The following is a 60,948-nucleotide window of genomic DNA, read 5'->3' as shown; positions in this document are numbered from 1 at the left end:
GCCAGCAGGAAATTTAAAACAGTAAGAAGATACTGACACACCAGAGGCAGCAGAAGGGCTGGAGCAGAGCCGAAGACCCCACTCACAGTCCCAAACAACCAGGCTACGGATTTTTACAGTAAAGTAACCTATTAAAAATCAGTAGGACTGAGCAGTTATGCCCATACATTTAGTTTAACATACAAAAAACAGGGATCCAGCAACAGACATCCAAATGAGAATCTGAATGTGTGTTAAAACTTCATGTTTATTAGAATTCCTTTAAAATCATGCTGTTAAAATTGTAGATCCAGGGGATTACGTGTTTCAAACAAAATGTCCTTAGTCATAACCATGTCTCTAAGGACATTTTTGTTCGAAACGCGTAATCCCCTGGATCTACAATTTTAACAGCATGATTTTAAAGGAATTCTAATAAACATGAAGTTTTAACACACATTCAGATTCTCATTTGGATGTCTGTTGCTGGATCCCTGTTTTTTGTTGATTACCACAGCCGCTTTATCCGAGCACCATCCTGGAGTCCACACCCAAAGCCATAGGAATTCATCTAATGGTGAGCTGATAAAACACTTTCTTTATATTTAGTTTAACATGCCTTATCCTGATGACCGGTTAATTTTTTTCCCACCTAAAACCCAGGTGCGTCTTATTTTTCAGACTATATTTTTTTTTATCTTTTTACAGCGGTCCTCTGTAGGAAAACAGTCTGCTGCACTTTTCTAAACAGTATGCAGCCACTTACTGGCCAATCACCACAAAATTAGTAGGGGCTTATGGAAACGTTAATGTGTACACAACGTTCATCCACACCCGGCTCATCCATACAGGTGTTTTTCTCATATGCAAAAATTGATACGAGTTTCATCAGAATACGGTTAGGGATTTAGTTTTTACCAACTATGAGACTAAAACGCTGGCACAACTCACATGTCCGTATCACTTATAATTGGGAAGAAACACTTTAAAATGTGAAAATAAACCAGAACCTGTCCAGAAAAAAAAAAAAAAAAAAAGTTTATTGTAGCTGAGCACCACACTAGTTTGCATAGGACAAGAGAAAAGCTGAAAAAGAAGAGGCACTCACCACTAGTAACTTAAAACCGCATCTTTATTGAGGGAACATGCTCACGATGTGGACCCGAGAAAGCAGAGACAAGCGGCAGCTCGTGAGTCAGAAGACGCGTGTTTCATGTGCAACAGCTGTCGCTCGTCTCTGCTTTCCCAGGTCCACATCGGGTGCATGTTACCTCGATAAAGATGCCATTTTAAGTTATCAGGGGTGAGTGCCACTATTTTTTCCAATTTCGTTTACAGTCAGAGTTTTATCAGTTTTCATCTGTAGAAATGTGGCATTTAGCATGAGACAAGAAAACATTTGGAGTTGTATTACTGACTTTCCCCCATTGTGAGACAGAAGTGAACACGCAGGACACGAAGGTAACATGGATTATTTATTTTGCTTGAATTGTTACATGTTCCTGATTATTCTGTGTAGGGTGAAACTAGAACTGTTGAAAATACATACACAAATTTGAGTACATCAATAACCATTTTTTTTTATTTTATTTTATTTTTTTTTTTTGCGCTAGACTAAATTTTCACAACCACGTGTGTGCTAGGTAATCAAACCAACACAGAAGCAAACCTTTAGGCAGAATACTGGTCAGTAAAAACAAAGCCAAAACAATAATAAAAAAATAAAGAGCTACCAGATATACAGACAGGCTCAGTTCCACATTCACTACTGCATTTATAAAGCGCAAGTATTAACTGTACGTCTTGTTCGGAGACTGAAAGTTCAGTGCATGGATTTCTGCTTTAAAGTAGACGGATGCTGAGGAAGATACAGCCAGGTGGAATGTAAAAAGTCGGAATGATGCTGTGACAGCCTGAACAGCGACTAACTAAATACAGTACTCTGCGCCGTAATAGGACCGAACAACTGATGTCGTAGATCTACATCTTACTGCAAAAATGCCTAGAATATTGGTGATCAACAATGACTCCCAAATAAATGAAAGGTGTTAAAGTGTCAAAGTGGGCCATGCATTTTAGAGATTGTACTGAAGAGGCTCTCCACCTTTGTAACAAAAATCTGATAAATAAGGCAGTACGAGAAGAAGTAGAGGGCTTTACTACTTGCCAGGTCTTAAGCCTAATTTGACAAACCAGTTGCTAAGGATCTGCTGCCTGACAACACACAAAAAGCTGGAGTCTTGAGCCCCTAGCAACTGGGCCATCTCATAATTCAGCACATTAGGAAGAAGGCTGTTTTGTAGAAGCCAAGTCGTTCCATATCAAAAACCTGGAAATGCGGCTGTATTACATCTGCATTACTTGGAAAGTTTACCTAGTGATTTATGGCAATATACGCTCATTTAAAGGGAATTTCAAGAAAATGAAAGAGCACAGAATTTAAAGTACAGCCTCTACTCACTTCTTTAATCAAACCCTCACCGCAGGTGGTCCCTGGTTGTGCCTGACAGGTTCCTACAGGGATCGCATTAGTTCTTCATTCACATGCCCACTACAGCCAAACACTGGCCTCATCAGTGATGCCAGCATGTAAGGCACGTAGTTAAGGGTTATGATTGGCTGCAGCAGTCATTAATTGCTGACCACCACATGATCCCTGCAGGAAATAAGCAGAAACTGGCACAATGGGGTGAATATCTTTTTTTAAAATCCCATTACTAGCTCTTGACCCCATTCTTATAAATCCCAGGAAAACCACTATGTTGATCTGAGGAAGTACGGGGTGGTTGCAGATGCCTGAACGTAGTCTCAGGCCTAATTATTAATCAGATCTTGATACATTCAGCCGGAGGATCCCTTTAAAAAAAAAATGATACAGGGTACGGATTAAGAGAAAAAACAAGATCACCAGGACGTGTGAACAAAACAAGGGGTTGAATGGATTAAAAGAAGCAAAAATGTAAACAGTTAAAATACTATGGCAAGGAAGAAAATGACCAGATTTCTAAGATACTCCACAGCAGAAATGATGGGAAGACCTTACACGTACGCTCTATTTTCTCCTTTTCCAAATCTGACAGTCATTTATAGTTACCAATATCGGTGTACTTTACAGTATACCCTGTGAGCCCCTGATGCAAGAATGTCCTCATTTTTTTCCTTTAAACACATAGTGGCAAAAAAAAAGTGCGCATCACACTAATAGAAAAACCCAATATGATTAAATATCCAAAAAAAAGACTTATATCCAGGCTTACAAATTATATGTAATATTTAACTCAATCAAAACAGATCATCGATACAGGAACAAAACACCATGTTATGAACCCAATCCACCCCGGAGGTTACAGTATGGTCACCAACATCCTGTAGTACAGGTACAGCAGAATTGTACTTCGACTTTTTTGTCCTAAAATAAGTTGTAATATTGTAAGAGGGGCGTGGGGGGGAGAGATGGGATCCTAAACTTAGAATGTTACTAGCAAAACCCCATAATCACAGTGTTCAGTTAAAAAAAGACATAATTACATATTTAAATCATATATATGATATACAGGTAGAAATATATCATACATACAGAAGTATTAGAATGTATTTGTCCGGTAAAACACCTGAAATTTTTCCTCAAATCCACAATTTATTCTGCTACACGGAGGTTGTGAAAGTCGATGTACTATTCTAGTTACTGGTCGCACGAGGGGGTATACAATACAGAGTGACAGTGGGAAAAAAAAAAAAAAGAAAAATAATAAAAAAAAAAAAAAAAGTCGATGCGTGGCAGTTGTTAGTTGTCTCCCTCTACGTTGTCAGCATCTTCGCTCTGGTGTTCTGAAGTCCATAGCTGGAAAAGAAAGCGTCACATTAGTGTTTGTTACAATGGCATCAACCACTAAGATCAGACCTAACTGCCCCAACCAATACCTGGCACGTGGATACATGCAACATTGTGGTGGCCATACTCCATTTATGACCTCACATGAACAGATCAACTTCCATAATCAGCAAACAAAATCCCAAAAATATGGGGTTAGACGCTGCAGTATTTATAGGGGTATTCCAGCTCCTTTCACTTCTATAGCAGGAGGTGAGCAGGCACGGCAGTGTCATGTCTACCAACACCTGGTGCGTCATATGCACGAGTAGCGGTATTGTTATGAATAGGACAGGTGGATGATATCACATCTGATATCACCAGCTCCGCCAAATTGAAATAAGCCTGTAGTGTATACTCCTTTAAATCAAAGTGAAACGCTACTCAAAGGGGGGTTCCATGAACTGAATAAGTTGTATAACCTTCTAATATAGTTATATCAGTCTAGGTGCCCCGATCTTCCTGTAGCTGCTCCATTCTGGGTGCCGGCATCTTTACTTTAGGTCCTGGGCTCGACACGTGACCATAGCAGTGTGTGAAGGAGGCCGGGTGACTATTTCAGTGGTTAATCTACCCCCTTATCTGTAACAGCAAGGCAAAGAATGGGGCTGGCTTAGCTACTGTAAAAAGCAGTCAGTCCCCTTTACCCACCGAAAAGCAGTCAGTCCCCTTTACCCACCGCTTTGGTCACCACCCAACACAAGAAGCACTGTCCAGTTTCAAGCCTGTGTTTGAAAGCAAAAATAAAAAAAAAAAAAAAGGCTGCCATCTAGGCTAACAATTATTTTAGTAAGTTTCAAACCTTACTATTTATGGCTGCCTTAGGTGCACTTTTCCGCTGAAAAAAAAAACTATTTTTAACAATCAAGGTACCAAAACACACTCGGAAATGAATGAAATAAAAGATCAGTGTGACAAGGTTCCTTTAACAAGCAGTGAAGTAAAATATAAGGACGTAGGAAAAACCTTTATTAGTAAGTGAAAGCCACCTGCTCTCTGAAATTTAGCAAAATGGGCGGCAGAATCACAGGCAGAAAGATTTACAACAGCAGCAGTAAAGCAACCTTTGAACCTGTCAACATTTTATTGCATTTGCCTCTAAACATAACTGTCAGTGCTAGAGATTACACACAAGCTGTGCAAATATTGGAGACGTGCAGCAGAAATCGCCTAGTAAAAAAAACACCTTAAAGGGGTATTCCCATCTCCAAGATCCTATCCCAATACGTAGATGTACTAATATTAGCAGATACCTCCAATTACAAATGTAGCAATTTTTCTGATTCACGATGTCTCTTTCCTCATGTGCAGGACCTTAGGTATCCATGGTTACAACCACTAGCAACTAGCTGTCACTACATCAGTGGTTGTTACCATGGATACCTAAGGTCCTGCAATGCCTTCACATGAGGAAAGACATAGCAAATCAGAAAAACTATACTACATTTCTAATTTGAGGTATTTGCTAATATTATTACACCTACTACATATATCGGGATATGATCTCAGAGATGGGAATACCCCTTTAAGTCGTTCTCTTCTCTATTCAACTTTTTCTTAGTTCCTGAACAAGAGATATGTGCACATAAAGGCAGTCACGGAGCTTTCGGTAACCGCTCTGACCCTGTATAAATGGCAGCTTATACTTACTGTAAGATTGTCCCTTAGTAGCTGCATGATAAGAGTGCTGTCTTTATAGGACTCCTCATTCAATGTGTCCAGTTCAGCTATCGCCTCATCAAATGCCTGAAAAGACAAAATGTTCACTATTAAAAATGTGCCATCTACAAGACAAGAGAGATCTCTCTCTCTCTCTAGAGATCTCTCTCTCTAGAGATCTCTCTCTCTAGAGATCTCTCTCTCTAGAGATCTCTCTCTCTAGAGATCTCTCTCTAGAGATCTCTCTCTCTCTCTAGAGATCTCTCTCTCTCTCTAGAGATCTCTCTCTCTCTCTAGAGATCTCTCTCCACATTATCTTCCTTTACAGACACGTTTTGGGCCAATCAGCATATATACATTTGGGTGGTAACTGAAGAAGAATAAAGATGCCACATCTATAATATCAGCTGTCCAACTGCTATGAAATTAACACTGTACATGAGACACTTACGGATTTTGCTAGACTGCAGGCTTTCTCTGGAGAGTTGAGGATTTCATAGTAGAAGACTGAGAAGTTGAGGGCCAGTCCAAGTCGAATAGGGTGTGTCGGCTGCATCTCGCTCTTACTAATTTCAAAAGCTTCTTGGTAGGCCTGCTGGGAGTTGCCTACAGTACCTACACAGAGGGGGAAAAGTGTGAGACCATACTGACAGATGTACAGACAGGATAAGCCATTTTCTGGGCTATCACAAGAGGTCAAAAAGTGAGAAGACAAAGCTCAATGCCGTGGCATTATTTAACTCCTTCCCACATTGGCTATTCCAGTATGTCCAATGTTCGGTCCTTCTATGATGCAGGCTCCGGATCTCCACTCGCTGCTGTTAACTCCTTAAATGCTGCTGGCAACCTCTGACAGCTAAAGCAAGGTGTCAGGATACACCCGTTGCCCCCACTCCCTATGGGTAAGCCATGCCAGCTGGGGGGCAGCTGAAGGCCTGCATACCAGCCATGATGATGCTCCTGTGAGGACCAACCTGTGGCTTCATAGGAGACTACAATTTTCTCCATATACTGCAGCATATAGAACAAGTGACCAGACATTTGCAGGTGGAAGTCACATATATAATAAATATAAACGCCCACCCCACTCCCCCATTAAAAAAACCTAAAACATTTGGTATCACTTCGTTCATTTAAAGGGAACCTGTCACGGCCCACCCCTATGATCAACCCAAATGCTGTCCAGAGGAATAAAGTTAATTTCCTCCCATTAGCGGGGTTCACCAGGCAGGTTAGGAACGCTATTAATCTGCAGATTAACACCATATCTGCAGGTTAATAGCTTTTTTTACATGACAGATTGATCAGACTTAAAGGAAACCTATCAAAATATAAAACTTTACAAGTTTGTCATCACTGCAGTCGTAATGACTTGGAGAAATATTGCCAAGTCATTTTTAATACTAAAGAGACCATAAAAAACAACCCAAAATACAATGCCAAAATTGCATTTTTTTCTCTCTCAATTTTACACCCTAGGATTCCCCCTCCCCCTACTTTCCAGTACATTGTATGTTAAAATGAAGAAAGTATGGCAATTCAAAACTACAACTCATTTAGGTAAGTGGCAAAAAAAAAAGAGGTATGGCAAAAATGAAGGTGCAGAAAACTGAAAAATCGCATGGTCAGGAAGGGATTACAACTTACAAGGAGATGGTAAAATATTTCCGTTCCGCACAACCCTGAAGATACATTGGAAATGCATTCAATAGATGCCAGGTCTGAGGCTTGGTTAATGCATACCATGATGCTTTGTGCATTGTGATTTATAGACTGCTTTGTTGATTTGCTCAGCCGTACACCCAGTGACCCTGGATCCCATCACCAGTTGGTCATTTGTAGAGGTCAATCAATTCTGACCTCACTTCACCATATGCCTATAATTTTATTGGCTGCAATTTAAAGGCAGAGTAAAATAAACCTATGTAATCCAGGTCACCTTGACAGTTCAGTCTAGCTCCTAGAGTCCACTAGGGGGAGCAATTAGCTTATATTTCATTAAAGAGTTCCTATAGGACTTGGAATCAGGATTTAAATGTTCATTCCTGACACTATGGGGTACAATTAATTGACCACTGAAGTAGACTTTTCTGGAGGTACATTTTAAAATGATCAAAAAAAACCTTTTGAACGGGAGTTGAGTTGATTTAATGGTAGAACTGAAGACACTAAATATGCTGACCCAATCCAATTCACACTGCATTATCATCATGAACAATTGCTCCTAGGAACACTCATTTAGTTAATCTTGTAGTGTAAACGGGATCTGTGCTGACAATGATGGCAGCCAACATGTTCTGAATGATTTATTACAGTTTGTGCAGTGTGCATCATCGAGCGCAGTCTGCCTGTGTATAAAAACTATTAAACGACCACCTATCAATAAATAATTACTGATCAGGAATGTTTATTGGCACCGTAAACCCAGCTTAAGAGACCCATTATCTAAAGCTGCCAATTTATGATTGCAGAGAGTATCAAAACTATCCCTTTTGTCAGGCCCATTACCTATTAAACATAACACCATAGAGATTTGTAAACCTTTTCTGGGTGTCCGTGACCGCAGTCCAGCCTTATTCAGACATCTGGGAATCACATACATGTTCTGTGTTTTTCACAGACAGAACATGCATCCATGATCTATAAAGTGTTTACATGTCTTTTTTGTGGGCCATGTACACAAGAATAAAAAATAAATCTAATCAGTTTATGGATCAAAATTATCCACACAAATCTATGGGTCCATGAAAAAATTACTGACAGTACAAATTGCATTTGTGTGCTGACCATTCTTAACTTGAATTGGTAGGAAAAGCAGTCTAAAAAAGAAAAACCAAAACAAAAACACTGGTCTGTTTTTTGTTTTGCATTCGAGAAATCACGGACTTTTAAATGAGGCTTTTTTTTACCTATGAACCAAGTACTTTAACATCATGGAGACTGATTTTCCCCTTTCACATCTGCACTGTATAAGGATGTGATCTCACAAGGCAGATCGGTTTCTAATATTCCAAAAGGGGAGAAAAACCACAGCATATTACGATAGCAGCAGAGGGATATAATTGTAGCAGATCTCCAATTTGCAGATTGTAAATCTAAAGCACGTCAATTTATATGGATATAACCCTTTGCTTTGCAAACATGCATCAAATTCGTATCAGTCACAGATTTTGATGCAGGCCTGTCACAAAACCTACGAGAGAGGGACAATACCCTTTATTGTTTAAAGGCTATTTAAAATCAACTGTATGAACAATGTCACTGATAAAGGCAGAGAAAGGGGCTTGTTTGGCTATTAAAGTAAGCAGCCAACCAGCCGTCCTTCATAGACTGCTCTGATCTCGTGCTGACAGACAACATGGCCTGTGCCAAGCACAGGATTAAAAATGAGGCAGTTGGGACCTGGAATGGAATGGCTAGTGGAGGAATAGGGCAACCTGGATAATAAGATCTTAGTCAGCCATGTAACTTACTGTAAGAAGCCTTTACTTACAAATTTTGTCAAATGCAGTTGAAAGTATGCAGAAGGACGTACACTACAAACTCACCTTGTTTCTGATCCCCGCTGGCTACTTCTGAAAGGTACCGGTAATAATCCCCTTTCATTTTCAGATAGAAAACCTTGCTTTCTGGTGGAGTTGCATTTGCAATCAGATGCTTGTCCAGCAGGTCCTGCAGAAAGAAAGAACAGTCAATAGTATCCTCATTGAATGCAGAATGGGCACTTTCAAATTAATGTCAAAATTACCTAAACTAAAGAAGGAAACAATACAATAAAATGATTTGCTGGGTAAACATTTTATGAACAGTAATAGCATTGTACAACCAGTAAGTGGCGCTGCAGTAATTAAAAGGCAGAGGAGTCAGCAATAATTAGGCTGAATGCACACAATGAAGATGTTACACACTTCTATTCTTGTTTTAGGTAACAAACAATAGATAAAGCAGTGTTGGAGATTTTGCTGCACCATTGTATAAAGGCTGCAATAAAGCAGTCATGGTGCACTGGACTACATTATATACATTGCTTCTACATGAGTATGAAGTACATCGCTGTACTGAGAGTCAGTAACAATGAGCACTCGTCTCCATACTCTGACCCATACAAGATGCATCTCATACTCCTGTGGGGCAGGGCTGTGGAGCCGGTAAGCCCAACCTCCGACTCCTCAATTTCCATGACAGAGACTTCAACTCCGACTCCCTCATACATGGCTCATGTGTAAGTGATAAATTTACTGTAGCACAGATTCATCTCAGCTAAAAGTCTAGACCCTTAGATCAGAAATAGGACATTTCATAACTTTCCCAAATTCTTATGAAAAAATATTCCCCACAAACTGCATTGAACTACTGTACCCAATTTATTATATATTTTAGGAGTTGGAGTCAGTCCATTTTATACCGACTCCACCAAAATGGACACAGACTCCGACTCCACAGCCCTGCTCTGGGGAATGTTACACACATCTAATCTGCAAACCAATATAGGAGACACAGTAACTTGGCATTTCCATAGAAAAAAAATGAGGCCCATGTTTATTGTCATAATGGAAGGTACATACTATCATAAGGGTAAATATTCTAATTATTCAGAATCTGCTCCCTCCTATTCATCTGTCTCCACACCCTCCATGCACACGATGACTGCACTCGATACTTGAGTATTGCAGTTAAACATACGGGCTGATGACCGGATCATGCAGCCTTATATGAAAATCCCTATTTATTATAACAGCTAGACCTGAAATAACAAGCACTTTTCACCTATTGTGTCCCCATTTCCTTGTAGAATGTAAGCTTGCGAGCAGGACCCTCACTCCTAATGTAACTGTTCAAACTGTTTTAAATTGTATTGAATTTATTGTCTGTACATGTCCCCGCTTAATTGTAAAGTGCTGCGGAATAGGTTGGTGCTATATAAATAAAAAAAATATTATAAGGGTATGTTCACATATAGCGAATTGGCTGACCATTTACAGACAAAACATTCGCAGCGGAATACAGTGGCAGGAAGGTGGAGAAGATCTGCACAGGTCTAATGCTAGAAAAGGATGAAAGTGGCAGGTGAGCATGAGACAGGAGGCAGGGGAATTACATCTAAAGCGCCACTCCAGCTGTGCAATAAAAAAAACCTGCAGGAGTGCTGCTTTAAATGGTGGAAGCAAAAATTCACCATAACAACTAGAAGTTGCAGATGTTGCTGTGGATTACCTTATTACCTGCAGCAAAGTACAGGGGGGAAAAAACAAAACAAAATACTGTACACTGCCCTCAGGCAACAGCCAAGAACAAGGGTGGGATGAGGAGAAGAAGCCTACTGATCGCCTCTGGGGCTCCCACAGCAATGCTCCATCTCCGTACACTCAGCCTCCTGATATGTCTCGTCATATGGACACAAAGGCCAAAGCAGCCCTGTCGGGGGAGCACCAAAGTAGATGTTTCATCATCCAATAAAATTGGTGCTTTTTTTGGAACTGGTGAGGATTCTTTGGAATTGCTGAATTACAACTGGGAAACATTAGGCTAGGATGTTGCACCATTTGTAGCTTAACAATAAAAGGCAGTTCTCTCTGAAGTACAAGGGAGGGATCCCCTGCAGGATCAGATGGAGCCGCTGAATAGCAGCAGCAATCAGAGGTGAGTTATGAATTAGGTTGTCTGTGCACAATACACTATATTTAGATACGACACCACTGAGAATGAGAAAAATGGCCCCGCTGTGGATTCATACTACTTCTGCCTTAATGCCAAGTGCAACCAATAGCAAGCAAAATGCTATTAAAAGATGCAGAGAACAAGTATTTCTATAGCAACCAAAATATGCACAGATTAACCACTCGTATGCTGGGACTGTGGAAGCGGGTAAATATCACGCTCGTGTAATTTATAAGGGAATCAGGAACACTAGTGAATCATTTCTCCCCTCATTCAGAAGTGATGTGGACAGACACATGGAGCACTGCTGAGTAACAGGAGACAGTTTGCCACTGACAGCACTGGACGGGTGGGCTCCTAGCAGTGTGCAATAGGACGGTGTCAGGCAAATCTTGATATTTTTTTTTGTTATGCCACATTCTCTTACTTTATTGCATCATGTATCCGCAAAATAGAGCAATCTATAGCTGTGTAGCCGAAGCCTTATAGCTGCCCACAGGCCATGCTTGTGGCTGACAAGATAAGGTGTAAGGGTTCCCTTCCATTGTGCCAGTGATATCTGTAGCCTTTACTCCAAGGAGATGTCTGCCAATCATACAGTCCCCTCCATGACACACACAGCCTGTCTACAGGGAGCGCTCAGCTGTATGCATGTACCTCCAGCTTCAGACAAGAGATACAACGTCGTACAAATTTAGGAACTTTAGCATTAATAGTACATTTATGTGAGATTCAGCTCTGGCATCTATGAAAGCAACACAAAACATTACCCTGCTGTATGGCCTATGCAGGGAGAAGTATGGCTCCAGTATGGCAGTCTGCAAGGTAGGCTTTTAAAAGTTAAAAACATATAGCCATGATATAAAAAAAAAATTATGATTATCCATGTACTAATATCTATCCCTAAATGAAATCATCACACATTCCCTTTATTATCCTAGCTGTGCATAATACCAAAACATCTGTGCAGATCTCCGTCAGCTCTGCCTCAATCTTCTCACGATATTCACGCGCCATCTGCTGCTTTTTATCATTTCCTTCTGTCTTCGTCTCGATGCTGGAGACCACACGCCAAGAGGACCGGCGGGCACCTACAACATTTTTGTAGGCAACAGAGAGCAGGTTCCTCTCCTCGTTAGAGAGCTCGCCTCCCTGCTCAGTCACAGCTTTCATGGCAGCAGCCATGTCATCGTAACGCTCGGCCTGCTCAGCCAGCTTGGCCTTCTGTACCAGTTCACTCTTGTCCATGATGAAATCTAGTGAGACAAAAGTGGGACAATTAATGGCGGTTCTATGGGACAGAAGATAGAGGCATTAAAAACAAAAGGAATTGAACAGTTGGAAATTAGCTGAGTGTTAACACTGGTTATGGGACGATCTCACAAATAACCATAAAACTACTTCTTTCCACTATGACTTGCATGTTACAGCCTGAACATTGCAGGGAGTCTGTCGCACAAACGCATAGTACAAACTAAGCATTGATTAGAAAGCTTGCGAGCAGGGCCCTCACTCCTCTTGGCATTTGTTGAGTTAGGTGTTATTCTGCAATGTCTTTATTGTCTGCACAAGACCCCTCTAAAATGTAAAGTGCTGTGGAATATGTTGGTGCTATAGAAATAAAAATTATTATATGCACATAGCCCTGTATGAGGTACAAACCCTATAGGGATCTAATCTCTTCTGCAGACTGAAGCTTAGACAAACATGCGAATCAAGCACCCTTGGTGTGGCTTAACAGCTCGGTGCACTGTTCTACCCACTAGTCTTGCACGTCTTGCCTCTCTCATTGATGATTGCCTGAGTTTTCTCTGCAGACAGTGCTTGATCCAGCCAAGCCTAAGCTGTCAATCACCAATGGGGGAGGAGGGACATGCAAAGCCAGTGAATGGAACCATGCAATGAGCCTCAGCCACACTAAGGGTGCACCAATACTTCAGTATTTCAATTGCTGCCTCCATTCTGCAGAAACTTAAAGAATAACAGTCGTTTTAATTTTTAATTCATAAATCAATAGTACAAAGGAAAATAAGCAACTTTGTAATATATCTTATCAAAGAAAACTGTTTCTTTCTCTGCCAAAATTGGTCAGTGTCAAAATGCTCAACTTACAGAGGTTGAAGTTCAACCTTCCTCCAACAATTGTACATGGTGTCACTAATTTAAGTATAACCAATAATGTTATGTGTACTTAGAAAATCATCCCCTTTCTAAAAGCCGTTACTACCTCATGTGGTCGGGCATTCCACAGTCTGACTTATCGGACTGTAAAGAACCCTTTCCTGTTTAGGTACCAGAATCGCCTTTCTTCCACCCGTAATGAGTGCCCCCTGGTCCTTAGTATGGTATTTGGAAAGAATAAGTCATGTGCCAGTCCTTTGTACTGACCACACATTTATGCATGTAAATGAGATCCCCTCTGAGGCGTCTTTTTTGGAAGCTAAACAAGTTCAACCTCATATGAGAGGCCTCCATCCCTTGTAATAATCTAGTTGCCTGCCTTTGAACTGACTAACTTCTGAATATCCTTTTTAACATGTGGAGCCCAAAACTGGATCCCATATTCTAGATGTGGCCTCAGTGATTTATAAAGGGGCAACAGTACGTTGGGATTGCAGGATTTTATTTCTCTTTTTATACATCCTAAAATCTTGTTTGCTTTTGCAGCTGCTGCTTGACATTGAGTATTTGAGGTAAAATCTGTTTTCAGTGAAGACAGACTTTCCCATTACTGAGATTAGATTCTATCAGTAGCAACTGTCTTCTCCTATCTCAGTAAATGGGAAAGTCTGTCTTCACTGACTACAGATTTTACCTCAGAATTGAGAATTTTGATAAATTGTGTCAGAAAAAAAAGCTCATTTCTCTGATAAGATACTGCATTTTTCAGATTATAAGAAGCACTTTTTTCCTCCGAAATTTGGGAGGAAAAAGGGGGTGCGTCTTATAATTTGAAGGTACGGTATTTTACCTGAGGAGTAGCGTCATTGGATCAGGGTCACTGCTTCAGGAGGTTGGCGGCTGTGGCAGGAGTCGGGCGATGCTGCGGGCTCCGTCCTCTCAGAAGGGTCGCCGATTCAGGATGACTTGGGCGGTGGTGGGAGTGGGTCGATGCTGCGGGACCAGTCCTCTCAAAAGAATTCGGCGGTGAGCGGAGGTGCCCTCTCCCGTACATAGCCTTGTGGTGGGCTTCGGGAAAAATGCCGCCGGAGCATGCGCTGATTGAGATCTTGGGAGACTAGATCTAGTCTTTCAATATCTCAATCTGCGCATGCTTCGGCGGCCATTTTACTGAAGCCCACCACAAGGCTATGTACGGGAGAGGGCACCTCCGCTCACCACAGAATTCTTTTGAGAGGATGGGGACCGCTGCATCGATCCACTCCCACCACCACCGCCCAAGTCATCCTGAATCAGCGACCCCTCTGAGGAGGATGGGGCCCACAACATCACCCAACTTCTGCCACCGCCAACCTCCTGTATAGGTGAACCTGGCACCTGTGACCCCTGTTCCACCACTGCCACCACCCTCATGTAAAAAGGATTATAAGGCGCACCATTATATTTAAAAAAATATATATTTTTTTTCCTATTCTGCACCGCAAAATTTGGGGTGCATCTTATAATACGCAAAATACGGTACTTTACAACGTTGCTCATTTTCATCTGTACTATTGATTTATGAAGTAAAAATTAAAACATTACTCTTTAAATGGGTTGTCCGGTCTTAAGCTACAAGTCTGCAGTCATTGCACTGAGGATTCTCCGATGCTGGCAATAGTGGTCATGTAACTGCAAGTATGCAATATGTAATATACACACTGCAGGCCAAATTTCGACTAGACAGGCAGGAAAGTATAAAAATCGCATACTTGCAGTCATGTGACCGCCTGTTCACGATGCTGTCAAATCCTCAACGCGCAGTGCGTTGTTGCTTAAGACCGGACAACCCCTTTAAGGTTAGATTTTCATATGGGCTACATTTCCCAAGACTATAGGTCCAATTCATCATTTGCGATATACTGAAGTCACTTCTTACTTTGCCATGTGGTATTTGCTGATGGTTTTGTGCCAAATTCTTCAAAATGGCACAGTTCTTGAATTTAGCAGAAATGTAAAAAAAAATTTGCTTCTTCACCTCTAACATGAATTTGTAACACTATCAAAAGTCGCAAATCCTTTAAAAAGTTGCAGAAAAGGTGCCAAATTAAAATCTCCTCCAGAAACCTTACTCCAAGGGGCACTGGAGTGAGGTGCGAGAAAAAAAAAAAATTGGTTAAAGTTGCATTTCATGAATTAAAATACATGGATACGCAAAAAAGTTGACAAGGAAAATTAAAGATTAAGAACAGACAAGTTACAAAGTGTTGAAAATATAGAAAATAAAACTAAAGTTACTAAAAAGGAGCAAATTACTGCAGAAAACTGAAGACACTACAATGGTGAATTGGGGCCTATGTGCTTAGTTTATACTGTCAGTTTGGGATAAACTCCCTTTAATAGCTGCTTACTGATTTATGACCAGTAGGGGCAGCACTCAAGGTTACAGAAGAACCAGGTGACTGGGGATTGCAAAATTTCTATAAAGTAAAACAGTACAATGCGATGTTGTAAAAACTAGTTTTTTTTTGTTTTTAAAGTAGAATATTTTTTTTTTTGCCATGATCAGAAGTAACATTTTTGCATATGCTCTTTCCTACTGAAATCAACACAGTACACTGATGGACATAACACGCTAGAGTGGATCATCGCACAGTGCAGCCCACGAGTCACATCTGGCAAATTGGCTGTCTTTTTGGCTTGTGGAGGACAGAGATGGAAATAAGGTGCAAAAGGCTGCTGAGATGCCCCTCTCACTGTGTTCATGCCTAACCACTACTTCCCACCACGCCGCTGCAGCATACCAAGAGAATTCAGCCCAAACCTGCCCGGTCACCACATAGAAGTCCTCACCGCACCGCTGCCACCCAAGCAAAATCTAATTAAAAAAGACCCGTGTGTCCATGGCAACGGTAATTTAAAGTTTACCTTTTGAACACATTGAATGGCCCAGAAAAATCTTTTCACCCGGCTCAGGAGGAACAGGAAGAGTCTCATTCTGTCCCGAACAATACTTTAGGCCTGGTGAATAGATATTTGGGCCTTATGCTCATCCAACACATAGATGTACACATGTGGAATGAAAGTAAGGATTATGTCACATGCGCCCAAATATCCCATTATAAAGGTGAACAATGCATACAAATTAAGTAGTCATAAGGTGTAAACCCACCCCCCCCTTAAAATTGGTTGTCAAGTAGCGGACAACCTGTTTAAGTGCCGACAGACTACTGCATTAAACATATACTTACCTCCTGCATTAGCACAGTTCGGTTACTCTGAGCCCCGCTGGTGACAGCGGACACTGACGACTACAGCTGTCATGTGACTGCATATGTTACATGATCGGTGGGTGACATAGGGCTCGGCATGGCCGACCTGCATCAATGCAGGAGGCAAGTATACTTTATTTATTTTTTATTTATTTAAAGGTCTAGTTTCTGCGTGTTCGATGCCTGTTACAGAAATTTTGCTGGGTTTTTCAGTGCCAGCATAATGCGTGAAATTTAAGAAAAAAAAGTGTATTTTGCAGAGGTCATTTACATAGATGTAGCTCCAGGATTCTGCACTTCGCCATGGAGCTGTTCTTAGGTCGCCCCTTAGGGCTTTCATGGGAATTTACTTGGCACTGACCAAAGGTGTTTTCGCTGTTGTCTAGTAACAGGAGGTGGATGAGTGCACAGGACTGAGGGGACCAGGTGTTGTCACCCACGGGTCTACATAATGGCTGATGACATGTATGGATGACCCAGCTGCTTCAAAAACTGGCCTTTAAAATGCAACAAGGCGAATGAGTTTATAAAAATTCTCCAGGTACCGTGGTTCTAGCGTCATCGTAGTTGTGCACCAACTCCCTGATGCACACGATCACTGCGGTGCTAAATGAGAATCTTTTCAGTTAGGGCAATGTAAATGGCTGACAAATACCTGCTAACACAAAGGATCCAACCTGCTACAACCAAACATGTCTTGCCATTGTTTCTCTGATCATTTCCATTAGACAGTCAAGGCAATATTGAAGTTCCTGCAGTTGCGGAACATGAGTAGCGCTATTTTAGGATAAAAGCCATAGCCCCGATTCAACATTGTCCTTGCCCCCTTGTTCCCTGGTTGAAAAAGTGACTTATCTTTGTGCCTTTTAAGTTAACTTTACTTGGTTTAGTCTTTTCTTGGACATTATCTCTAACAATTTAAGCTACGACTATACTATGACGCATCTTTCCAAAAAAGGTTTCATTATGAGCCAAGCCTTTTTCTTCATTTGATCAGTATCAAAAAGGGAATAGTCGGCACTCCGTGTAGCTAGAGTGGTGCACGTGGAAAACAATGTCTATAGGAAAAGAAAATCCCGGCACTCACGTGTTGATAATCAGTTGATTTATTCCACAACTCACACAAGACGTTTCAGCCTGTCCAAGGCTTTTTTCAATTGAAAAAAGCCTTGGACAGGCTGAAACGTCTTGTGTGAGTTGTGGAATAAATCAACTGATTATCAACACGTGAGTGCCGGGATTTTCTTTTCCTTTTTCTTCATTTGAGGCCTGTCTGGACACATGGAGGAGTCAGTAGTTAGGGACCACCCATTTGAGGTCACGTTGGCATGGTTGGATGTATGTCTTTTACACTTTTTGAACAAAACACCAAGTACCTCACTTTTGTGTATAGCAATAATGGAGTTCATGTATTCACTAATCGCAGTGTGCTGAAGCATAGTATAAGTAGAAATACATGTCAGAGTCTGAATTAAATGAGTTTGTCACCTCAATAACAGCATTTAAATTAACAACATTGTCAAATAGGGGACTTTGCCCCCTACAGACATCATACCTTTGGTGTAACAACTATTGTTTTTGATGTATATTGCACAATCTGCTTTCCCACTGAGGGAGTCTGGTGCACCCTTTGTGTTGCCAAGAGCTCAGTGCTTCATCCCACCCCTCAATTACTATGCTCCACCACCTCCCTCTATTCAGATTGACAGACTGCTGTAGAAAGCAGCTACAGCACAGAGCAAGAGGGCTGTGCTCGCTCCAGCATTAACACTGTGCCCACACCCCCAACATTTTCAGGCACCACTCACTTTTGCCACGTGACTGCTGTCAATCTTCATAGAGTTAGTCTGCCAGGTGTGATAATTGAGGGGCGTTGCGGTGCACTAAGCTCTTCTGGCCACACCAAGATTGCACAGGACACCCTCATTTACATCAGACAAACTGTTTTTTATGCACATCAAATGCAACGGTTATCACACCAAATCTATGATTTTTATAGAGGCCAGGTCTCCTATTTGACTATTTTTTTTTGAGGTGACCGTCTCCATTTAAAAAGTTGCGTGTGACTCGTGACAAATCAAACAGGTTTGGGGATTTTTTTTTGCAGTGGTTGTGCAATCACAGTAAATGTTGCTATGCAACATTGCGATCTTCATGCCATTGTGACAAATGGCGTCTACTTATGTGTATAGGTGACTTCCCAACAGATGTGGGTGCAAAGAAGCATTTGGCACGTTGCATTTCAAAGCCCAATACTTCTATTCTTAGGGGGTATAAGCCCCACCAATGTCCTGCAGAGGCTTACTCTACTCACTCTGTTGAAAACACATGAATACTTGGCTGAGTTGAGCATACTTGTGTATGGGGGGAAGGGTGGGATCTGGAGGAACAGCCACCAGGCAAAGGAATGTCTGGTAGTCAGCCATCTAAGGTTTAAGGGCAAGTTGATAACTTGGCTACCAGATTTACTGCAGATCGTACCAAAATCATCATGGTCCTCAGCGAAGATTATACTGAAGTGTCTTCCATACTAGATAAGTGTAGCAAGAGGGTGTCCATCATTTAAAGTAACTCAAATCCAGACACTAAGATCCAAATTTTATCAGTTTCTGCCAGAATACTGGCAAAGTTCTAACTGAAATTTAGCAAAAACAATTGCAGCTTGACCTCATTTACACCAAAAGTGGAATAACTTACAAAAGAAAAGTACTCCAGTCTGTCTGGTACATATCTTACACTAGCGCATGCCCTCTTAATGAATTTGACACATCTTTCTCCAGCAGTAAGGACTGGCGCTTCGTATGGGGCCTAAACGTGACTGACTACATACAGTGGGTACAGAAAGTATTCAGACCCCTTTAAATGTTTCACTCTTTGTTTCATTGCAGCCATTTGGTAAATTCTAAAAACTTCATTTTTTCTCATTAAAGTCCACTCTGCACCCCATCTTGAATGAAAAAAAACAAATGTAGAATTTTCAAATGTATTAAAAAAGAAAAACTGAAATATCACATGGTCATAAGTATTCAGACCCTTTGCTCAGACACTCATATTTAAGTCACATGCTGTCCATTTCCTTGTGATCCTCCTTGAGATGGTTCTACTCCTTCATTGGAGTCCAGCTGTGTTTAATTAAACTGAGGGCTTGATTTGGAAAGGCACACACCTATCTATATAAGGCTATGTGCCCACGATGCAAAAATGAAGTGGAAAATTTCCGCTTCATTTCTGCATGTCCTTGCCCGGAAAAACGAAAACCGCTTGTGGAATTTGAAACGGGTTTTTGAAGCGTTTTGCACATGCGGAATTGCCTTGCGTTTTCTAATGCATTGAAGAAGGCAATTCCGCATGCGTAAACACACAAATAATGGACGTGCTGCGGAATTTTTCGCACATCAAAAACGCTGCAGAAAATTCCGCAGCATGGGTATTGAAATTGCGGATTTACATTGGGGACCATGGGAGAAGGATTACCAAGCGTTTTACAAGCGTTTACACTGCAAAAATTCCACAGCAAAAACGCTTGAAAAACGCATTGTGGGCACGGACCCTAAGATCTCACAGTGCATGTCAGACCAAATGAGAATCATGAGCTCAAAAGGAACTGCCCAATGAGCTCAGAGACAGAACTGTGGCAAGGCTCAGATCTGGCCAAGGTTACAAAAGAATTTCTGCATTACTCAAGGTTCCTAAGAGCACAGTGGCCGCCATAATCCTTAAATGGAAGAAGTTTGGGACCACCAGAAGTCTTCCTACACCTGGCCATCCAGGCAAACTGAGAAATCGTGGGAGAAGAGCCTTGGTGAGAGGTAAAGAAAAACCCCAAGATTACTGTGGCTGAGCTCCAGAGATGCAGTAGGGAAATGGGAGAAAGTTCCACAAAGTCAACTATCACTGCAGCACTCCACCAGTCGGGCCTTTATGACAGAAGCCTTTTCTCAGTGCAAGACATATGAAAGCCCGCATAGAGTTTGCTCAAAAACACATGAAGGACTCCCAGACTATGAGAAATAAGATTCTCTGGTCTAATGAGACAAACATAGAACTTTTTGGTGATAATTCTAAGCGGTATGTGTGGAGAAAACCAGGCACTGCTCATCATGTGCCCAATACAATCCCAACAGTGAAACATGATGGTGGCAGCATCATGCTATGGGGGAGTGTTTCAGCTGCAGGGACAGGACCACTGGTTGCAATTGAAGGAAACATGAATGCGGCCCAGTACAGAGATATCCTGGATGAAAACCTCTTCCAGAGTGCTCTGGATCTCAGACTTGGCCGAAGGTTCACCTTCCAACTAGACAATGACCCTAAGCACACAGCTAAAATAACAAAGGAGTGGCTTCAGAACAACTCTATGACCATTCTTGACTGGCCCAGCCAGAGCCCTGACCTAAACCCAATTGAGCATCTCTGGAGAGACCTGAAAATGGCTGTCCACCAATGTTCACCATCCAACCTGACGGAACTAGAGAGGATCTGCAAGAAAGAATGGCAGAGGATCCCCAAATCCCGGTGTGAAAAACTTGTTGCATCATTCCCAAGAAGACTCATGGCTGTACTAGCTCAAAAGGGTGCTTCTACTCAATACTGAGCAAAGGGTCTGAATACTTATGACCATGTGATATTTCAGTTTTTCTTTTTTAATAAATTTACAAAAATTTCTACATTTTTTTTTTTCAGTCAAGATGGGATGCAGAGTGTACTTTAATGAGAAAAAAAAAAATGAACTTTTTAGAATTTCCCTTTTTTCTCTCCTAAATGGCTGCATGAGGAGCAGTATGGAAAGTCTGAACCACGCCTGCCATAGCTTTATATTGGTGTGTGCGATGTACTGGCGTCCATGATAAAGCTGTGTCCCGCGGCAGAGGAGGAGGGGTTCAGACTTGCCACAGCATTCGCCAATCCCTGAGTAGATATTCTGGGGACGAAAACAGAGCACTGAACTGACAGCGGACATTTAGTAAGGCGACTATACATTAGAAATCTATGGCCATATTTAACATAGGTGTTTGGGGTTGCATTAATGTGTAAGGGGTAACAAGACTCCCCCCAACATTTGGCCTGAAAAAAAGAATGAAGCGTGTTAAAATCCTTTTTCCCTAGGAGACGATTATGCTCTTCTCATTACAGCGGTAAATGGGCAAGCTTGCCCAATCCACACGTCAGAATTAGGAGGTGATCTTTCCTTTCATATTTGGGGATTTCAAAGCAGGAATTTTATGTCAAGTAAATCCTTAATAAAATGTCCTTAGCTTCTACATTATGTTGAAAGCACAAACCCAGCGGTAAGCTGCCAAACAGTCTGTGCCATGTATGCCAATGGGGCATCTAGGAGTCCGGCTATACAGTTTGTCAGAGCTTAGGAGTCCAGATGATACATTACAAGGCAGAGTAAGGACTATTTGCCGGCTCACTGCAAGGGAGAGAGGGCGAGTCCAGAAATAAGGACACGTTTGTAATGTGGGTCTATAGTTTTCTACACACTTTCCAGGGATTTTTTTCATGGTGACATGCTCTTTAATTACAGATTATCCAAATTATACCAGATGCTGTAAACCAAAAGAAATGAACCAAAATGGATTACAATCACAGAAATTATCATTGTCATAACACGCTAGATTTCCTTTTCATGGTACAAGATAAAAGGCAAGTACTTACATGTGTAGGTTGCGTTCAGGCATCTGATCATTTTAGGCCATCAATTTGTATAGTGCTTATCAAATGTAATTAGAGGCTCTGGCCTCAATATGATTTACTGGTGACATGCAGACAAATAGTCTTCATCTGATCACTGCTCCTCAGCTTCTGGCACTTCAAGGCCACATAGCGGTTGTGGCAATAAATGATGGCATGCTCAGGACTGACATGTCCCACTACCACCCCATGGGCATTTACCAACATACATGGATTATACAACTGCAGCCTCTTCTCTCGACTGATGAGAGGAAAGAATAGATTACATGTGCAAAAGATGGAATTTAGTGTTGACATTAAAGTCATACTAAAAGGGGATGTCTTATCTTTCTTTTTCAGGAGATCAGTGCTCCTCCCCAACTCCCTGCTTGATCTGGGTGACAGGCTCAGATTGACAGTTTGGTCCAGTAGCATCCATACACAGTTAGCCCGTAAAACAAAGTGCGCTCCAGGCCAGCTACAGAGCACTTACAAGTGCTAATTCAAAGAGCTTGTAAGCACATGTTTGGCCACTGCTGCTAGGAAGAAGTGGCGGGTTTTAACCAAGGCAATGAGCCATTAGCAATAAAATTAAAAATTCAGAAAAAAAGAAGAGGATTTTTAAAAAAGAACCCGACAGCTGATATGTGCTGGCCACTGATTGGGTAGCATGTATCAGCTGTCATGATCACTACAAAAACTAGTAAATTGCTTAGCTGCTTGTTTCTATAAGTATATTGCAATTTCTCCTAATGAAAAACATGAGAAGACGCCTTTAAAGGCACGCAGGGCTGTGGAGCCAGTAAGTCAAACCACCACGGACTTCTCAATTTCCCTGACTCCACAGCTCTGCCTCACTACTGAGCATGTACATAAAGTGCAGCACAGATTCATCTCACTGCCTCACTACTGAGCATGTACATAAAGTGCAGCACAGATTCATCACACTGCCTCACTACTGAGCATGTACATAAAGTGCAGCACAGATTCATCTCACTGCCTCACTACTGAGCGTGTACATAAAGTGCAGCACAGATTCATCTCACTGCCTCACTACTGAGCATGTACATAAAGTGCAGCACAGATTCATCTCACTGCCTCACTACTGAGCATATACATAAAGTGCAGCACAGATTCATCTCACTGCCTCACTACTGAGCGTGTAAATAAAGTGCAGCACAGATTCATCTCACTGCCTCACTACTGAGCGTGTACATAAAGTGCAGCACAGATTCATCTCACTGCCTCACTACTGAGCGTGTACATAAAGTGCAGCACAGATTCATCTCACTGCCTCACTACTGAGCATGTACATAAAGTGCAGCAGATTCATCTCACTGCCTCACTACTGAGCGTGTACATAAAGTGCAGCACAGATTCATCTCACTGCCTCACTACTGAGAGTGTACATAAAGTGCAGCACAGATTCATCTCACTGCCTCACTACTGAGCGTGTACATAAAGTGCAGCACAGATTCATCTCACTGCCTCACTACTGAGCATGTACATAAAGTGCAGCACAGATTCATCACACTGCCTCACTACTGAGCATGTACATAAAGTGCAGCAGATTCATCTCACTGCCTCACTACTGAGCGTGTACATAAAGTGCAGCACAGATTCATCTCACTGCCTCACTACTGAGCATGTACATAAAGTGCAGCACAGATTCATCTCACTGCCTCACTACTGAGCGTGTACATAAAGTGCAGCACAGATTCATCTCACTGCCTCACTACTGAGCGTGTACATAAAGTGCAGCACAGATTCATCTCACTGCCTCACTACTGAGCATGTACATAAAGTGCAGCACAGATTCATCTCACTGCCTCACTACTGAGCATGTACATAAAGTGCAGCACAGATTCATCTCACTGCCTCACTACTGAGCATGTACATAAAGTGCAGCACAGATTCATCTCACTGCCTCACTACTGAGCATGTACATAAAGTGCAGCACAGATTCATCTCACTGCCTCACTACTGAGCATGTACATAAAGTGCAGCACAGATTCATCTCACTGCCTCACTACTGAGCATGTACATAAAGTGCAGCACAGATTCATCTCACTGCCTCACTACTGAGCATGTACATAAAGTGCAGCACAGATTCATCTCACTGCCTCACTACTGAGCATGTACATAAAGTGCAGCACAGATTCATCTCACTGCCTCACTACTGAGCATGTACATAAAGTGCAGCACAGATTCATCTCACTGCCTCACTACTGAGCATGTACATAAAGTGCAGCACAGATTCATCTCACTGCCTCACTACTGAGCGTGTACATAAAGTGCAGCACAGATTCATCTCACTGCCTCACTACTGAGCATGTACATAAAGTGCAGCACAGATTCATCTCACTGCCTCACTACTGAGCATGTACATAAAGTGCAGCACAGATTCATCTCACTGCCTCACTACTGAGCATGTACATAAAGTGCAGCACAGATTCATCTCACTGCCTCACTACTGAGCATGTACATAAAGTGCAGCACAGATTCATCTCACTGCCTCACTACTGAGCATGTACATAAAGTGCAGCACAGATTCATCTCACTGCCTCACTACTGAGCATGTACATAAAGTGCAGCACAGATTCATCTCACTGCCTCACTACTGAGCATGTACATAAAGTGCAGCACAGATTCATCTCAACTAAAAGCCTAGATCCTTAGATCAGGAACAGAACAGACATTTATAGGACATTTCACAACTTACCCAAATTCTTATGAAAACATTTACAGCACATCCTGCATTGTACTACTATATCCAATTTATTATATATTTTAGGAGTCTGTCCATTTTATACCGACTACAGAAAGAAAGGGTCTACTTGTTTCTCTCAAAATCAGCGCCACTCCTGGATGTGACTGGTAGTACAGCTCAATCCTATTCAGTTTAGTGATACTATTTCTAAAAGAAAACCAGTCAATGTTCTCATTTCAGAAATCCTTTAAAAAACGGGCAATTTTTCTAAGAGCCGTAAGTTTTGACATAGCAATATGAGGGCCTGTTTTTTTTTTTTACGGGAAGAGCTGTAGTTTCAAATTACTTAATTCGTTTAAATCATACAATCTACTAGAAACAGGAAAAAGTTTAAAGTTGGATGAAATCCAGGGGGGAAAAAACAAAACAAACAAAAAAAAAAAACAGTTTCACCATTTTTGGGGGGGGTTTTGCCTTATTATTTTACGGTGAAAGTGGCAGTGCCCTGGAAAGCCTTAGCTACTTACTGGTAACGGGATTTTTCGGAGCCCATGACCGCACCACGAGAGAGAGGATGAGTCCATCATGTACAGGTAACCTACAGGTTAAAAAGGGCGGCACCTCTCTCCCGCCTCAGTTTAGTTAACAGAGCATGAGAGGACCGCCAATTACTTTAAGTAACTTCCCCCCGAAGGTGCAAAAAAAGAAGAAATAACTCTACGGGAGTGCAATAACACCACCAGTGTAGGGAGGGAATATAAGGGTGCTGTCATGGGCTCCGAAATATCCCGTTACCGGTAAGTAACTAAGGCTTTATTCGTACTCCCATGACAGCACCACAAGAGAATTACAGAGACGAAAGGAGATTAGGGAGGGACCACAGCTTGAAGCTCCCTTCTCCCAAAGGTGAGGTCAGAAGAGTCACCCAAATCCCATCTATAATGCCTATAGAAGGTGGAGGGAGAACACCAGGTGGCAGCCTTACATATGTCTTCGATGGAAACCCCCGTCTTCTCGGCTCAGGAAGTTGCTACTGCCCTGGTGGAGTGTGCTCTCAATCCTTCCAGTACTTCCCTATCCCCCGAGGAGTAAGCGAGGGAGATTGCCTCTCTAATCCACCTTGCGATTGTGGATTTTGAAGCTTTACAACCTTTTCTGGCCCCCTGATGGCATATAAATAGGGAACTATCTTTCCTAAAATTGTGTGAAACCTCCAGATATTTAAGCATGCACCTCCTAACATCTAATGTTTGTAGTTTCTCCTCTTTCTGATTTCTTAGGGGGGAAACAAAAGGTTGGAAGATTTACCTCTTGAGTTCTATGAAACCGAGAGACTACTTTTGGGAGAAAAGCTGGATCAGGCTTTAACACAATTCTATCATCCATAATTTGGGTAAATGGAGGGGATATAGAAAAGGCCTGTATGTTACTTACTCTTCCGGCCGAAGTCAGGGCCACTAACAAGGCTGTTTTAAGAAATATAATCATATGAGTGGCTGAATCTAGAGGTTCGAGGGGGGGGGGGGGGTTAGTTAAGGCATTTAAGACTAGGTTTAGATCCCAGGGAGAGGGTTTGGATTTAATAATAGGTCTACATCTGAAAGAGGCCTTTAGAAACCGTGCTACCCAATAATTTGCTGCTATATCGGATGCAAATAAGGCCCCTAAAGCCGACACCTGTACCTTCAAGGTACTAGTGGTTAGACCCTGCTCTAACCCCCGTTGTAGGAACTCTAGTATCTTCCCAATAGGGATCCCATCCTCCAGCTTGAATTCTGTAAAAGATAGGAATTTTCTCCAAGTCCTAGCATAGATGCGGGTAGTAAAGGGCTTTCTGCTACTTAAGAGAGTGTTTACCAAATTTGAGGAAAACCCTTTGCTGGCTAACAGTGCCCTCTCAAATTCCATGCCGTCAAATGGAGATTTGGGGCTGGAGGATGTGAAACTGGGCCCTGAGTAAGAAGGTCCGGGATTTCCAGAAGGATCCAGGGGTCTGATATTGGACATCCTGCAGAGACAAGAGAACCATGGTCTCTTGGGCCAAAAGGGGCATATGAGGATCACTCTGGCTTCGGCTGTCCTGATCTTTCTTAGGACTGACAGAAGCAGGACCATAGGAGGGAAGCCGTACGCCAAAGGAAACTCCCAGGGTATCATGAGGGCATCCACCGCCAGGGGCTTTTCTCTGGGGTCTAGAGAACAAAATGCTGTCACTTTCCGGTTGGACTTCGTTGCGAACAAGTCCACTGCTGGAAGACCCCACATTGCCACGATCCTGGAGAATACTCGAGGGTTCAAAGACCATTCTCCTTCCTTTAGGGAATTGCGGCTGAGAAAATCTGCCCTGATGTTTTCTTTTCCTCTTAGATGCACCGCAGAAAGGGAGAGAAAATGATCTTCTGCTTTTTGAAGAAGTCTGTCTGCCACGCTCATTAAGTCCTTTGAACGGGTCCCCCCTTGATGGTTTATATATGCTACTGAGACTAGATTGTCCAAGAGTATACGGACATCCTGGCCCTGTAAATATACAAGGAACCCATTGAGCGCATAATCAACCGCCAAAAGTTCCTTAACATTTGAGGAAAACCGTACTTCATTTTCTGACCAGGTTCCCTGAATTAAGCAGTTTTTAAAATGAGCTCCCCAACCTGTAGCACTTGCGTCTGTAGTTACAACTGCCGTAGGTTTATTTTCCCAAGGGACTCCCCTAGAAAGATTAGTGTAAACTAACCACCAGCGAAGGGATTTTAAGGAGCTAGGGCCCAAGGTAAACTCCGGGTCTAGATGTCCATCTAGGAGTGAGTCGTTATACAAGACATCCCATTGAAGAGCCATTGAATGAAACTGGGACCAGCGTACCGCCAAAAAACTTGAGGTCAGGGTCCCCAATAAGGAGATGGCTTTGCGCAGTGTCATGGAGGGACTATCTATACAGTGTTTCACTAGTCCCTGAATTTTCGTAATTTTCTCACCTGAAATAATATAACTGCTTGTCTGAATCTAAAATGACCCCCAGGAACTGTTGGGCTTTTTGTGGAATTAATCTAGATTTTTCTAAATCTAGGAACCAACCTAGTCTTTGTAGGATAGAAATTGTTACCTGAAGGTGGGCTTCGCATTGCGCAAAGGAGTCCCCCACTATTAGGAAATCATCGAGGTACGGGATTATTAAAATATATTTTTCTCTTATGTGGGCCATCACTTCTGCCACCAGTTTAGTAAAAACTCTTGGGGCTATAGCCAATCCAAAGGGAAGGGCGGTGTACTGGTAGTGTTTTATCACCCCTTTGATTTTGATGGCTAATCTTAAATACTTTTGATAATCCTTATGAATGGGGACATGGTAGTAAGCATCTTTAAGATCCAGGACAACCATAAAACAGTGGGCAAAAAGCAATTTTATTATTGTTTTTAACGATTCCATTTTTAAGGTGTCTATTCTAAGAACCTATTTAAAGATTTTAAATTTATGATAGTCCTGAAACACCCATCCGGCTTGGGAATCAAGAAGAGCGAGGAGTAGAATCCGTCTCCCTCTTCTGTTTTTGGAACCTCAATCAAGACGTTTTTCTTTGTTAGGTCTTGTATTTCCGATATGAGGGCAGCCTGCCGCTCTGGGGAGGAACTAGAGGGAACAATTACAAATCTCTTGTAAGGAAGGGTTTGGAATTGAAATTTAAGACCAAATCTAATTAGGCCCAAAATCCAACCGCTAAGTGAGATACGTTCCCAAGCCGGAAAAAACAATGACAATCCCCCCCCCCCACACACACACACACACACACACACACACACACACACACCTGGGTGGATTGTGGTTCCCCTGGCTTCCGCTCATCTCTGGAAGAACAACCAAAGAGTAGGCCTCTACCTTTGCGACTTCTTTCCTCGAATTTCTCCTGTTCTCTAAAGAATCGCCTACAGACAAACTTCTTTTTCGGAAAGGATCTTTTAAAAGAGGGTAGAGGTACAGATGGAAAGCCCTTCTTAGGATCTCCTGCTTTTTCCAACAGATCATCCATTGTCTGGCCAAAAAGATATTCACCCTCACAAGGAATTGTACAGAGTCTAGAATTTGTTTGTACATCTCCCGGCCAGCATTTCAGCCAAACGGCTTGCCGAGCAGCGTTTGAAAGAGCTGACGATTTTTCTGCTAGTCTGACAGTCCGCAGATGCGTCAGCAAGAAAGGCCGCTGCACCCTGGACTAGGGGGAGAGAAGAAATGATTTCCTTCATGGGGACACCTTCTTTCAATTGGTTGTCCAGCTGTTCAAGCCAGACCATCAGGGCCCTGGATGTGCAGGTGGCAGCCACTGCTGGTTTCAGGGCTCCTGTAGAGGTCTCCCAGGTACCTTTTAAAAAAAGGTATCTGCTTGTCTGTCCAGGGGATCTCTTAAAGCTCCCATGTCGTCGAAGGGGAGGGAAGCCTTTTTTTGAAGCTTTGGCAATGGCCACATCAAGCCTTGGCGCCTTTGGCCAGGAGGAGCATGCGGAATCGTCAAATGGATATCTCCTTTTGAAAGAGGGAGGGATGCTGCCCTTTCTGTCCGGTTTCTGCCACTCTCTTTCAATAAGATCCTTAATTTTTGTGTTCATGGGAAAGGATCTTTTCTTTCTTTGACCTAAACCACCAAACATAACATCTTCCCGGGACTTCTCTGGTCTAGCGTCCACAATGCCCATAGTAGAACGGACAGCTTTCACTAAGGCATCTACCTCATTTAAAGGGAAACATTGTCTCTCGGATTCGCTATCAGAGGAGGAAATGGAAGAGGAAGAAATGTCCGAGATGTCGGAGTCTGAGCCCGGTCGAGGGTCCTGAGGGGAATGCCTGACCTCAGAATTCTCACGCAAGGCCTTGCCTACTATTAAGGTTTTTAGGCCTAAAGAAAACCCCGGGGTCTCTTCCACCATCACCTTGTCAATACAAGGCTGGCACAATTTTTTAGTATATGCATCAGGGAGCGGGCTGCTACATAGGGCACATTCTTTATGCCTAGCTTTAAACGTACATTTCTTGCTCTGAAAAAAAAAATTCCATAGACAGAGAAGAAAAAAAGAGGAGCAATTAGTAGAACCTTCACGAAGACTCCACTTAGCCCCTGGCATATGCGGTACCGTAGAAGCAGAGGAATCCTTCTTAACCGGCGGAGGATCACGCCGAACGACAGGACCTTCCTTCCTGCTCTTAGCGGTAAACTTTTTAGTAGAACGGCTGGACCCGGTTCGGGAACGACGTTGTACCACCTGTTGTGAGGGCTCCCCAGAGGGCTGCTCCTGCAGCAGTTGTTCTTGCTGAGGTGAAAGCTCCAGTGTATCTCCCATTGTATACGAGAAAACAAAGGGCTGGGAAGGACCTCTGCATGTAGCCAGACCTTCTTCTATACTGGCCATGCAGGTACCATTTTTTTTTTTTGTTTGTTTTTTACGGGGGGGGGGGGCCTCTTTTTCCTCCTCCACCCTACCCCCTCCCCAGGCCAGGCAGAACACCTGCGGGACGCTCATATTGTTCCGGCGTCCCCACTGCTTGCATGCGGCCTGTACTTCCTGGCTGCGCGCGAACTGCGCCCACTTCCAGTGGAGGCCAGCGCACCGGAAGTCATCCACACATACAGCGGACCATCCAGCTCCAGTGAGGGGATGTCACGCTGGCCGCAACGCGCACGGAGGTGCCCCAATGAGCCCTTCCTGGAGACGCCACGGCAGAAGAGGACCGACCAGGGGAGGAACCTCACCGCTCCAGGTACCCTGTCTATCCCTCTGGGCAAGAGACCGCGCCAATATTTCTCCTGCAGGAACCTGATAGGTCTCCCATCATGGACAGGAAACCTAAACTGAGGCGGGAGAGAGGTGCCGCCCTTTTTAACCTGTAGGTTTCCTGTCCATGATGGGCGGATCCTCTCTCTTGTGGTGCTGTCATGGGAGTACGAATAAAATTATTTTCCAGGTCAGTATGGTATATTAAACTTCCAGAGATACTTTTCTTAAGTGGTGGAAAAAAAATTGTAAACGTTAGTAGAAAAAAAAAAAAATAACATACAAAATTGGGGTTTGTGATGCCCCTAATATTATAATTCTTAGATCAATGAAGCGACGAAGGCTTGTTTTTTTGCATAGCAAACTGCTTTGGTACCAGTACATTTTGATCGCTTTTTATCGTATTTTAGGGAGAAGTGATGATCAAAGCTCTTCCAGATTTCATTTTTTTCTTCTTGCTGGATTAGTTTGATATTTTGACAGATCGGACATGTTGATAAACAAAAAGGTAAAACATATTAGCTATTTATTTTCAATGGGAGAAAAGGGCGTGATTCAAATCTTTTTATAATCTTGAATTTATTTTTTTTTTAACTATTTTTTTAGTCCCATTAGGGTACTGGCACATGCCACCACTCGATAGCTTATTCTACATACTGAAGTACAGTAGTATTGCAGACTATAATGAAAATCCAGGTCTCCATGAAGCTCAGCCTGTGCCTGAACGACACAGGAGTACCAAGATGCTGGCATCGGGGGACTTCAGTCAGCCTCCAGGCTACCATGATAACCTATCAGTGGTGGCCCAAGATCACCTAGCAGGAGGCCTATGGAATCCAGTGTGCATACCTTATTAATGCCACTGCTCCAGTTAAACTCAGATGTAAGGGCCTCTTAATGAATCAGGAGCCTCACACTCCACCCTGACCCTCAAAGACTGGTGTGAAGATCCCCAGCCTAGATGAATCGGGGCCTTTCAGAGCTAGATGCATCGGAAGTAGTGATGAGCGAACGTGCTTGGATAACGTGTTATCCCAGCATGCTCGTTCTTATCGGAGTATCTTCTGCGTGCTCGGCTAATATGTTTCTCTACCCACTGTTGCATGTCTTCTGGCGGTAGACAAGACGCAATACATGCAGGGATTGCCTGTTTGTTAGCCAATCCCCGCATGTGATGCGTCTGTCTAAAACATGCAGCCACAGGGAGGCAAACATTATCAGAGCACGCCCAAGATACACGGATAAGACCGAGCATGCTCGGATAACACATTAGCCGAGCATGTTCGCTCATCCCTAATAGTCAGCAGCTTCTCTGCTATGGGTATGGCAAAAATCAGGCATGAGTCTGTTGGATTCAGATCAGTAGACCCGCTGTCAATCCTGACATCACAGTCCATACCCAGACCTTGTTCTAAGGACATCCGAGTCCAGCCTCAGAATGATCCTCAACAGGAGACATCTTTTTCTATTCCAGCCACAAGTATAAAAGGTGCCTTGATCTTCAAAAATAATTGGGTCCTGAAAGATCTACTTCTGGCTTGTGGCCAACAGAAAAGTGTGTTTCCTATGTGGGGCCAGTGCTGTGTAAGAAGGGGGATGGCTGACTGCTCATTTTGTACAGTTAAGCCTGATGCAGTGACAGAAAGGAGCTGGCTAAGCTAACAACATGGTCAGCCAGTCCCCTTTACATACAGCAAAGGTCACATGCTGACCACAAAATAAAATGTTCTCTTGTGTCAAACACAAGCCGGACAAAGCTACTGGGACTGGTGACGATATCTGAAGATCATGGCATATTAATAAATATGAATATATTAGTAATTGTATAAATTTATATTCTAAACACATCAAAAGATCTTCTAAGAAAAACCTCATTTCATCGAAAATGTTCTGCCATTTTTAAATGAATAAAACGGGGCCATGCAGTTTGGACCTCCCAACAAGAGGAGGTACTTCACCGGTTTATTGGCTTCCTATGAAAATGGCCCTAGTGTCTGCTGTGATATAGGGAAATTATGAGTAAGCCCTATTTCAGATAGGGACTGATATGTTGAAAATCTCATGTATTGGCAGGACTGTCTCATGGTATTTGGGCATATTGCTACGATATACCATATATAAATCGGATTGGTGCAAGTTCCAGAGGTGGGATCCGTATCCTTCTCCAGAAGTGGGATCGCCCAATACCTCATCCCAGCTGGCGCCAGTTCTCACCATCCATTTAATCTGTAAAGCGATATGTAACATGCAGGTGCTATATAGAAGCAAGAATAATTAGGAACAACAAATACTCTTGGCAGAGTTCAAAACCCCCATGGAAATGAATGAAATGAAGCGGTAAATGAATGGCCACTTCTCCACTCACAGATGGGACCCCCTTTCTGGGGAGAGGTGCCATGTTCCCAGAGGTGGGACCCACATGTGGTAGAAGTGTAAGGCATAACCTATGAATGTATGTCATAGGGCAACCTCTTTACAAGTATTTCAAGCCAGCAGTGAAGTGAAAAATCACAATTCACATTCCTGAGCAGTGTAACACATCGATGGCCCGAGCCCTCCAGAGATATTACTAGCATGGAGTCTATACTGTGGCTAATAAGTAGAGAACAGTGGCACCCATCCCCCACTATAGGGTATTTAAAGGGGCTGTCAGCAAAGAAGGACTTTAATTTACTTATATAGCACCATTAATTCCACAGCTCTTTACAGACATCACTGTCCCCATGGGGGCTCACAGTCTACATTCCCTATCAGAATGTCCTTGGAGTTCAAACCCAGTACAGACGCTCGGTGCATCATGGCGGAGCCGGACATTCATATATACCTGCCGGTTTCCATCTATCCCTCCCTCTCTGAAGCCAGAGCTGTCAAATAACGGGGCAGGGTGGAGATAGAAGGACAAGCTGGTGGGAAGGTGTATATAAATGTCCGGCCCCACCATGAAGCACCGGGCGGTGGGCTTTGAACAGTCATCCTGTGCTGACAGTGCCTTTAAAAAAGGGATTCCATAAATTAGACGATAGATTTTCAGCAGTGTGAAGACCAGAAATCTGTGTAAAGGTCGTGCAATGATGGTAGCTGGATCCGTGCGGGTCCGTATTCATCATCCGTATACAGATTTGTCATTTGGAATAGTAGCAATGAATAGAAAGGAGCGGGTTACCATAAGAAGGGCCTGATTCATTACCATCCCCGGCAGAAAACCGCACTCTGGGGACTATGTGGAGGCAGACAAGCACGGGTTAATCCTCGCAGTGAGCCATAGCTCCACACACTGTGCATGCGGTAATGGAGGCCGCCGCCCGCAGACATGACAGCTCCGCTCAGCAGCGGCAGGGAGGACGTGACAGGTGGATGACACCGCAGATGACGGGGCCTCGCATGGAGACTACGGGGAGCAGGCCGCCGCTCTCCCCGCCCATGTATGGAGCGACTCCCCGAGAGCCCTGCCTGAGCTTCCCGGAAGCCCGTGCCTCGCCCATCCCCCCTCTCCTACCCTTCAGCCCCCTCAGCGTCCGCACCTGAGAACCGCTGTCCGGTGATAACGTGCCGATAGTAATCCGAGCGAGCTCAGCTTCCTCACTGTCCCCTCTGCAGACTCAATGCCGTTCTACTTCCGTTCTGGCCGCCACTTCCGCTTCCTACAAGCCCCTCCCCACTCCACCACCCGCCTCTCAACGCGGGACCAGCGGCTGCCGGGAGAAGGAGGAGGAGGGGGGAGTGAGCTCGCTGTCACCATAGTAACCGCGGTGACGTCATCGGGTGCAGCGGCGCGGGAGAGGGGAGGAAGTACGTCTGGGCGGGAAGAGGAGAAGCCTCAGTGTCTGTGGTGAAGGCTGTCAGTGTGCTGGATAATGGCGCCCGAGTCATTACAGACAGTGCTACCGCTCCTGGGCGTCTTCAGTGCACTGGACGGCATTTTCCATACTCATGCTCAGCCATTGTAACCCTTTGTATAAATAAATAGCCTGAGTGCTTTTGTTATATATTTTTGCAAAATAATTCAGAAAGATTATTGTTCGCCCGAGGACATGTAACCTGAGTCAGCTGTGAGGAAAAGCAATGGTATAATCCAGTTACATGAACTACGTTGCACTATAGGCAGGTGTGAACTAGGGGTGATAGTAACCCCAGAGATGGCCGAGGTCAGACTGTGTGGAACTGTGTCAGCAAATGGCGACAGACTGGCTCCAGCAGTGCGCAACACCCAATCTGTGACCATTATTGATGAGTGCTCGGGTATGCACCAAGTATCACGGGTGCTCGAGTCCCCGCACCCGCATGTTTTGTGGTTGTCTCAGCTGCAAAACATGCAGGGACTCAAGCAACCCGCGATACTCTGTGCATACCCGAGCACCCGCGATACTCTGTGCATACCCGAGCACCCGCGATACTCTGTGCATACCCGAGCACCCGCGATACTCTGTGCATACCCGAGCACCCGCGATACTCTGTGCATACCCGAGCACCCGCGATACTCTGTGCATACCCGAGCACCCGCGATACTCTGTGCATACCCGAGCACCCGCGATACTCTGTGCATACCCGAGCACCCGCGATACTCTGTGCATACCCGAGCACCCGCGATACTCTGTGCATACCCGAGCACCCGCGATACTCTGTGCATACCCGAGCACCCGCGATACTCTGTGCATACCCGAGCACTCGCGATACTCTGTGCATACCCGAGCACCCGCGATACTCTGTGCATACCCGAGCACCCGCGATACTCTGCATACCCGAGCACCCGCGATACTCTGTGCATACCCGAGCACCCGCGATACTCTGTGCATACCCGAGCACCCGCGATACTCTGTGCATACCCGAGCACCCGCGATACTCTGTGCATACCCGAGCACCCGCGATACTCTGTGCATACCCGAGCACCCGCGATACTCTGTGCATACCCGAGCACCCGCGATACTCTGTGCATACCCGAGCACCCGCGATACTCTGCATACCCGAGCACCCTTGGTAAACTCCAGTAACCAGCACGTACGCTTAATCACTAGTCACTATCCCTTAATATGTAACATGGTCATACCAAGACACCATATACTGTGTGTGTGTATATATATATATATATATATATATATATATATATATATACACTGTGTGCAGAATTATTAGGCAAGTTGTATTTTAGAGGATTATTTTTATTATTGATCAACAACTATGTTCTCAATCAACCAAAAAGACTCATAAATATCCAAGCTTAATATTTTTGGAAGTTGGAGTGGGTTTTTTTTAGATTTGGCTATCTTAGGAGGATATCTGTTTATGCAGGTAACTATTACTGTGCAGAATTATTAGGCAACTTAATAAAAACCAAATATAATCCCATCTCACTTGTTTATTTTCACCAGGTAAACCAATATCAGTGCACAAAATTTAGAAATAAACATTTCTGACATGCAAAAACAAAAACCAAAAAAATAGTGATCAATATAGCCTCCTTTCTTTATGATGACACTCAACAGCCTTCCATCCATAGAGTCTGTCAGTTGCTTGATCTGTTTTCGATCAACATTGCGTGCAGCAGTCACCACAGCCTCCCAGACACTGTTCTGAGAGGTGTACTGTTTTCCCTACCTGTAGATCTCACATTTTATGATGGACCACAGGTTCTCTATGGGGTTCAGATCAGGTGAACAAGGGCGCCATGTCATTATTTTTTCTTCTTTTAGACCTTTACTGGCCAGCCACACTGTGGAGTAGTTGGATGCATGTGATGGAGCATTGTCCTGTATGAAAATCATGTTTTTTCTTGAACTATACCGACTTCTTCCCGCACCACTGCTTGAAGAAGTTGTCTTCCAGAAACTGGCAGTAGGTCTGGGAGTTGAGCTTCACTCCATCCTCAACCCGAAAAGGTCCCAAAAGTTCATCTTTGATGATACCAGCCCATACCTGTACCCCACCTCCACCTTGCTGGCGTCAGAGTCGGAGTGGAGCTCTATGCCCTTTACTGATCCAACCTCTGGCCCATCAAGATTCACTCTCATTTCATCAGTCCATAAAAACTTTGAAAAATCAGTCTTAAGATATTTCTTGACCCATTCTTGACGTTTTATCTTATGTTTCTTGTTCAAAGGTGGTCGTTTTTCAGCCTTCCTTACCTTGGCCATGTCCCTGAGTATCGCACACCTTGTGCTTTTTGATACTCCAGTAACGTTGCAGCTCTGAAATATGGCAAAACTGGTAGCGAATGGCATCTTGGCAGCTTCGTGCTTGATTTTCCTCAATTCATGGGCAGTTATTTTTCGCTTTTTTTGGCCAACACGCTTCTTGAGACCCTGTTGGCTATTTGCCATGAAACGCTTGATTGTTCGGTGATCATGCTTCAAAAGTTTGGAAATTTCAAGACTGCTGCATCCCTCTGCAAGACATCTCACAATTTTGGACTTTTCAGAGCCTGTCAAATCTCTCTTCTGACCCATTTTGCCAAAGGAAAAGAAGTTGCTTAATAATTAAGCACACATTATATAGGGTGTTGATGTCATTAGGCAACACCCCTCCTCATTACAGAGATGCACATCACCAGATTTACTTAATTGGTAGTTGGCTCTCAAGCCTATGCAGCTTGGAGTAGGACAACATGTATAAAAAGTATCATGTGATCAAAATACGCATTTACCTAATAATTCTGCACGCGGTGTATATATATATATATATATATATATATATATATTTATATGTATATATATAAGGAATGAGCGCACCCTTTCAGGTGATCAAAACGGTGGGATATGTAGATACCGGAGGCGTAGCTAGGGTTTTGGTTCAGGAAGGGGGGGGGGTGTTTGGGCGAAACTTCTGAGTGGGCCCCTAACCAGGTAAACCTGATTACAACTACGGTGGCGCACCCTGATAGTGGATGTAGGAGAACCTCAGCAGATGACTGTGATGTTACTGAAAATCTCTATACAAAGACCAACACTGATATTACCGCCATATGGTGACCATATAGTGGTAGATATCAGCCCTGCGGTACATGTAATAGATTACAGCACAGTTACAGATAGTGACTTACAGCTGACATTCTTTCTGATGAAATCGTTCACTTTTCCATCTGGCCCAGACCGACACGACAACTTCTCCATCCAGGACTCGTCTGCAGAGATTACAACACAGACACATCTGACTCCTTACATTTCAGGCATCGTCCACGTCTGTTCCCAACCTGCACAAACTCTTCATCCTGCTGATACCCCAATACTGAGCCTCTGCTGCCGTATGTGTCCCTATTACTGCGCCTACTGTGATCTGCGATGTCAAACTTAAACACACAAAGGGCCAAAATTAAAAACTTGGACAGTCGTGGGCCAACCAGTATACAGTATAATGAGCCCCCCATAGGCCTCTACAGTATAATGCACCCCTATAGGCCTCTATAGTATAATACACTCCCATAGGCCTCCATAAGGTATAATACACTCCCCATAGGCCTCTATAGTATAATTCACTCCCATAGGCCTCCATATAGTATAATACACTCCACATAGGCAGACTCTATATAGTATAATGCACCCCAATAGGCCTCCATATAGTGAGTAATGTACCCCCATAGACAGACTCTATATAGTATAATTCACCCTCATAGGCCTCTATAGTATAATGCACTCCCATATGCCTCCTTATAGTATAATGCACTCCCCATAGGCTTGCATATAGTATAATACACTCCTCATAGGCAGACTCTATGTAGTATAATGCACCCCCATAGGCCTCCATATAGTGTATATTGCACCCCCATAGGCCTCCATATAGTATAATGCACACCCATAGGCATACTCTATATAGTATAATGCACCCCATAGGCAGACTCTTTATAGTACAATGCACACCCCATAGGCAGACTCTATATAATATAATGCATCTCTATAGTCAGACTTTATATAGTATAATGCACCCCCATGGGCAGAGTCTATATAGTATAATGCACCCCCATAGGCAGACTCTGTAGTATAATTCACCCTCATAGGCAAACTATATAGTATAATGTACCCCCATAGGCCTCTATGGTATAATGCACCCCCATAGGCCTCTATAGTATAATGCACCCCCCATAGGCCTCCATATAGTATAATGCACCCCCTCAGGCAGACTCTATATAGTATAAAATACCCCCATAGGCAGACTATATATAGTATAGTGCACACCCCCATAGGCAGACTCTATATAGTATAATGCACCCCCATGGGCAGACTCTATATAGTATAGTGCACCCCCATAGGCAGACTCTATATAGTATAATGCACCCGCATAGGCAGACTTAATATAGTATAATGCACCCCCATAGACAGATTATATATAGTATAATGCACCCCCATAGGCAGACTTAATATAGTATAATGCACCCCCATAGGCAGACTCTATATAGTATAATGCACCCCATAGGCAGACTCAATATAGTATAATGCCCACCCCATAGGCAGACTCTATATAATATAATGTATCCCCATAGGCAGACTCTATATAGTATAATGCACCCCCATATGCCTCTATGGTATATTGCACCCCCATAGGCCTCTATAGTATAATGCACCCCCCATAGGCCTCTATAGTATAATGCATCCCCCATAGGCCTCCATATAGTATAATGCACCCCCATAGGCAGACTGTATATAGTATAGTACACCCCCACGGGCAGACTCTATGTAGTATAGTACACCCCCATAGGCAGACTCTATATGGTATAATGCACCCCCATAGGCTAACTCTACAGTACAGACCAAAAGTTTGGACACACCTTCTCATTTAAAGATTTTTCTGTATTTTCATGACTTTGAAAATTGTACATTCATACTGAAGGCATCAAAACTATGAATTAATACATGTGGAATTATATACTTAACAAAAAAATGTGAAACAACTGAAAATATGTCTTATTTTCTAGGTTCTTCAAAGTAGCCACCTTTTGCTTTGATGACTGCTTTGCACACTCTTGGCATTCTCTTGATGAGCTTCAAGAGGTAGTCACCGGAAATGGTCTTCCAACAATCTTGAAGGAGTTCCCAGAGATGCTTAGCACTTGTTAGCCCTTTTGCCTTCACTCTGCGATCCAGCTCACCCCAAACCATCTCGATTGGGATCAGGTCTGGTGACTGTGGAGGCCAGGTCATCTGGCGTAGCACTCCATCACTCTCCTTCTTGGTCAAATAGCCCTTACACAGCCTGGAGGTGTGTTTGGGGTCATTGTCCTGTTGAAAAATAAATGATGGTCCAACTAAACGCAAACAGGATGGAATAGCATGCCGCTGCAAGATGCTGTGGTAGCCATGCTGGTTCAGTATGCCTTCAATTTTGAATAAATCCCCAACAGTGTCACTAGCAAAGCACCCCCACACCATCACACCTCCTCCTCCATGCTTCACAGTGGGAACCAGGCATGTAGAGTCCATCCGTTCACCTATTCTGCGTCGCACAAAGACACGGTGGTTGGAACCAAAGATCTCAAATTTGGACTTATCAGACCAAAGCACAGATTTCCACTGGTCTAATGTCCATTCCTTGTGTTCTTTAGCCCAAACAAGTCTCTTCTGCTTGTTGCCTGTCCTTAGCAGTGGTTTCCTAGCAGCTATTTTACCATGAAGGCCTGCTGCACAAAGTCTCCTCTTAACAGTATTTATAGAGATGTGTCTGCTGCTAGAACTCTGTGTGGCATTGACCTGGTCTCTAATCTGAGCTTCTGTTAACCTGCGATTTCTGAGGCTGGTGACTCGGATAAACTTATCCTCAGAAGCAGATGTGACTCTTGGTCTTCCTTTCCTGGGGCGGTCCTCATGTGAGCCAGTTTCTTTGTAGCACTTGATGGTTTTTGCAACTGCACATGGGGACACATTCAAAGTTTTCCCAATTTTTCGGACTGACTGACCTTCATGTCTTAAAGTAATGATGGCCACTCGTTTTTCTTTACTTAGCTGCTTTTTTCTTGCCATAATACAAATTCTAACAGTCTATTCAGTAGGACTATCAGCTGTGTATCCACCAGACTTCTGCACAACACAACTGATGGTCCCAACCCCATTTCTAAGGCAAGAAATCCCACTTATTAAACCTGACAGGGCACACCTGTGAAGTGAAAACCATTTCCGGTGACTACCTCTTGAAGCTCATCAAGAGAATGCCAAGAGTGTGCAAAGCAGTCATCGAAGCAAAAGGTGGCTACTTTGAAGAACCTAGAATATAAGACATATTTTCAGTTGTTTCACACTTTTTTGTTAAGTATGTAATTCCACATGTGTTAATTCATAGTTTTGATGCCTTCAGTGTGAATGTACAATTTTCATAGTCATGGAAATACAGAAAAATCTTTAAATGAGAAGGTATGTCCAAACTTTTGGTCTGTACTGTATATAGTATAATGCACCCCCATAGGCAGATTCTTTATAGAATAATGCACCCCCATAGACAAGCTCTATATAGTATAATGCACTCCCCATAATAAAATAAATGAATACAATACTCACCACTCCTCGTTCCCCGCGCTGCTCTGAGCGCCTGCACATCTCAGGATGACAAGTGATGACGCCATTGCACCCGGTCAGTGTCTGCGCCAAAGACATCAGACGCAGAGGTGGACTGATGGGAGAGGGAGTGTCGCACTCCCTCTCTCATCATTGAACTTGCGGTGACGGGCAAGGGGCCCGATGCAGTTATACAGTTACACTAGCTGTTACATATAGTTACATACAGTTACACTAGCATAGCTCCGGGTGGGCCCCTTAGAGCGCGGGGCCCAGGGCCACCGCACCCTCTGCCTCTCGGTAGTTACGCTACTGGTAGATACCAAACATATTGAGGTCATCCAGAAACACTCACATGGCAGCCGTATAAGTCCCTAAAACTACGTGTTGTCTGGCCCTGAGGTTCCATTGACTCCCACCCTCACAAGAGCAGGCCACAGCAGAAAGAAATGACCTATGCATTCCCTATGTGCCTCCCAATGCGTTTTCTCTGCCAGGATTCATCAAGGGAGTTGCCTGCAACTTAAAGGGAACCTGTCACCAGGTTTTCCTCAATATAAAGTGTGGCCAGCACCCATAAGCCCACTCTTTTACAGCATACTAGAATGCTGTATGTATGTCCCCAATTCCCTATGAAGGGCACAAAAAATACCTTTTATTATACTCACAGACTGTCCCGTCCGATGGGCGTCCTTCCCTGCTTTGTGTGGATGATGCATCCTATATCATCCACACAGTGTCCCCCATAACGCTCCTGCGCAGGCTCACTTCTCTCTGCCCTGCCAAGGGCAAAGTACTGTAGTGCACTTGCGCCAGGAAAGGCCAAAGAGCGTCGATAACCCATAGGTAATGCTGGCACAGGAGCGCAATGGGGGACACTGTGTGGATGACTTAGGAGTTAGGACGCGTCATCCACATGAAGCAGGGAAGGAGGACGGAGATCGTAAGAAGAGAGGAGGCGCCAGATCAAGATCAGAGACGCTCATTGGACTGGACCACCCCATCTGTGAATATAATATAATGTAAGTTTTGTGCCTTCTTTGGGAATTAGGGACATATATACAGAATATCAGAATGCTGTAAAAGAGGGTGCTTACAGGTGCTGGCCGAACTTTATAAGAGGAAAACCTAGTAACGAGTTCCCTTTATGCAGTCCATAGGGTATAATGTGATCTACCATTGCGATCTAGGCTACTACATTTTCAAAGGTTCACCTAGCGTAAATGTTCTCTTTTTGCCCGGTAGCTGCACTTTCAGTAAGGTGACTGGGCATTATTGTAATGCTATTTACCTGCAGATTAACCCCCTGTATCTACAGGTAAATAGCATTTTCCAAGGTGAACTGAACTGCGAAGCAATGAAAACAATGTGTGTGTAGCGCTTAACTGGAGAAGAGAAGGCAAGCCTGGCAGAGGCAGTGTGATGTTTTGGGCAATATTTTTCTGGGCAAACTTTGGATATTAGCATTCACGTGAATGTTACTTTGACACTTCATTCCTACCTAAACATTTTTGCAGATAACACACATCCCTGCATTTACACAGTTTTCTCTCGTGACTGACACTTTACAGCTGGACTGTATGCCACGCCACTCTGCAAAACATGTTCAAAATAATATGAGGGACATAATAGAGTTCAAGATGTTGTCTTGACCTCCAAATTCCCCAGATCTCAATCTGATTGAGCATCCGTGTGCAGAAAAATAAGCCGAAATATGAAGGCCCCACCTCACAACTTATTAGCCACTGCTAGCGTCTTAGTGGCAGATACTACGGGTCACCTTCAGAGCTCTTCTGGAGATTATGCCTTGAAGCCATGGTGCACTGCTGGTCTCTCCATACAATGGAAGCCAATAGACAGACCCTACTGTCTTATAATGGGTTCTTCCGTTGTGTCCATCATTTTGGCAGCAAGTTTTTACCGTCAAAAGTGACAGAACAGATGACATATGCAAATTGTCTCTTCAGAGAAGAAGAGGACTTGAACTCTAGTGCCACCTATTGGAAGCAGCAATCCTACAAGTCAATATCGATTGCTACTTCCAATAAGTGGCAATAGAGTTTAAGTCATCTTCCTCTCTGAACAGACAATTTGCATATTTATTTTCCCAGAGGAGCATGCCAGGCGTTTAAGCCACCTCATACTGGCATGCCAGACTTGGCATGTCACCCTCCATAAGGAGAAACCTTTCCCCTTAGAACAGATGACAGACAGTTGGTGCCTTTAACAGCATTGTTCACAGAGCCTGATTAGTGGCAGTAGCGACTTCATGATGAGAATACTTGCCATTATATTGCACAGCTAGTGCCCTTTTTTGGCTTGATTTGTGTCTGAAGGCCTCCATTGTCATTAGGTGGCTGCCGACCAAACAATGCTTTCAGCCGGCAGCCATCTTGGCCGTCTACCATATGCACAGGAATACACGGGAGCGCTCCTTAGCCAAGCGTTCCTGTGCTACCTATGTAAAAGCCATCTACAGATAATCACACATGCCGATCAGCATCTCACCCGACAATCAGTTTGCTGGTGCTGCCTTACACATTAGACTGTCTGCTGAACCTCTCAGTTGTGAAGTAATGGCATGCAAATGCTTTTTTTGGCAAACTCTGGGTCCTATCATACTTGTGGATGGCAGCTGCTTACCCTATGGCAGAAGGACACTTTCAGCAGGACAGTGCACCATGCCATAAGTTATGGATGAGTTCCAGGAACATGGCAGCGAGTTTTCCTAGATCTGATCGTCACATACCACAGATTTTAAAGGGGTTTTCTGGTCTATGAAGTATAGTTAGCCGAATCATGAAAGTAAGCCATGCACACACCGTCACAATTCCCTTGTATTCCCTTTGCGACTGGGCGGTGATGTAATTGAATAAATCAATAAAAAAGTCATTAAAAAGAGATTTGAGAGAAGCCGGATGAGACTAGTTAGCACGTGACTATAAGTAATGGCATACATGTGGTCGCGTCACTGCCCCATCGCACAGGGACTACAGGGGAACTGTAACAGTGAACACTTTCACAGTTCAGCAGTCTGCAGTAACAGAGTGACTGCAGACTTTTCTTCTTAGACCAGAAAACCCCTTTAACCCCTTCAGCCCCAGGCCATTTTGTTTTTCTGCTTTTGTTTTTTGCTCCCCTTCTTCCCAGAGCCATAACTTTTTTATTTTTCCATCAATATGGTCATTTGAGGGCTTATTTTTTACAGGACGAGTTGTACTTTTGAATGACACCCTTGGTTTTAACATATCGTGTACTGGAAAATGGGAAAAAAATTGCAAAAAAAGTGCAATTCCACAATTCACAGTTGTTGTTTTCTTTATCATGTTCACTAAATGCTAAAATTGACCTGCCATTATGATTCCCCAGGTCATTATGAGTGCGCAGATGCCAAACATGTATAGGTTCATTTTTATTTAAGTGGTGAAAAAAAATACAAAGTTTGTTAAAAAAAAAAAAAGTTCCCATTTTCCAAGACCTGTAGCGTCTCCATTTTTCGGGATCTGGGGCCGGTGTGGGTTTATTTTTTGTGCGACGAGCTGATGTTTTTATTGATACCATTTTGGGGTAGATCCAATGTTTTTATTGCCGTTATTGCATTTTATTGCAATATTGCTGCTACCAATTTTTTATCATTACACTGTTTACCGATCGGATTAATTATTTTTATAAATTGATAGATCGTGCGATTCTGAACTCTGCAATACAAAATATGTGTATATTTGATTTTTTTTATTGTTTTATTTTGAATGGGGCGAAAGGGGGGTGATTTAAACTTTTATATTTTAAAAAAAAAATTAAAAACATTTTTTTTTACTTTACATTAGCTTCAATAGTCTCCATGGGAGACTAGAAGCTGCGATCATAAGATCAGCTGTGTGTAGCAGAATTGCTCACTAGCTATAAACGCCGACCGCTATGCGGCTCTCATAGCCTCCCGGAAATGACAACCGCAAGGGTCTCCTGCAGACCCCGTGTTGTCATGCCAACCCATCAGTGACCCGCAGTCATGTGACATGGGTGGGACTTATGACGTCCTTCTGTCGCGGCCATGTTAAATGCCATTGTCAGAGATTGACAGCGGCATTTAACATGTTAACAGCCGCGGGTGGGTCGCGATTCCACTCGCGGCTGTTAGGGGCACATGACAGCTGTACAGATCAGCTGTCATGTCCCCGGAAAGGTGCAGGCTCTGGCGATGAAAGGGAAAGACCCGACATGTGACATACATGTACTGCACATGTCGGAAAGGGGTTAATCTTATACAGCATCTTTGGGATGAGGCAGAATGGACTGTTCAGAGCATGTCACTATGGCAGCAATCAGACGTACAGGTGCTTCTCACAAAATTAGAATATCAAAAAGTTAATTTATTTCAGTTCTTCAATACAAAAAGTGAAACTCATATTATATAGAGTCATTACAAACCGAGTGATCTATTTCAAGCGTTTATTTCTGTTAATGTTGATGATTATGGCTTACAGCCAATGAAAACAAAAAAGTCATTATCTCAGTAAATTAGAATACTTTATAAAAACAGCTTTAAAAATGTTTTTAAAATCCAAAATGTTGGCCTACTGAAATGTATGTTCAGTAAATGCACTCAGTACTTGGTCGGGGCTCATTTTGCATCAATTACTGCATCAATGCCGCGTGGCAAGGAGGCAATCAGCCTGTGGCACTGCTGAGGTGTTTTGGAAGCCCAGGTTGCTTTGATAGCATCCTTCAGCTCGTCTGCATTGTTGGGTATGGTGTCTCTCATCTTCCTCTTGACAATACTCTATAGATTCTCTATGGGGTTAATGTCAGGTGAGTTTGCTGGCCAATCAAGCACAGTGATACTGTTGTTTTTAAACCAGGTATTGGTACTTTTGGCAGTGTGGACAGGTGCCAAGTCCTGCTGGAGAATGAAATTTCCATCTCCAAAAAGCTTGTCGGCAGAGGGAAGCATGAAGTGCTCTAAAATTTCCTGGTAGATGGCTGCGCTGACTTTGGTCTTGATAAAACACAGTGGACCTACACCAGCAGATGACATGGCTCCTCAAACCATCACTGATTGTGGAAACTTCACACTAGACCTCAAGCAGCTTGGATTGTGTGCCTCTCCACTCTTCCTCCAGACTCTGGGACCTTGATTTTCAAATTAAATGCAAAATTTACTTTCATTTGAAAACAACACCTTGGACCACTGAGCAACAGTCCAGGTCTTTTTCTCCTTGGCCCAGGTAAGACGCTTCTGGCGTTGTCTATTGGTCATGAGTGGCTTGACACAAGGAATGCAACACATGTAGCCCATGTCCTGGATATGTCTGTGTGGTGGCTCTTGAAGCAATGACTCCAGCAGCAGTCCACTCCTTGTGAATCTCCCCCAAATTTTTGAATGGCCTTTTCTTAACAATCCTTTTCCAGGCTGCGGTTATCCCGGTTGCTTGTGCACCTTTTTCTACCACACTTTTTCCTTCCACTCAACCTTCCATTAATATGCTTGGATACAGCACTCTGTGAACAGCCAACTTCTTTAGCAATGACCATTTGTGGCTTACCCTCCTTGTGGAGTGTGTCAATGACTGCCTTCTGGACATCTGTCAAGTCAGCAGTCTTCCCCATGATTGTGGAGTCTACTGAAACAGACTAAGGGACATTTTTAAATGCTTCGGAAGCTTTTGCAGGTGTTTTTTGTTAATTATTCCAATTTACTGAGATAATGACATTTGTGTTTTCAGTGGCTGTAAGCCATAATCATCAACATTAACAGAAATTAACACTTTAAATACCGTATTTTTCAGACTATAAGATGCACTTTTTTCCTCCAAAATTTTGGAGGAAAGTGGGGGGTGCGTCTTATTGTCCAATATACATAAATACTGTGGCTGTGGGTTGTGGGGGAAGCGACAGCGGCGGAGTAGCGGGGCACAGGAGGCAGCAGCCGCCTGCTGCAGCCTACAATGTGCCCGCTACTAAAGAAAATGAATATTCACTGCTCCCCACGCCCATGGGCGTGGGGAGCAGTGAATATTCATTTTCCTTAATAGCCGGCACACTGTGCCTGCAGCACGGCCCCAGGTATGTATGGCACCCTTCATCCCTGTATGTATGGCCTCCCTCATCCCGGTATGTACGGCCCCCCTCATCCCTCTTCCTGGTATGTATGGCATCATTCATCCCTTTATGTATGGCCCCCCTCATCCTGGTATGCCTGGCACCCCCTGATCCCCCTTCGCGCTGCACAGAAAACAAATAAACAATTATACTCACCTCTTCTCTCCTCCAGCGCTGTGTCCCGCTCTGTGCCAGAATAGTCACTGCTCCCTATGCCGAGACTGTGTGCGTGGGGAGCAGTGACTATTCATTCTCCCTAATAGCACGCACACTGTAGCCGCAGCGCGGCTCCTGCTGCGCTTGGCGGTCAGTGTGCCCGCTATTAAAGTTCATGAATATTCACCACTCCCATAGCGAGCACGCTGACAGCCGATGCGTCTTCTTCCTCACACTACAAATACTACTACTGAAGCACCCCCTCCCCTCTCTGAGGGACAGTGCACAACTTCCTGGTTTGGCAAAAGTGCACAATCCTCCAGTAAGGGATAGGGGTAACAATGTATGTAATGATAACAGCAGAGAACTTATCCCTCACCATTGCTGGCAATACATATGAATTATATCACACATTCAGGCATTTTGTGGCGCTATAGACACGGGCGCCACATTCCCCCCTAGTGAAGAGTAGCACGTCCTCGGGCTAGTTAGCCAATAGGCAGTTCATATTAAAACAAAATATCATTAACGTGAACATATACAGGTAGGTCCATATATATTTGGACAGAGACAACATTTTTCTAGTTTTGGTTCTACACATTACCACAATGAATTTTAAACAAAACAATTCAGATGCTGTTGAAGTTCAGACTTTCAGCTTTCATTTGAGGGTATCCACATTAAAATTGGATGAAGGGTTTAGGAGTTTCAGCTCCTTAACATGTGCCACCCTGTTTTTAAAGGGACCAAAAGTAATTGGACAATTGACTCCAAGGCTATTTCATGGACAGGTGTGGGCAATCCCTTCGTTATGTCATTCTCAATTAAGCAGATAAAAGGCCTGGAGTTGATTTGAGGTCTGGTGCTTGCATTTGGAAGGTTTTGCTGTGAAGTAAACATGCAGTCAAAGGAGCTCTCCATGCAGGTGAAACAAGCCATCCTTAAGCTGCAAAAACAGAAAAAACCCATCCGAGAAATTGCTATAATATTAGGAGTGGCAAAATCTACAGTTTGGTACATCCTGAGAAAGAAAGAAAGCACTGGTGAACTCATCAATGGAAAAAGACCTGGGCGCCCACGGAAGGCAACAGTGGTGGATGATCGCAGAATAATCTCCATGGTGAAGAGAAACCCCTTCACAACAGCCAACCAAGTGAACAACACTCTCCAGGAGGTTGGCGTATCAATATCCAAATCTACCATAAAGAGATGACTGCATGAAAGTAAATACAGAGGGTTCACTGCACGGTGCAAGCCACTCATAAGCAGCAAGAATAAAAAGGCTAGACTGGACTTTGCTAAAAAAACATCAAAAAAAGCCAGCACAGTTCTGGAAAAACATTCTTTGGACAGATGAAACCAAGATCAACCTCTACCAGAATGATGGAAAGAGAAAAGTATGGCGAAGGCATGGTACAGCTCATGATCCAAAGCATACCACATCATCTGTAAAACACGGCGGAGGCAGTGTGATGGCTTGGGCATGCATGGCTGCCAGTGGCACTGGGTCACTAGTGTTTATTGATGATGTGACACAGGACAGAAGAAGCCGAATGAATTCTGATGTATTCAGAGCCATACTGTGTGCTCAGATCCAGTCAAATGCAGCCAAACTGATTGGTCGTCGTTTCATACTACAGATGGACAATGACCCAAAACATAAAGCCAAAGCAACCCAGGAGTTTATTAAAGCAAAGAAGTGGAATATTCTTGAATGGCCAAGTCAGTCACCTGATCTCAACCCAATTGAGCATGCATTTCACTTGTTAAAGACTAAACTTCAGACAGAAAGGCCCACAAACAAACAGCAACTGAAAACCACCGCAGTGAAGGCCTGGCAGAGCATCAAAAAGGAGGAAACACAGCGTCTGGTGATGTCCATGAGTTCAAGACTTCAGGCTGTCATTGCCAACAAAGGGTTTTCAACCAAGTACTAGAAATGAACATTTTATTTACAATTATTTAATCTGTCCAATTACTTTTGGTCCCTTTAAAAACAGGGTGGCACATGTTAAGGAGCTGAAACTCCTAAACCCTTCATCCAATTTTAATGTGGATACCCTCAAATGAAAACTGAAAGTCTGAACTTCAACTGCATCTGAATTGTTTTGTTTAAAATTCATTGTGGTAATGTCTAGAACCAAAATTAGAAAAATGTTGTCTCTGTCCAAATATATATGGACCTAACTGTATAAACAGTCATATTAATCTAGTTGTGGATTACAGCCCAAAACCACTCCTGATCGTCCCCGAGTGCAGCTGCGGGGCACACAGACCATAATATAGAATTCACTGCATTGGCTGTTTTGGATGTCTCCTTGACAAAGGCACAATGTACCGGGCTCTTTTTAGTTCTTAAGTCCTTACAAGAGTTCTTGTAGTAAAAGAAAGAGTAATGGTTGCTGAAATCTCACATTAGTTCATGTGGGCACATCTTACTTTTCATTAACGTTACATAAAGCATAGTTCAACATAAATACAAATCAAATCTACTTATTGGATTTCCTTGCTCTATGAATCATTCCTATAGTGAGAAAGGGTCTGTCCCTGTGTACTACGCTGTGATTTGCGCAAAATAGGAAGGCTAGGTAACTTTTTACCACTCTTTGAACTTAACACAGGTACGGCAGGCGGACAGCTAGCAGGGGGCAAGTTTTCTGGTATTTGAGCATGCAAAGCATCAGGGGCTGGTGTCAGCTGCTGCTCTCCTTCAGAAGGGTTTGATGTTTCTGGTAAGGAGCATTGTGGAAACAACATCACTGGAGCTACTACCACATTTTGGACTTGCAGCCAAGAATGGGGAAACTCACCTAGGATGGTGCGAATCTTTGTGTCAGTCTTTTCTATTTGCTGAGGGACTTCCCTAGTTTCAATTCTTTCACGCAATTGGGCTGGACATATTTTCAGATTGTCCCGGGATACAGTAGTACACGTTTTTCCGCCGTCTTTGGAGATGGTACACACTTTGCTGTTGTCATGGTTAGATGGTAGAATAGTGTAAGGCCGGGCTTTTAACTTGTAGTTTCTTCTCTTTTTCTTCAACACTTGTTCACCTGATGATAGGGCGGTTGCCAGCGTGTGCCGATTAAAGTCTCTCTCCTGTCTTTGTCTAGCTTGGGCAAGACTCTGTTCTACATATTGCTGAACCTTTTGATACTGCAGTTGTCTTTCTGTGTTCCAATCAGTGTCTAATTGGCTGGATATAGTTGCAGGAGTTAGGACTCCCATTTCCAGGTCCACTTCCATTACCTGGCCGTGCACACATCAGGTAAGCTGGGTCATATCTTGTTGAGCTGGTTGGGATATGATTGTACATTTCTATCAAATCAGGCAATTTCTCAGGCCATTGGTTCCTTTCTTCCAACAGTAGGATCTGTAATAAATTGATGACCAGATGATTCAAGTTTTCGCAAAGACCGTTGCATTGTGGGTGGTATGGCATGGTTCTGATCTTTTTACACTCGTATATGGAGCAAAATTCCTGGAAGACTTCTGCCTCGAAGGCTGGACCTCTGTCTGTCAGCACTTGATCTGGGTATCCATGGGGTCTACAGAAATACTCTTGGAATGCCATTGCAGCCGCCCTTGCCGTTTGGTCCTTCACTGGAACGACCACTAGAAAGCGGGAATAATGGTCGAATATGGTTAGAGCATAGTTATACTCTGATCGGCTTGGGGATAGTTGCACATGGTCTAGGGCCACTAGCTCCAGAGGCTGCTTATTATTATTATTATTTATTTATATAGCACCATTGATTCCATGGTGCTGTACATAAGAAGGGGTTACATACCAAATACAGATATCACTTGCAGTAAACAAACTAACAATGATAGACTGGTATGGAGGGAAAAGGACCCTGCCCTTGCGAGCTTACATTCTAAAGGAATGGGGAAGGAGACAGTAGGTTGAGGGGTTGCAATAGCTCCGGTGTTGTTGAGGTGGCAGCAAGCAAGGTCATAGCAGGCTGTAAGCTTGTTTGAAGAGATGGGTTTTCAGGTTCCGTCTGAAGGATTCAAGTGTGGCGGGTAATCGGACGTGTTGAGGCACAGAATTCCATAGGACGTGAGGAACGAATAAGTGTGGAGGAGAGAAGGAGGTCTTGGGAGAACCGAAGATTATGTGAGGGAATATATTAGGAGATTAGTTCAGAGATGTGCGGAGGAGAGAGGTTATGGATGGCTTTGTAGGTCAGTGTTAGTAGTTTGAACTGGATATGCCAGGCAATTGGGAGCCAGTGAAGGGTCTTGCAAAGGGGGGAGGGGGGTAGCAGAGGAGTAGCGAGGCGAGAGCTGGACCAGTCGTACAGCAGAGTTAAGGATGGACTGGAGGGGTGTGAGAGTGTTAGTAGGTAGGCCGCAGAGGAGGATGTTGCAGTAGTCGAGGCGGGAGATGATGAGGGCATGCACAAGCAGTTTAGTAGATTGAGGGTTGAGGAAAGGACGGATTCTGGAAATATTTTTGAGCTGGAGGCGACAGGAGGTGGCGAGAGCTTGGGTGTGAGGCTTGAAGGACAGGGCCGAGTCAAGGGTTACTCCGAGGTAGCAGATTGACGGTACAGGGGAAAGAGTGATGTCATTTATTGTGATAGAAAGATCATGTGGGAAAGATATGCGAGATGGAAAGATGATGAGTTCAGTTTTGTCCACATTGAGCTTGTGGAAGCTGGAGGAGAAGAAGGAGGATATGGCTGCTAGACATGCTGGAATTCTGGACAGCAGAGAGGTGACATCTGGGCCAGAGAGGTAGATCTGGGTGTCATCAGCGTACAGATGGTACTGGAAGCCATGGGATTTTATGAGCTGCCCCAGACCAAGGGTATAGATTGAGAAGAGTAGGGGTCCTAGGACAGAGCCTTGAGGGACTCCAACAGAGAGGGGGTGGGATGAGGAGGTACTGTGGGAGTGGGAGACACTAAATGTGCGGTTAGACAGGTATGAGGAGATCCAAGATAGGGCAAGGTCTTTGACGCCAAAGGAAGAGAGGTATCCGTAGTAGGAGGCAGTGGTCAACTGTATCGAAAGCAGAGGACAGGTCAAGAAGAAGGAGTACAGAGAATTGTCTGTTAGCTTTGGCTGTAAGTAAGTCATTGGTGATTTTGGTAAGGGCAGTTTCGGTGGAATGGTGGGGGCGGAAGCTGGATTGTCGGTTGTCGAAGCGAGAGTTAGATGAGAAGTGGGAGTTCAGCATGAACGTGTTGCTCAAGGAGTTTGGAGGCAAATGGGATCAGTGATATAGGGCGATAGCTGGACAAGGCGGTTGGGTCAAGGTGCTTAGTGACGATGGGGTCAAGGTGGCGTTTTGACTGGTGGGATTCTTCCTTCTAAGATTACATGGGCTGCACTCCATGCACCACTGTTCAATGGACCGTCTCATGCCTATCCAGAAGAAGCGGTCGCGGATGAGAACTTCTAGCTTTTTCCACCCAAAGTGACCAGCTTGATTGTGATAAGCTTCTAGGACCATGGGCACATCTCTTCTTGGGACCACAATCTGCCACACCAGCTCATGCGTACATGGGGTAATGGCTCTTCGGACCAATTTGCCTTCATAAGTAAACAGCTTCTTTCTCTCTTTCTACAACTGTTGGGCTTCTGCAGGTACATCGGGAGCTGGAGATGAATTTGCTGCACCAAGGAGTTCTTTGACAATGCATATAGCCGGGTCACTGCTCTGCGTCTCTTCCCAACCTTGGTGGGGTAGCGGATTAAGGGACACTTCTGTGACGGCTAGATTCTTCCCTGTTACGTGGTTGGAGCCCTGGAAGACATCCTGGCTGTGGAATGCCGGCATCTCTATCTCCTCCAGGCAAGCCAAATCTTCTTCTGAGTCAGGAGGATTCGGCATGCGGGACAAGGCGTCTGCATTCATGTTTTTGACACCAGCTCTGCATTTAATGATGAACTTGTAGTTGGATAACCGAGCCATCCACCTTTGTTCCAAGGTGCCGAGCCTGGCGGTATCAAGATGTGTCAAGGGATTGTTGTCCGTGGAGATAGTAAATTTGGAGGAGGCCAAATAGTGTTTAAACCTCTCGGTCACTGCCCGAATGAACGCCGAGAATTCAAGTTTGCAGAAGCTATAATTGGCAGAGTTCCTCAGTAGGACAAAGCTTCCGACTCGCATAGGCAATGACTTTCTTTTTACCATGCTGTTCTTGAGATAGGACAGCCCTTAGACCAGTGTTGCTAGCATCGGTGTGGAGGATAAATGGCTGATCATAGTCTGGATAACCCAAAATTTCCGATCAGGTGAGTGCTTGCTTTAGGCTCTTGAATGACTCATCCAATCTAGCCTCCCACTCTACCAGGGGACTCTTATTCCTGGTCTTTTTGTACTGGCCCACTAGGAGGTCTTGTAGGGGGCCACCAATTTAGTAAAGTCCTTAATAAAGCGTCTATAGTAGCCCACTAGCCCCTGGAATTGTCAGACCTCTCTTATGGTGGTGGGTACCGTACCTGGCAGTCTTTGATAACAGTCACTTAGTCTGGGTCTGGTGCGACTCCCTCAGCACCAACGATATGACCTAAGTACTGTACTTTGGGCTTCAGTAGATGGCATTTAGATGGCTTTACCTTTAAACCGAAGTTGGATAACGCCTCAAAGACCTCTGCCAGGTGTTGTAGGTGTTCTTCATAGATCCTAGAATATACAATGACATCATCCAAGTACAGTAGCACCGTCTCAAAGTTCTTATGTCCAAGGCAACATTCCATAAGTTTCTGGAATGTCCCGGGTGCATTACACAATCCGAACGGCATACAGTTAAATTCACATAGCCCCATAGGAGTAGTGAAAACGGTCTTTTCTTTGTCAGCCTCAGCCATGTGAACCTGCCAGTACCCGATGGTTAGGTCTAGAGTAGAGAATTACCTAGCCATTGGTTCCTTTCTTCCAACAGTAGGATCTGTAATAAATTGATGACCAGATGATTCAAGTTTTCGCAAAGACCGTTGCATTGTGGGTGGTATGGCATGGTTCTGATCTTTTTACACTCGTATTTGGAGCAAAATTCCTGGAAGACTTCTGCCTCGAAGGCTGGACCTCTGTCTGTCAGCACTTGATCTGGGTATCCATGGGGTCTACAGAAATACTCTTGGAATGCCTTTGCAGCCGTCCTTGCCGTTTGGTCCTTCACTGGAACGACCACTTAACGCTGCGAGAGACTCCTCTATGCGCAGTAGGGGGTAAGTGTCCTTGTGGGTGATTTTTTTAACCTTTTTGTAATCTACGCACATGCGCATTGTATCATCTTTTTTTTCTAACTAACACAAGGGGAGCTGCCCAAGGACTGCAGCTGTCCCTGATTACCCCTGCTTGTTTCATTTTTTTTATCATACTTTTTGCACACTGATAATGAGTGGGAGGTATGGGACGATACCATTCTTTGATAGGTGGATGATCCGCTGTGGAGATATTATGGTGGATGCCTTTTATCTGCCCAAAATCCAAGGGGTGTTTACGGAAAACCCGCTCGTACTCCTGGACCACTCGATACATCCCATTTTTCTGATGTGAAGTGGAGTCAATGCCAACATGCATCTTTTGAACCCAGTCCCCCAAAGGAATTAAGGAGCCACTGACCACAGTCGACTCAAACGGATCCAAGGGTTCTGCAGCCTGAATATCATTATTGCTGACTGTAAACAGTTTGGCTACAGTTGCATAATGGGGCAAGCATGCTTCCTCCTCCCCACAGTTCAGGACACGTACCGGAACCCGGCCCTTTTTAACATCAACAATCCCCCTGTCAGTCTTAACAGTAGGTCGTCTATCAGAATAGACTGATTCTAGCAGAACCTGGTAATCCTGGCCCCTGATACCCATGGCTGCACAAGATGAGTGTCTCACTCCTGGGGGGAAGCATAATGGAGTTGGGATCGCTCACCCTTATGCTATCGATCTCTCCACCAGCTATCTCTACCTGCTGTAGCTGCACGAAAGCCTTGATTTCTTTAGCGAGGGCATATTTCTCTTTGGAAGGGGCTGTATCTGCTATGTCTTGCAAAAGGGCGATGACCTCACTTAAACTATTTTCTATCACATTTGTGCCCAGGGTTATGGTAGGAGTACACTCCCCTTTTCCCTCTTTCCACATCTACTACCACAAGACCTTGAGATTTAAGCTTCACCCCCCCACACTTTAATGACAACCTCTTTGTACCCCACCTGTGTCAAAGGCTGACCATTACTTGCTATTAATGACAAGTCTCCATCAGGGCGTCGGATGAAATCAGCATCATCCCAGCATCTCTGGTACAGTGTGTGGGGCCATGTGGTAACCTGCGAACTGTGTTCAGAAGGGCGGTGAAGGGGATGCTGTCAATTACAACCGGTATGAATGGATGTCCGCCGACATACTTGCTTCTCCAGTTCGTTGGACCAGACTGTTTTACTGCAGGGGGTTGGTCCGCTCGTCCAGTGGTCACCCGTTTAAAGGACACTCTCAATATGACCAACCTTGTCGCATCGTCTGCAGATGGGCCGTCCTGTGGGGTGAAATTGATCAGAAGATCTCCTGCCAGTGCGCGTAAGCCGTCGCTGCCGTGGTGGGATCTGCCGTGGTGGGATCCTCCTCTGCTGTTGCCATGGAAGATCCTCTCTGCGGGGGGACATGCCTGGAGAGTCTGCACAGTTTTACATAAAGCCGCCACACTCTTAGTCAGTTCCAGTACTTGTAGCCGTAAATCTGCAGAAGGATCATCAACTTGGGTTTGGGTGTACTGTACCTCAGGCACTTGGGAGGAGGACACAGCCCCCTAATGGTACATAACTGCTGGGTGTTTAGCTGACTCACTGCAGACCTAGGTGGATTCTCGTAATATACGGATCGATCTGTTCTTGAACTGTGCAAAGTCCATATCGGGGTTTTGCAGTGACATCATACGCAGCTGGGCCTTACTGGAATCAGACAAAAGGCCCTCAATGAACTGCTCTTTCAGCATTTTTCTTTCATCTTGTACACTGTCAGGGTCAATATGCCTGATGGCCCTCAACGCTTCCTGCAAATTAAGTTCATACTCTCTAACAGTGTCTTGTGCTTTCTATCTGCAACTGAAAAATCGCATCTTTATTTCTGAGGCAGTACGGGTATCAAAGGTATCTCTGAGTTTAATAAAAATGTCTTTTACAGTCTTTTTATAAGTAGCTGGCCAAGATTTGACTTCTCTTTGGGCTGTGCCAATGAGCTGACTCGTAAGTGTGGTAACTTTCTGCTCTTCTGACATGGGGTAAAGTTCAAACAGGCTGCCCAGCTTCTCTTTGAAGTCGCTTAAGGTGTGCGATTCGCCTGTGTACTGTGGCTGCCATGCTGCACCTGGTATATAAGGCATAGTTAGTGGCAATATGGGAACCACAGCGGTGACCCCACTAGGGTTGCTGGGATCAGACATTTCTACACTTGTTAACCTTTGCAGAGGTGTGACTCACCGCTCCTGTTTCTGCGGTCTTTACTCCGCTGATTCGTTTTCCAGTGGGATCCCAGGTAGCCTGACCTCGAGCGGTGTCAGCTAGCAGTGCTCCACCCACCGCGAGTCCCACCACTGCATGCACAACCGATCACTGGAACTCCCTTGCTGCTGCAGGGACTTGAAACAAAACAGCGGTTCCTTAGAAGAGTTAGGGTCCTTAGGCTAACACAGAATCCTGTTTGTGACGCCAGGAAAGAGTGTGTGCCACCCCGGCCGGGCCGCTGCGGTCACAGTACTGGTGCACGGTGGTCTGAGTGCTGGTATGGTCCGATCGGGGGCTCCCGCCAGTCTTTGTCAATTGTGGGGGTTAATAATAAAATAATAAAAAGGGTTTGTGATGTCAGTTGGGATGTTCGGCCTGGTATGGCCAGGCAATGATGAAGGTCCTTGGGAGTTAGGTGGTGATGAGCAGTGCCAGATGATTAACCCTTCCCAACCAGGGCTGGCTCCCAGGGGAGTTAGAGCAGGAATGGCGCAGCAGAAAATAATTAGCTTTTGACAGGGTAATAACCAGTTTGTAACTTTTACTGGAGTTCTGCAAACTGTTCCAGAAGCTTCTGTACAATTCACATAGAGGGTTTTGGACAGACCTGCATGGCGGGGGTTCAAATTCTCTGCTGTGAGGATGTGTAGCCTTCCTGCTGCTAATTACACCTTTAGTAGATGATTCCTTGGATCCCCAGGGGTCCAAGTTAAACAGTTACTGGATCTGTGATCCCTTCCAGTGAGCAGGTAACATGAATCCTGTCAGGACACTCACTTTCTCTTGCAGCAGTGTCTTTGACTCCATGCGGTTGCTGAGCTCCCAGGTAAAACACTTTCCTGCTCGTTATATAAAGACCGAGCAGACTCACAGTTTAGCACAGACTCTGGAAGTCTCTGTGCTGTAGGGACTGGACCCTGCCACATGCAGCTTGCCCTTGCAGAGAGCACACTTCTCTCCCTTGCACAGGGCACTCCATGATGCTACATCTTCCTCACACTACAACTACTCAAGCACCTCCTCCCCTCTCTGAGGGATGGTGCACAACTTCCTGGTTTGGAAAAAAGTGCACAATCCTCCAGTAAGGGCTCGGGTAACAATGTGTGTTACTAATGATAACATCAGAGAACTTATCCCTCACCATTGCTGGCAATACATATGAATATCACACATATGCTGGTCAGATGCGACATGAGCTGCAGGAGACAGGACGCAGCAGCATTGGAGCAGAGGTGAGGAAGGAAGGTGAGTATAAGTGTTTATTTTTTTATGTGTGCAGTGATTGGGGAATGAGGGGGCCATTCATACCAGGATTGGGGAATTGAGGAGGCCACACATACCAGGATTAGGGGATTGAGGAGGCCACACATACCAGGATTGGTGTATTGAGGAGGCCACACATACCAGGATTGGAGGGATTGAGGAGGCTACACGTACCAGGATTGGGAGATGAGGGGTGCCATATGTACCAGGATTGGGGGATGAGGGGTGCCACACGTACCCGGATTAAGGGATGAGGGGGCCACACGTACCAGGATTGGGGGATGAGGGGGCCATGCATACCAGGATTGGGGGATGAGGGGTGCCATGCATACCAGAATTGGGGGATGAGGGGTGCCATACGTACCAGGATTGGAGGATGAGGGGGCCATGTGTACCAGGATTGGGGGATGAGGGGTGCCATAGATACCAGGATTGGAAAATTTACCAGAAGATGCTGCATTTCCCACCCTAGGCTTATACTCAAGTCAATACGTTTTCCCAGTTTTTTTGTGGTAAAATTAGGGGCTTCGGCTTATACTCAGGTCGGCTTATTTAAAATATAAGGTATTTTAAAAATCACTGAGTACGTGGTGGCCATAATACTGCAGGACTGTGGGGTGCATTATACTATATGGGGGCTGCATTTTACCTGTTACAGATCCGGGTGGTGGAACCTCTGTGCTGAGATGCAAGGAGGGAGGGACCAGAAGGGCGTAACTAAGTGCCAACTCGGACCGACCCTGGCCACACGGCAGCTTAGTCGACTCCGTGAGCCAAGGAGAGACCGGGCAGGTGAACCAGGTACCACTCAGGGACCGACCTTGTGTGAGAGCAGGCGACTCCCACAGGTCATGTGACTGATGCTGACAGGTACAGCGGATGAGCACGGCAGGTAGCCTGAAGGGTGATCTAGGTAGGCAAGCAGGCGGACACCACAGGTAGCCAGACAGGTGATCCCGGTAGACAAGCAGGCGGGCACAGCAGGTAACCTGACAGGTAATCTGGGTAGGCAAGCCGGCGGTCACAGCAGGTAGACAGGCTGGAGGGCACGGCTGATAGGCAGGCGGGCACGGCTGATAGACAGGCAGGCGGGCACGGCTGATAGACAGACTGGCGGGCATGGCTGATAGACAGGCAGGCGGGCACGGCTGATAGACAGGCTGGTGGGCACGGCTGATAGACAAACTGGCGGGCACTGGAACCTTAGGGCTGAGGAGAGTATTAGCACACAAACAACAACCTTGCGCAGGCACCTCCATTTTGGAGGAGGTGCTTTAAATAGGAATGGTCCTCTGGCCATTGGCGGGGGACTCTTTAGGACGGTGCGCGGCCCCTTTAAGAGGGAGGGAGCGCGCCCTAAGCAAAGTTCCCGGGAAGCTGCGCGGTGAGGGAACGGCGTCTCTGCCTGGCAGGAAGCAGAGACGCCGACGCTAAATTACCCTATGGGGTGTAATATACTGTATGTATGGGGAGTGCATTATATTCTATGGAGGACCATGGGAAGTTCATTATGCTATATGGAGGATTATGGGGGGCGCATTATACTATTTGGAGGATTATGGGGACGCATTATGCTATATGGAGGATTATCGGTGGCGTATTAAACCATATGGAAGGCTATGTGGGGCCATGATAATATTTTGAGGGCTATGTGGGGGGGCCATTATACTGTATGAAAGCAATTATACGGTGTGAAGGCTTGTGTGGGGTCCATCATACTGTTTGGAGGGCTAGTGCGGGCCATTATACTGTATGTAGGCCCATTATAGTGTATGGAGAGCTCTGTGGGGGTCACAGTTGGGGGATCATACTGTGTTGATGTCACCATACTTTGCCTTGCCAGTTGAAGTGGGGTACAATAGGGTCATTATACTGTGCATGTGGAGGCTAATGTGGAGGAATGCACCATGGGGGTATCATACTGTGTTTGGGGGGCACTTTTGTTGGCATCATACCTTATGGGGCAATGAAAGAGGGATCTAGGACTTCAGCATGAGGGAAATTACTATGTAAAGGCTAGAAAGTTGTGAGATCTGCTCTTCTGTGACACAGACAAATATTTTTATCTTTTATTTTTTTTTGGGGGGGGGGGCCCAATTAGAGCTTCTGCTATGGGGCCCCATGATTTCTATGTACGCCCCTGACGTGGGCCAGTACTCCTGCAGAACAATTTTAACATTCAGTGGAATCTACAATACAACAATTACAGTGGTTCTAAGGGCCAATTGAGCTTCAATGTTCTACTATATGGCTGTCCAAAAAAGTGGCCAATGTATGCATGCTCAGCGGGCCAAGCAAGCATGTGTATATATGGTGTGGTGGGTTTGGAAAAGAGTATAAGACCAGCTTAATGGTGATTTTACATAGAAAAGGGCTTAACAAAATTCTCTTCCAAAGCTTGAAGATTATAAGACATGGTGGCTCAGTGGTTAGCACTGTTTTTATGCAGCATTGGGGTCCTGAGTTCAATTCCCAGCAAAGACAACATGCACATGATGTTTTAATGTTCTCCCTGTATTTGTGTGAATTTATTCCCACATTCCAAAGTCCAAAGACTTACTGATTGGGGCTTACAATCTAGATCCCCAGGGGGCAGTAACGACAATGTCTGTAAAGTGCTGTGGGATATGTTGATGTTATGTAAGTAAGCATAATAAATAAATACATTTACACATCGTTGACATCTCCACATTTGTTCATGTTGAAGACTATGGTTACAAGTAATAAGAAGCTTATTGTCACGGGTGTGTCAGAGGTGACAGACAGTCGCCCTGCAGTGGGTTGCAGGAGATCTCTACGTTTGGCATTGCAGACAGCTTCTTAGATAA

The 60,948-nt window shown here is 44.3% G+C and overlaps 1 protein-coding gene across 1 annotated transcript; it reads right to left on the bottom strand.

Moving 5' to 3' along the window:
- Nucleotides 1-1,441: 1,441 nt before the first annotated feature.
- Nucleotides 1,442-34,363, bottom strand: YWHAB (tyrosine 3-monooxygenase/tryptophan 5-monooxygenase activation protein beta). Its single transcript, XM_073683533.1, has 6 exons — nucleotides 34,204-34,363; nucleotides 12,122-12,423; nucleotides 9,058-9,181; nucleotides 5,961-6,124; nucleotides 5,501-5,596; nucleotides 1,442-3,820 (listed from the first exon to the last, which is right to left on the bottom strand). The coding sequence occupies exons 2-6, from the start codon at nucleotides 12,413-12,415 to the stop codon at nucleotides 3,764-3,766; spliced, it is 735 nt and encodes a 244-aa protein (XP_073539634.1). The 5' UTR covers nucleotides 12,416-12,423; nucleotides 34,204-34,363; the 3' UTR covers nucleotides 1,442-3,763.
- Nucleotides 34,364-60,948: the final 26,585 nt, after the last annotated feature.

The sequence above is a fragment of the Phyllobates terribilis genome, unplaced genomic scaffold (genome assembly GCF_046119375.1).
Source record: "Phyllobates terribilis strain yellow unplaced genomic scaffold, ASM4611937v1 Scaffold_5__5_contigs__length_657084704, whole genome shotgun sequence".
Classification (NCBI taxonomy): domain Eukaryota; kingdom Metazoa; phylum Chordata; class Amphibia; order Anura; family Dendrobatidae; genus Phyllobates; species Phyllobates terribilis.
Note: the sequence above shows the minus strand (reverse complement) of the source record. Positions and strands in the feature narration are given on the sequence as shown.

What these genes read in the sequence shown, in the direction of transcription:
- YWHAB (XM_073683533.1), bottom strand. Translation starts at nt 12,415, where the DNA reads ATGGACAAGAGTGAACTGGTACAGAAGGCCAAGCTGGCTGAGCAGGCC. An exon ending in CAGCGGGGATCAGAAACAAG is followed by an intron (nt 6,125 to 9,057) that starts GTGAGTTTGTAG and finishes CCCTCTGTGTAG; the next exon opens with GTACTGTAGGCAACTCCCAG. An exon ending in CCTGCAGTCTAGCAAAATCC is followed by an intron (nt 5,597 to 5,960) that starts GTAAGTGTCTCA and finishes TTGTCTTTTCAG; the next exon opens with GCATTTGATGAGGCGATAGC.